Source organism: Dendrobates tinctorius, unplaced genomic scaffold (assembly GCF_039654945.1).
Source record: "Dendrobates tinctorius isolate UK_male_01 unplaced genomic scaffold, ASM3965494v1 ptg000199l, whole genome shotgun sequence".
In the NCBI taxonomy this organism is placed as follows: Eukaryota; Metazoa; Chordata; class Amphibia; order Anura; family Dendrobatidae; genus Dendrobates; species Dendrobates tinctorius.
This window is the reverse complement of record NW_027361866.1, coordinates 1205353-1277441: the sequence shown is the minus strand read 5'-3', so window position 1 is coordinate 1277441 and position 72089 is coordinate 1205353. Positions and strand designations below refer to the sequence as shown.

General features: G+C 43.7%; 1 protein-coding gene and 1 long non-coding RNA gene across 3 annotated transcripts; both read left to right on the top strand.

Moving 5' to 3' along the window:
- Nucleotides 1-36119: 36119 nt before the first annotated feature.
- LOC141056752 (uncharacterized) lies at nucleotides 36120-48287 on the top strand. Its single transcript, XR_012221923.1, has 3 exons — nucleotides 36120-36235; nucleotides 40255-40379; nucleotides 48039-48287. It is a non-coding gene; the product is annotated as an uncharacterized lncRNA (long non-coding RNA).
- An 839-nt stretch (nucleotides 48288-49126) lies between these two features.
- On the top strand, nucleotides 49127-70742 carry MYL1 (myosin light chain 1). Of its 2 annotated transcripts, XM_073553203.1 has the most exons (8): nucleotides 49127-49145; nucleotides 54151-54376; nucleotides 67223-67250; nucleotides 68838-68981; nucleotides 69432-69605; nucleotides 69697-69774; nucleotides 69950-69992; nucleotides 70450-70742. In XM_073553203.1, exons 2-7 carry the CDS (start codon nucleotides 54257-54259, stop codon nucleotides 69976-69978), a joined length of 573 nt encoding a protein of 190 aa, XP_073409304.1. In that variant the 5' UTR covers nucleotides 49127-49145; nucleotides 54151-54256; the 3' UTR covers nucleotides 69979-69992; nucleotides 70450-70742. The 2 variants fall into 2 exon arrangements, with proteins under 2 accessions (XP_073409304.1, XP_073409305.1); XM_073553204.1 differs by lacking the exons at nucleotides 49127-49145; nucleotides 54151-54376; nucleotides 67223-67250 and adding exons at nucleotides 66336-66430; nucleotides 66909-66933.
- The last annotated feature ends 1347 nt before the right edge of the window (nucleotides 70743-72089 follow it).

Here is a 72089-nt window from a genome sequence, read left to right as displayed (position 1 = left end):
CTCTCCTATCCCCCCATGTCAAGGATGAATTTTTTATAATATTTTTTTCTGCAAATAAAAGCATTTTTCTGCAAATAAAAGCATTGATTTTATCTAGAGCTGGACTTTCCTTCCCTTTGGCTTCTGCATTGTCTCAGCCATGGATTTTACATGGAGTCCCTTAGCAGTGGGAATTATTCCCAGGCTCAGGACTTGCATCATATCTCCTCCAAATAAATTACAGGGACACACAGTTGACAATATGATCTGTGCAGTTGCACTTTTACCTGTACTGGGTCCCGTAGTTGCACTGGTGTAGACAATGGTTCTCTGTGTGCCTTACTATTTGCTCTGTTTACCACTATACAGGCAGCAGATAATCCAATGGTGAGTTTCTCCTCTGGCTTCCCAAGAGAAAGGTTACTTTTGGATATGAAACTGTTTGTAAACGCATTTCTATTTCAGCCAAATTTAGTATTTCCTCAGGGTTCTTGCTTTCTTTTTCTTGCCAGAAGACTTGTGATGGTAATTCTATTTTCCTTATTAGATGTACTGTTTTTTGTTTAGGGCAGGGCCGGACTGGGACAAAAAAGCAGCCCTGCCACACAAACCCCACCAGCCCACATACTATAATACTCCCCCAACACCCGATCAGTGGATTTTGCTATACTTTGTTGTGCCTTTCAACACTCCTCTTAAAGGCGTTATTTGAAGAGCCATGTGCGCATGATTGACCTCTTCTTTAGAGCGCCGATTCTCAGGATCATGGGGGAGATCATGCATACCTCCTCATCCCTGGCCTGGTATGCATGGCCACCTCATCCCTAACCTGGCAGGAATAATCCCCCTCATCCCTACAGTATACTGGTATGCAGGGTCCCCATCTCGTCCTAACATGCAGGGCGCCATCCTATTCTGGTATGCGGGGCCCATCCCTATCCTGGTATGCAGGGTCCCATCTCGTCCTAGTAGCAGGGATGTAATGTGCTGCTTGCAAGCCGAAGGGCAGCTGCCGGAATCTCAGTGCTCTCTGCACGCCGGGACTGTTCATCGCAGAGAGCAGTGAGTATTCATTGTTCTTCAGTAGCGCGCATAGTCTCAGCGGAAACCTTCCTGCTGCGGCCGGCGGTCATGTGTGCCGATACTTAAGAGATTTCATTTCTCTTAAGTATCGACACACATGACCGCCGGCCGCAGCGGGAATGCTCCGGCTGACACTGCGCGCTACTAAAGAGCAATGAATACTCACCTCTTGCTGCGATGAACAGTCCCGGCGTGCAGAGAGCACTGAGTATTCTGGCAGCTGCTCTTCGGCTTGCAAGCAGCGCATGACATACCTGCCATGCGCTGCTTACAAGCATTTAGCAGCTGCTGGCAATGAAGCAGGACGCTGTGAGGGAAGGTAAGTGTAATGGATGGTTTGTTTTTTTTAGTCTTTTCTGATGGTGCCATACATACCAGGATAAGGAAAGGATGGGACCAATCATATCAGGATAAGATTGGGGCCATGCATACCAGGATGGAGGTTGGGGCCAATCATACCAGAATAAGGATGGGACCAATCACACCAGAACCGGGATGTGGGCTTATCATATCAGGAAGCTATAATGAAATTAATATTCATTAATATTCATTGCCCTCATCATGGGGGTGGAATGCAGTGAAAATTAATTTCTGTTTAGCAGCGGGCACTGGAGTTAGCCACAGCAGCTGGCTCCTGCCTCTGTAACCCACTGCTCCGCTGATGTCGCTCCCCCACCTTCCCATCACAGCTAGAGCCGGTTCATCTGGACTATAAGACACCCCCCCATTTTCCTCCACATTTCAGGAGGAAAAAAATGTGTCTTATAGTCCGAAAAATAAGGTATTTTTTGTTTTCCCATAGTATTCCTGAAAATAATAAACCAATATTAACCCTCCGAAAGACCAATGTCACCTCTCCAACAACAAGACAGGAGTGGTACAGTGCATTGTATATATACAGGACAGGAAAAGTGGAACTGAGCAGTAGGGCTGCCACTAGGAATTTCGGGGCCCCATACTGGCAAAATTTTCGGGCCCTCTTGAGACTCCGCCCAGACTCTACCCCAGCTCCACCTCCACTCTTCGAACCTTCCACAGTCCCACCGCTCACTCTTGGAAAAACTCAACTTCTCCACCATGTTCTCATCAATCAGACATTAACAATTCCCATCAAACATCAGATCACATACATAGGCAACAGAATTTTGTTCTGGCCAAAAGAATTTTTAAGCCGCCACCACGACACGGTAGACTCTTATGGCCGTACCCTACTCTACTCTAACCTATTAAAAATATAATTATATTTTTATGTATTTTTCTTTAAGGGAATGAGTCAGTTAAATGACCATTAATACAACATACATGACATACAAGGGACAAATACCGTCACACCGTGACTAGACCACATATTATCACCACATAGTGACCTATATTAATAATAATAAAAAATTTATTTCTATAGCGCCGACATATTCCACAGCACTTTACCATATAATACCATATACAAGGGACAAATGCCATCACACCATGACCAAACCACATATTACCACAACATAGTGACTGAATACAATACTGATCATTAATAAAAAAAAAACACAATACTAAGTGACATTATGCACAAGAACTCTGTATTTACTGTCAGTGTACAGGTAATACAGTGATCACTAGTGTTGAGCATTCCGATACCGCAAGTATCGGGTATCGGCCGATACTTGCTGTATCGGAATTCCGATACCGACTTCCGATATTTTTTCAATATCGGAATTCGGCATCGGAATCGGAAGTTCAGTTGATTGACGGCCTGACGTCATCATGATGCGCGGTGTGTGCGCATCATGATGCGCCGTCATTTCGGGCCTTCCGGGGGTCTCTGCCGGCCTGCCGGGGGGCTGTGCCGGCCTGCCGGGGGGCTGTGTGGACTGCCCGGGGTCTGTACCGGCCTGCCGGGGGGCTGTGCCGGCCTGCCGGTGGTCTGTGCACCCTGTGGGGGTCTGTACCGGCCTGCCGGGGGGCTGTGCCGGCCTGCCGGGGGGCTGTGCTGATGTCCGGGGGTCTGTGCAAGCATCGTCCGATGGGACTACAAGTCCCATCGGGCGATGCCTGCTACCATGACAGTGATTGACACATTAGCCAATGATGGGACAGTAGTAGTCCCATCATCCGGCTAATGTGTTAAATGTTAAAAAAAAAAAAAAAAAAAATACTACATGCATGCTACATACATACTACATGCATGCTACATATATACTACATACATACTACATACATGCTACATACATACTGCATGCTACATACATACTACATACATACTACATACATACTACATATATACTACATACATACTACATACATGCTACATACATACTGCATGCTACATACATACTACATACATACATACTACATACATACTACATACATGCTACATACTGCATGCTACATACATACTACATACATACTACATGCATGCTACATACATACTACATATATACTACATACATACTACATACATGCTACATACATACTGCATGCTACATACATACTACATACATACTACATGCATACTACATATATACTACATACATACTACATACATGCTGCATGCTACATATATACTACATGCTACATACATACTACATGCATGCTACATACATACTACATATATACTACATGCATGCTACATACATACTACATACTACATATATACTACATACATACTACATATATACTACATACATACTGCATGCTACATACATGCTACATACATACTACATACATACTACATACATACTACATACATACTACATGCATGCTACATGCATGCTACATACATACTACATGCATGCTACATACATACCACATACATACTACATGCTACATACATACCACATATATACTACATACATACAATACATTCATACAATACATACATAGACATACAGTACATATAACATAGAGTAACATACTTACCAATACTTGTCACATTGTTCCCCGAAGCCATTGTCTATTCCGGGATAAATATTAACATAACAAACCACAAAAATACTCACCCACGATCCGAAGCAGTCCACGAGTGTGTCCCACGACGATCTTGGGTAGAGAACTGCAGCATCAGATGATGCTGCCGTTCTCTACGGGCTGTAGGAATCCAATGACGGAAGGTAGGTATCCTTCCGCACTGTATTCCTCCGCCACTTAAAAAAAAAAAAAGTCCCTAGTCTCACTTTATGCCATTGCTGTGTGGGAATTTCCCACACAGCAATGGCATAAAGTGAGACTAGGGACTTTTTTTTTTTTAAGTGGCGGAGGAATACAGTGCGGAAGGATACCTACCTTCCGTCATTGGATTCCTACAGCCCGTAGAGAACGGCAGCATCATCTGATGCTGCCGTTCTCTACCCAAGATCGTCGTGGGACACACTCGTGGACTGCTTCGGATCGTGGGTGAGTATTTTTGTGGTTTGTTATGTTAATATTTATCCCGGAATAGACAATGGCTTCGGGGAACAATGTGACAAGTATTGGTAAGTATGTTACTCTATGTTATATGTACTGTATGTCTATGTATGTATTGTATGAATGTATTGTATGTATGTAGTATATATGTGGTATGTATGTAGCATGTAGTATGTATGTGGTATGTATGTAGCATGCATGTAGTATGTATGTAGTATGTATGTAGTATGTATGTAGTATGTATGTAGTATGAATGTAGTATATATGTAGTATGTATGTAGCATGTAGTATGTAGCATGCATGTAGTATATATGTAGTATGTATGTAGCATGTAGTATGTAGCATGCATGTAGTATATATGTAGTATGTATGTAGTATGTATGTAGCATGCATGTAGTATATATGTAGTATGTAGCATGTAGTATGTATGTAGCATGCATGTAGTATGTAGCATGTAGTATGTATGTAGCATGCATGTAGTATATATGTAGTATGTATGTAGTATGTATGTAGCATGCATGTAGTATGTATGTAGCATGTAGTATGTAGCATGCATGTAGTATATATGTAGTATGTAGCATGTAGTATGTATGTAGCATGCATGTAGTATATGTGTTATGTATGTAGCATGTAGCATGCATGTAGTATGTATGTAGTATATATGTGGTATGTATGTAGCATGCAGTATGTATGTAGTATGCATGTAGTATATATGTAGTATGTATGTTGCATGTAGTATTTATGTAGTATGAATGTAGCATGTATGTAGTATGTAGTATGAATGTAGCATGTATGTAGTATGCATGTTGTATGTATGTAGCATGTAATTTTTTTTTTTTTTTTTTTTTTACATTTAACACATTAGCCGGATGATGGGACTACTACTGTCCCATCATTGGCTAATGTGTCAATCACTGTCATGGTAGCAGGCATCGCCCGATGGGACTTGTAGTCCCATCGGACGATGCCTGCACAGACCCCCGGAGCCTGCACAGACCACCGGCAGGCCGGCACAGCCCCCCGGCAGGCCGGCACAGCCCCCCGGAGCCTGCACAGCCCCCCGGCAGGCCGGCACAGCCCCCCGGCAGGCCGGCACAGCCCCCCGGCAGGCCGGCACAGCCCCCCGGCAGGCCGGCACAGCCCCCCGGCAGGCCGGCACAGCCCCCCGGAGCCTGCACAGACCACCGGCAGGCCGGCACAGACCACCGGAGCCTGCACAGACCCCCTGGCAGGCCGGCACAGCCCCCCGAAAGGCCCGTACAGACCCCAGAGAGGCTGTACAAGGGCAGGAAAGGGTTTTTCTTATTCCGATACCGGAAGTCCCATAGACTTGAATGGGACTTCCGGTATCGGAATCGGCGATACCGATACTTTTTTTAAAGATCGGCCGATACCATCCGATACGATACTTTGAAGTATCGGACGGTATCGCTCAACTCTAGTGATCACCAGTGCCATTATACACAGGAGCTCTGTACATAGTATACAGTGTCAGTGTACAGGTAATACAGTGATCACTGGTGACATGATACACAGGAGCTCTGCATATTGTGTACAGGTTCACCAGTAACATTATACACAGGACCTCTGTATACAGTGTCAGTGTACAGATAATATAGTGATCACTCGTGACATTATACACACGAGCTCTGTACAGAGTATACAGTGTATGGGTCAGTGTACAGTTAACACACTGACTCACCAGTGACATCTCTAGCTGAAGTCCTTCATCTTTGCTTTTCCTTTTCATGCAGCGCAGACCACCATCTCTTCTTCCAGCCAGGACTCGTCTCTGTATAAAATAACACATAGTTACCTAGAGCACCGCTTCCAGAGCACATTCCCCACTTTTTCCCTTTCTTCTATACTACACATCTGAATACAGATATGCACCCACCATTAATACATAATTGATTATTATGCAACCCACCATTCCAAATATAAATTATAATATGCCACTGAGCCCCTGCTAGCTATACATAGCCACTTTTCCCACCTAATAAATAGATAAATTAATTAGCACCTGTACTCTTTCCCCCAATTCATAACCAGTCACTGCATACTCAACGCCCCCACTATGTACCTCCCGCTCCCCCGACTCATTATATTTACATGTCCTTTCTGCCGCAATTCATTGTCATGTCTTCTCTCTCTTCCACTCCCACCCTCTATTCATTATCAACTGCTCTCCCTCCACAGTCAATACATCATTTACTCCCCCAACCTCAAAATTTATTACTATTTTCTCTCTCCCCAGATCATTTGCTCTCCCCACCCCCACCTTCAATTCAATTGCTGACCCTCTTCCCTCACTTTCAACTCATCATTTGCCGTCTCCTGTCCCCTCCCCCACTTCATCATGTGCAGTCCTCCTCCCCCCATTTCATCATGTGCAGTCCCCTTTACTCCTTCCCCACATTATCATGTGCAGTCCCCCTTTATCCCCCACATCATCATGTGCAGTACCCCTTTAACCCCCCACATCATCATGTGCAGTCCCCCTTAACCCACATCATTATGTGCAGTCCCCTTACTCCTTCCCCGTCATCATGTGCAGCCCCACTTTAACCCCTCCATGTCATCATGTGCAGTCCACCTTTAACCCCCACAAATCATCATGTGCAGTCCCCCTTTAACCCCCCAAATCATCATGTGCAGTCCCCTTTTAACCCCATCATCATTTGCAGTCCCCCTTACTCCTTCCCCCATCATCATGTGCATGTGCATCAAATGGCCAAGTTCTCCAAAAAATATGACATAGTTGTCATGGGAGATTTCAACTATCCAGACATTTGTTGGGAATCTCTCTCAGGCAAAACTAACAGGTCAAGGAAATTCTTATCCTCTCTTGCTGACAACTTTATCTTCCAAAAGGTAGGGGAGAAAACAAGGGGAACTGCTACCTTGGATCTAATCCTTATAAACAGGGAAGAAATGGTTGAGGAGGTAAAAGTGTCTGGGACCCTAGGAGGTAGCGACCATGCTATTTTAGAATTTTGGATAACTAGAGGAGGAAGACCTGTGAAGACTCAGATGTCAAGGTTAGATTTCAGAAAAGCAGATTTTAAGGGATTCAGAAAGCGAATTGGAGGGATCCAATGGCTGGATATCCTTAAAGACAAAAATGTCCAGGAAGGATGGGAAATCTTGAAAAATGAAATTCTCAAAGCACAATTGTTAACAATTCCGAAAAGAGGGAAGAATAGGAAGCATTTAAGGAAACCAGGATGGATGAACACAGAACTTAAGCACATGCTAAAAAGGAAGAAAAAAATGTTTATAAAATGGAAAGAGGGAGGCATTTCTAAAGAAGAATATAATGCTGTCTGCAGAACCTGCAGGGCACAAATCAGATTAGCTAAAGCTGACAATGAATTGAGGCTTGCAAGAGATGTCAAAAGCAATAATAAAGGATTTTGGGGATATGTCAAAAGTAAAAGAAAAGTCAAAGATGCTATAGGATTTTTACAGGATGAAAATGTTGAAATAGTAAGACAGGATGTTGAGAAGGCCGAACTTTTAAATTCCTATTTTGCATCTGTTTTCTCTCAGAAAGGAAATGTAACATCAACTGTTCTTCACTGTCCTATTAAGGGAATAGAAGAATCCAGGATATCTATAAATAGAAAGATAGTGAGGAAACACTTAGCTAACCTAAATGAATTCAAGTCTCCAGGTCCAGATGAATTACACCCCAGAGTACTGAAGGAGATAGCAGAAGAAATTTTTGAACCCCTCTCCATAATATTTGAAAATTCTTGGAGAACAGGAGAAGTCCCAGAAGACTGGAGAAGAGCAAATGTTGTTCCTATCTTCAAAAAAGGGAAGAAGGTGGACCCAGGCAACTATAGGCCGGTGAGTCTGACTTCTATACCAGGAAAGATCTTTGAACAAATTATTAAACAACATGTATGTCAGTACCTGGATAAGAATGAAGTGATTAAACAGAATCCGCATGGGTGTAACTAATAAGTCATGTCAGACTAACTTAATTTCCTTCTATGACCGAATCACTGATTGGGTGGATCAAGGAAATGCTGTAGATATAGTATAACTTGACTTCAGCAAAGCATTTGACAAAGTATCTCATACAATCCTTATTGAAAAAATGACTAAGTATGGAATGGACAAGGCAACTGTTAGGTGGATTCATAACTGGCTTAGTGATCGGACCCAAAGAGTGGTCATAAATGGCTGCACATCCAGTTGGAAGAATGTCTCAAGTGGGGTACCACAGGGCTCTGTCCTGGGCCCTGTATTGTTCAACATCTTTATCAACGATTTAGATGAAGGAATTGAGGGTAAACTGATTAAATTTGCTGATGACACAAAGCTAGGAGGGATAGCTAATACTACAGAAGAGAGAGAAAGGATTCAAAAAGATATAAATAAACTGGAGAAGAGGGCAGCAACTAACAGAATGGTTTTTAATAGGGAAAAATGCAAAGTACTACATCTGGGCAATAAAAATGAAAAAAGCATATACAGAATGGGAGGAATAGGGCTAAGCAACAGCACATGTGAAAAAGACTTTGGTATACTAATAGATCACAGACTGAATATGAGTCAACAGTGTGATGCAGCAGCAAAAAACGCAAATGCAGTTCTAGGATGTATTAACAGAAGCAACAGTCTAGATCACGTGAAGTCATTATTTCCCTCTACTCCTCTTTGGTGAGACCTCATCTGGAATATTGTGTCCAGTTTTGGGCACCACGTTTTAAAAAAGACATCAACAAACTGGAGCAAGTTCAGAAAAGAGCGACCAGAATGGTGACCGGTCTGCAAACCCTGTCTTATGAGGAAAGGTTGCAGGATTTGGGAATGTTTAGTTTGCAAAAGAGAAGACTGAGAGGAGACTTAATAGCTGTCTATAAATATCTAAAGGGCTGTCACATTGTAGAAGGATCAACTTTATTGTCATTTGCACAAGGAAAGACTAGAAGCAATGGGATGAAACTGAATGGGAGGAGACACAGATTAGATATTAGAATATACTTTTTGACAGTTAGTGATCAATGAGTGGAACAAGCTGCCACAAGAAGTGGTGAGTTCTCCTTCAATGGAAGTCTTCAAACAGAGGCTGGACAGACATCTGACTGGGATGATTTAGCGAATCCTGCTTTGAGCAGGGGGTTGGACCAGATGGCCCAGGAGGTCCCTTCCAACTCTACGATTCTATGATTCTATGATTCTATGTGCAGTCCCCCTTACTTCTTCCCCCATCATGTGCAGTCCCCCTTTAACCTCCCATCATGTGCAGTCCCCCTTACTCCTTCCCCCATCATCATGTGCATCCCCCTTTAACCCCCCATCATCATGTGCAGTCCCCCTTTAACCCCCCAAATCATCATGTGCAGTCCCCCTTTAACCCCCATCATCATGTGCAGTCCCCCTTACTTCTTCCACCATCATGTGCAGTCCCCCTTTAACCTCCCATCATGTGCAGTCCCCCTTACTCCTTACCCCATCATCATGTACAATTCCTGCTCCTCCCCCCTCACCCATCAATTTGTACGGAAAAAAAAGAAGCTTTGTATACTTACCTCACAGTCACTCCCCAGCAGCGCGACTCAGCCTCTAGCATCCGATCCGGTACCTATCAGGTGTCCTGTGCGCGCGGCGGCGGGCTTTTCATACTTCTGCACAGGCCCTGGTGCACGCTCTCCTGCTTGCCACACTGACGAGGGCCGCACTCACAAGCTAACATGGGACGCCGCAGCCCTGGTCAGTATGTGCACCGAGAGAGTATGCATGCACCAGGCCCTGTGCAGAAGATTTAAAGTGTCGGTGGCCGATTTTGAAGCTCAGAGCCGCTGGCCCAGCGGGTGGGCCTGGTTTAGTGGGTACAATATTTTTTTTATAGAAGGCCTGTCTAGTCATGGAGTTTATCCGTCTGGACTCTTGTGTGTCAGGGCAAAATGCCCAATCTTCCTGTAATGCCAACAAGATGGTGTGTCTCACTCTCCCATACTTCTTCCTGTACATCTACTTCCACCCCTACCTCTTGTAACTCAGTTCTTTATTCAATACTTTCTGTGTGAGGAACATATCACACTCATCCTGATTTACAAACACTTGTCCCTTTTTAGCTTATTTTGTCTTTATAATATTTTTGCATGTCTGCTATTTTCTTTTTGTGCATGACATTTTTTTGCACTTGTAAGCCCATACTTTCTTTTTTCTTTCTGATTACACTTTCCCATTTCTTCCACCAAATTTTCACATTTCATCAAACAGAATTTACCATCAAATTAAAACCTTTTATGCCATCTGTCAAAATATTATACACATTCAGGGTCTATTTTATGGATATACTTAACCCCTTTCCGACATCAGGTGTAATAGTACTCCAATCTCGGACTCCCTCCCTTTGATGTGGGCTTCGGCGGTGAGCCCACATCTTTCCCAGGACATGTCAGCTGTTTTGAACTTCTGACATGTGCCCGCAATAGCTGCAGGTGGAATTGCGATCCACCCACGGCCATTAACCTGTTAAATGCAGCTTTCAAACATTGACAGCAGCATTTAACAAGCACTTCCGGCAATCGCGCCAGAATTCTGCCCACCGGTGACCAGGGCCGGATTTAGGCAAAGTGGGGCACTAGGCAAAAGTTTAAAATGGGGTCCCAAATGCTAGCATATTGCACATCACACAGAAGCATTTCTGTTGTATTTACATGCGCAGAGTTCAGGGAACTAAACGAGTGTGATCGACAATATTGAAGTCGTTCGACTCTTGTTTCTCGGCCTCTTTATACCAACTGAGAAAGAATGATGGGAACAGAACAATCACTTATAGATCAATCTGTCCCCATACAGTATCATGTAATCAACAGCACATCTACAGTTTACACCGGCGATGTGCTGCTGAGATCAATGATTTTTGTTCTGACATAAACAATCCATTCACTCGATGAATATGCTGCATTTTGCTTGTTTAGTATAAAAACCCCCATAGTCCTCCATATACAGTTGTGGCCAAAAGTATTGACACCCCTGCAATTTTGTCAGATAATACTCCGTTTCTTCCTGAAAATGATTGCAAACACAAATTCTTTGGTATTATTATCTTCATTTAATTTGTCTTAAATGAAAAAACACAAAAGAGAATAAAGCAAAAAGCAAAACATTGATCATTTCACACAAAACTCCAAAAATGGGCCAGACAAAAGTATTGGCACCCTCAGCCTAATACTTGGTTGCGCAACCTTTAGCCAAAATAACTGCGACTAACCGCTTCCGGTAACCATCAATGAGTTTCTTACAATTCTCTGCTGGAATTTTAGACCATTCGTCTTTGGCAAACTGCTCCTGATATTAGAATGATGCCTTCTCCAAACTGCCATTTTTAGATCTCTCCACAGGTGTTCTATGGGATTCAGGTCTAGACTCATTGCTGGCCACCTTAGAAGTCTCCAGTGCTTTCTCTCAAACCATTTTCTAGTGCTTTTTGAAGTGTGTTTTGCGTCATTGTCCTGCTGGAAGACCCATGACCTCTGAGGGAGACCCAGCTTTCTCACACTGGGCCCTACATTATGCTGCAAAATTTGTTGGTAGTCTTCAGACTTCATAATGCCATACACACAGTCAAGCAGTCCTGTGCCAGAGGCAGCAAAGCAACCCCAAAACATCAGGGAACCTCCGCCATGTTTGAATGTAGGGACTGTGTTCTTTTATTTGAATGCCTCTTTTTTTCTCCTGTAAACTCTGTTGATGCCTTTGCCCAAAAAGCTCTACTTTTGTCTCATCTGACCAGAGAACATTCTTCCAAAACGTTTTAGGCTTTTTCAGGTAAGTTTTGGCAAATTCCAGCCTGGCTTTTTTATGTCTCGGGGTAAGAAGTGGGGTCTTCCTGGGTCTCCTACCATACAGTCCCTTTTCATTCAGACGCTGACGGATAGTACGGGTTGACACTGTTGTACCTTCGGACTGCAGGGCAGCTTGAACTTGTTTGGATGTTAGTCGAGGTTCTTTATCCAACATCCGCACAATCTTGCATTGAAATCTCTTGTCAATTTTTCTTTTCCGTCCACATCTAGGGAGGTTAGCCACAGTGCCATGGGCTTTAAACTTCTTGATGACACTGCGCACGGTAGACACAGGAACATTCAGGTCTTTGGAGATGGACTTGTAGCCTTGAAATTGCTCATGCTTCCTCACAATTTGGTTTCTGAAGTCCTCAGACAGTTCTTTGGTCTTCTTTCTTTTCTCCATGCTCAATGTGGTACACACAAGGACACAGGACAGAGGTTGAGTCAACTTTAATCCATGTCAACTGGCTGCAAGCATGATTTACTTATTGCCAACACCTGTTAGGTGCCACAGGTAAGTTACAGGTGCTGTTAATTACACAAATTAGAGAAGCATCACATGATTTTTCGAACAGTGCCAATACTTTTGTCCACCCTCTTTTTTATGTTTGGTGTAGACTTATATCCAATTTGGCTTTAGGACAATTCTTTTTGTGTTTTTTCATTTAGGACAAATTAAATGAAGATAATAATACAAAAGAATTTGTGTTTGCAATCATTTTCAGGAAGAAACTGAGTATTATCTGACAAAATTGGAGGGGTGTCAATACTTTTAGCCACAACTGTATTATAATGTGCACCACAGTCCTCCATATTGTAAAATGCACACCCCATAGTCCTCCATATAATATAATGTGCCCTATAGTCCTCCATATAGTATAGTACACTCCCCATAGTCCTCCATATAGTATGATACACTCCCTATAGTCCTCCATATAGTATAATACACTGCCTATAATCCTCCATATATTATGATACAGTCCTCAGTTCTCAATATAGTGTTATACACTTCCCATAGTCCTCCATAAATTAAAATACACTTCTCAGTCCCCCATATAGTATAATACACTCCTCAGTCCTCCATATAATATAATACACTCCTCAGTCCTCCATATAGTATAATACACTCCTCATAGTCCTCCATATATTAAAATGCACTGCTCAGTCCTCCATATATTATAATACACTCCTCATAGTGCTCCATTTAGTATAATGCGCTGCCATAGTCATCCATGTAGTACAATTCACTTCACATAGTATAATGCACCCCATAGTTCTTCAAATAGTATAATGTATTCCCCATAATCCTCGATACAGTATAATGCAGCCCATATATAGTATAATGCAGCCACCCCACAGAGTATAATGCAGCCACCCTGTATTGCCAACTGTTCAGCAATAAGGTTCGGATACGGCTTTAAAGAAGGCTACTACTTGGATATAACACAATTTTATTATACAATGATCAATCCAAGTGACAAAAACAACAAATCAATGGAGTGTATGCTATTGATATCGAAATAGAAAATAGTATGATATTGCGTATACTTATATATTCAAATTACAAAGGTTTTGGTACATATACTTACATCAGAAAGAAGAAAAGAAAAGAATCTTCACTAGGGGCATTTACGTCTGTCCGGAAAATACTGCAGCTGGAGGAGTGGTCAGCGAAGACAGAAATGCGCCCTAGGACCCACACTGTGAAGAGCGTCCTCTCACACAGGTCCACAAGCTCCTGTCTCTTCTGGCTGCCTCCCAGCTTTTATATGCTTTAAACAAAGTCTTACTCAATATAATATTGGGTAAACATGAAAATACACAATTAGTTGTTTGATGTTCCAATCACATGACAGTGGCCACCTATCATGAATAAATAACATCAAACAAGACTTGCCTCTTCGGACTATTTACTCTTGCCCTGATATTTACATATGATAAGAACAAAGTTTCCAACAACTTTCTATGACTAGAGCCCTAGCACAAAATATATATATTTCAGACTACGGTTAAAGAGATCTGTAAGATTGAATATACTATAATGGTTTCAGATCGCCAACTATATTTCTGGTTTTACATCAGGCTTCCCCAACTATATTTCTATAGCTTTATGTAAAAGAATCTGCAATTGTCTATATGCCTAGTCCACTTTTAACCCCCATGTGACACAAATATCAGGTAATACTTTGGCAATATACTCGCACCATTCACTACTCTTGAAATTCAAGTAAGTCAACAGCATACACAAAGGTTAATCCTTTCCAGTAATCCAGATTAAACATACTGTTTCAACAAGCATTGTCATTTAGTATACTCAACATTGTGTCACTGTGGGACTGATAAACTCACCACAGACAGAGGTCAAATAAACCTTAATGTTTTACAATGACAAACAGCAAACATAGATTCTCAAGATTGTGGCTGTAACCATTATCTTGTCTGTCTTGGTCTAGATGCAGTCTGTATATTTCAGGTTAATTTCAATATGGACTAATCAATATATTACAATATGTAGGCTATAAGATATCCATATTTTTATTAGCACCACAATCCACCCTTGGATATCTTATAGCCACACATTATTTATCCAACAACAACAAACCAATGCATGCATAATACAAATTACTCCTTGAAGTTTACCTAGAGCTAACACCTGATCCAAAGGAAAACATCCCACCTCTAGGCAATCTTACATGTTCTTCAAATGATGGAGCGATCACTATTGCCCACCCTCATACTTTTACACTTTTTATCTGAACTGGAGCCACATATAATAGCCCTCTCCCCATCTCCAGTCTGATTCATCATATTTAATGTTTATCACAAGTCCACTGACAGCATGGATCAGGTGGCATAATTCTTGGAATCCTTCTTCTAATAATTTCTCCCATTAGAAATTTTCTTCAGTACAGTTCACATCTTGGGTCACATCTTCTTGGTCTTTGCCCTTCAAAAATGGCTAGTGTCCACTGAGCCAAGTAAAGCCATAGATTCTGTTTGGTTTTCAGAAATCCACACTTTCCATAGCTGGCATCTGTCTGAAGATTGCTTGGCTCTTGAAAGCAGTCTCACAAGATGAAAGCAATAATACAACACTTACAGATCAGATTTTGATCTAAAGGGAAAACAAAAACATTATTATCTGAGATCACATTAACTGCTACTTGAGAAATGACTTGAGCAGATTCAGGACACCTAATTGATTCCACCAAATTTTAGAAATCCACTGACTGAGCTATTCTAGCTTCTCTCTGTGATATTGACGCGTTACTTTACTCAATATTCATACATTTCTCCTGGATAAATCAAATCTATCACGTTACCTCTATTCATTGAAATATCAAACATAACTGTTCAAGATACATCTTTCAAATGGATTTTACCAACCTATTATGTTCCTAATTGAAAATAAAGATTAAATACATACAGAAAAATAAACCACAACTTTTAGCTAAATACAGTCCGATTCATCACAATGGGATGATTACTTACTTAATTGTTTTCAAACAATTATTTTAACCTTTACCTTTGAGCTCATTAGTCTACCACCATGTCTTATATATAGCTAAATACATCGAATCCGATTCCTCTGAAAAACTGGTTTGTCCAGTCTGGAGAAAGAAAACACAAAGAAAAAGGTTAGAATACGTACAAGTCAATTACAATAACGTTTAATGTGGCCCATCTTCCCACATTTAAAGCAATGCCTAGGCCTGTAAAGAGCAGACACATTCTCTGATAACTTCATCCTGCTCTTCTGACTTAAGACACCACTCGTTTAATACTTTTACAAATCTTTCATATGAACTGGTATTTCTTAGAGACACTCTTGTGGCATAATCTACATTATAATGATTTGCCATTGAAAATAGAAAACTAGGATCATTCTGAGACATATCTGGATGATTGCAAACATTTCTGTACAATGCCAAATAATTACTACAGAACAACATGGGATCATCAGATCGCCTGAATCTGAACATTGCTGGGGCCTTGCCACCCCTAGTATTTCTTCTACTTAAGATAGATTGCAACTCAGATCTATTAGACACACTGCAATCTTCTACTTCATTCTGGTTTTGCTTCCCTGTAGCTTCCTCTACAACCTGGATCTGGCAAATGCGATGAGCTTTTAATGGGTTAAGAAGAGGATCCATTTCTTCCATCTCCTCATCAAAATGATCATCCCCCTGTTCTGGGATGGTGACAGTTTTGGAGTCAGTTGACTCCTGTGCATCACTATCCCACTGATCTGGGTTCCTCTCCATCTCTGCTCTGGCCATGGCCAATGCTTTCTTCCTTTTCACCTTCCCCCTCTTCTTTCTGCACTTATACTGATTTACACATACAGCAGCCTGTTCTGCATCATGCTGAGTTCCAACACATTTGTCCATTACTAACTTATTCTGGCCCTGTGCTGCCACCAATGCATCCTGGGCCTCACATAGCTGTATTTCCAATTCCTGCACTTTAGTTAACATTCTTTGCTTTTCCTCATGCTGTTTTCTATATGCAGATAGCTGGATCCAGCCACACCTACCAAGAGCACATAATTCTTTCCCTTTTTCTACTTTTACTTTCTGCAAGCATTCTGCTACATCAACAGGCTCTGCATCTTGCCCATATTTGTCCCAATGTTCACTTGAACCAACACTGTACGACCACATAGTCGCCAACATATCATATGGGGTTTGGGTTTCCTCCCACCCTGGAGTCTCAACAGACTCACTTACAACCTCTTTTTGTTCCATTTCTGACAACTTTCTTTGCATATGGGTGTTTTGCTCATGCATATCTCGGTATACACTGAGTAAAATCCACATACGCCGTCCTAAAGACTCTACATCACCCCTGAGTACTTCAACAACATCAGGGGTTAACTGCATCACCTGCCTTTGCAGGGAAAGCCTCGAGTAACTCACCAACATCGAGGGGTTAACCACATCACCTGCCTTAGCAGGGATCCCCATGAGTAAACCAACAACATCATGGGTTAACTGCATCACCTGCCTTTGCAGGGAAAGCCTCGAGTAACTCACCAACATCGAGGGGTTAACTACATCACCTGCCTTAGCAGGGATCCCCATGAGTAAACCAACAACATCATGGGGCTCTGAACCCTTGAGCTTATTCTCCCAGGGTTCTGCCAACCCACAACAATGCATTTCTTGCGCTATAATATTGTATGGAGCCCTGGTCCAGCCAGGGATCTCCACACAACCATCCTCTTTCTTCTTAAAGAGAGACATTTTGTACGCAATATCATACAATTTTTCTGGACTATTGGAAATTTAACAAAAAAAATTCAATTCGAAGCCTTCTGCGTATCCTGCCGACTACGCCAATTTATGTATTGCCAACTGTTCAGCAATAAGGTTCGGATACGGCTTTAAAGAAGGCTACTACTTGGATATAACACAATTTTATTATACAATGATCAATCCAAGTGACAAAAACAACAAATCAATGGAGTGTATGCTAATGATATCGAAATAGAAAATAGTATGATATTGCGTATACTTATATATTCAAATTACAAAGGTTTTGTTACATATACTTACATCAGAAAGAAGAAAAGAATCTTCACTAGGGGCATTTACGTCTGTCCGGAAAATACTGCAGCTGGAGGAGTGGTCAGCGAAGACAGAAATGCACCCTAGGACCCACACTGTGAAGAGTGTCCTCTCACACAGGTCCACAAGCTCCTGTCTCTTCTGGCTGCCTCCCAGCTTTTATATGCTTTAAACAAAGGCTTACTCAATATAATATTGGGTAAACATGAAAATACACAAGTTAGTTGTTTGATGTTCCAATCACATGACAGTGGCCACCTATCATGAATAAATAACATCAAACAAGACTTGCCTCTTCGGACTATTTACTCTTGCCCTGATATTTACATATGATAAGAACAAAGTTTCCAACAACTTTCTATGACTAGAGCCCTAGCACAAAATATATATATTTCAGACTACGGTTAAAGAGATCTGTAAGATTGAATATACTATAATGGTTTCAGATCGCCAACTATATTTCTGATTTTACATCAGGCTTCCCCAACTATATTTCTATAGCTTTATGTAAAAGAATCTGCAATTGTCTATATGCCTAGTCCACTTTTAACCCCCATGTGACACAAATATCAGGTAATACTTTGGCAATATACTCGCACCATTCACTACTCTTGAAATTCAAGTAAGTCAACAGCGTACACAAAGGTTAATCCTTTCCAGTAATCCAGATTAAACATACTGTTTCAACAAGCATTGTCATTTAGTATACTCAACATTGTGTCACTGCGGGACTGATAAACTCACCACAGACAGAGGTCAAATAAACCTTAATGTTTTACAATGACAAACAGCAAACATAGATTCTCAAGATTGTGGCTGTAACCATTATCTTGTCTGTCTTGGTCTAGATGCAGTCTGTATATTTCAGGTTAATTTCAATATGGACTAATCAATATATTACAATATGTAGGCTATAAGATATCCATATTTTTATTAGCACCACACACCCCAGAGAGTATAAAGCAGCCACCCCAAAGAATATAATATAGCCCCCTCAGAGTATAATGCAGGTCTGCCATACAATAAAATGTAACCCCCCCATAAAATATGATGCAGCCCCCTCATATAGTATAATGTAGCCCCTCCATAGTATGTATGGTAGCCCCCTCAGAATATAATGCAGCCCCTCCACAGAATATAATGCAGCCCCCTTATATAGTATAATGTAGCTCCTCCATAGAATACAATGTAGCCCTCCTCATATACCGTAGTATAATGCAGCCTCCTTATAGAATATAATGTAGCCCACTCAGAGTGTAATGAAGCCACCATACAATATAATCTAGCCCCCCATAGAATATAATGCAGCCCCCCATAGAATACAATGTAGCTCCCTCATAGAATATGATGCAGTCATCCCTCATAGAATATAAAAATATAATACAACCCCCCATAGAATATAATGTAGCCCCCGTAGAATATAATACAGCCCACCTCCCCATAGAATATAATGTAGCCCCATCAAAGAGTATGATCCAATCCTCCCTCATAGAATATAATACAGCCCCATAGAATAAAATGTAGCCCCCCATAGAACATAATACAGCCCACCTCCCCATAGAATATAATGTAGTCCCAAATAGAATATAATACAGCCCTCCTCCCCATAGAATATATTGTACCCCCATAGAATATAACACAGCCCACCTCCCCATAGAATATAATGTACCCCCCATAGAATATAATACAGCCCACCTCCCCATAGAATATAATGTAGCTCTCCATAGAATATAACACAGCCCACCTCCCCATAGAATATAAATGTACCCCCCATAGAATATAATACAGCCCACCTCCCCATAGAATATAATGTAGCTCTCCATAGAATATAATACAGCCCACCTCCCCATAGAATATATTGCACCCCCCCCCGAGAATGGCCTCACTGTCCAGTATTCACTGATATATTTAAAAAAAGCACACAGTCCTCACCTCTCCTCGTGCCCGGCGATGCTCCAAGCTCTTCTCCGGTCTCAACGGCGGCACAAAGTGGGTGCGCGATAAAGTGACATCATCGTGCACCCGCAGTGTAGAGGTGAACTGATCATCACCTCTATGTAGCAAAGCCAATCGGGTTATGGCAGCTTCTAGTCTCCCATGGAGACTATTGAAGCATGCAAAAAGTAAAAAAAAATGTTTTCAAAAATATAAAAACTAAATAAAATATAAAAATTCAAAACATCCCCCTTTCGCCCCATCCAAAATAAAGCAATAAAAAAATCAAACATACACATATTTGGTATCGCCACATTCTGAATTGCCTGATCTATCAATAAAAAAAGGATTAACCTGATCGGTAAATGGCATAGTGAGAAAAAAAGTCAAAACGCCAGAATTACTTTTTTTTGGTCACCGCGACATTGCATTAAAATGCAATAATGGGCAATCAAAAGATCGTATTTGCACCAAAATGGTATCATTAAAATCGTCAGCTCGGCGCGCAAAAAATGAGCCCTCACCCGACCCAAGGTCACGAAAAATGGAGACGCTACGGGTATCAGGAAATGGCGCAATTTTTTTTAACAAAGTTTGGAATTTTTTTCACCACTTAGATAAAAAATAAGCTAGACATTTGTGGTGTTTATGAAATCGTGATGACCTGGAGAATCATAATGGCAGGTCAGTTTTAGCATTTAGTGAACCTAGTAAAAAAAACAAAACAAAAAACAAATGTGGGATTGCACTTTTTTTTTCAATTTCACTGTATTTGGAATTTTTTTCCCGTTTTCTAGTACACGACATGGTAAAACCAATGGTGTTGTTCAAAAGTACCACTCGTCCCGCAAAAAACAAACAAGCCCTCACACGGCCATATTGATGGAAAAATTAAAAAGTTATGGCTCTGGGAAAAAGAGGAGCAAAAACGAAAATACCAGGGGTTAATATCTCCTTCTAGTGGTCCATTCTTTTGATAACAGTAGAAACACTCACATTCAAGACCCTTACGGCAGACTTTTCCCATTTTTACAGATTAAACGTCTCATTTGGCTATGGCCGTATATTGTTCACGTTGTTCTCTATTAAGAGCACGATGAAAGTTTGCATCTCCCCAGTCCCACAAGCTCGCTGCCTCGGAGTAATCCTTGATGCTGATCTCTCCTTCAAACCACATATCCAAACCCTTTCCACTTCCTGCCGACTTCAACTCAAAAATATTTCACGCATCCGTTCATTCCTCACCCAAGAATCTGCAAAAACCCTAGTCCATGCCCTCATCATCTCTCGCCTTGACTACTGCAACCTCATGCTCTGCGGCCTCCCCTCAAACACTCTCGCACCCCTCCAATCTATTCTAAACTCTGCTGCCCGACTAATCCACCTGTCCCCCCGCTATTCCCCAGCTTCTCCCCTCTGTCAATCCCTTCACTGGCTCCCAATTGCCCAGAGACTCCATTACAAAACCCTAACCATGACATACAAAGCCATCCACAACTTGTCTCCTCCATACATCTGTGACCTCGTCTCCCGGTACTTTCCTGCACGCAACCTCCGATCCTCACAAGATCTCCTTCTCTACTCCCCTCTTATCTCCTCTTCCCAAAATCGCATACAAGATTTCTCTCGCGCATCACCCCTACTCTGGAACTCTCTACCACAACATATCAGACTCTCACCTACCATCGAAACCTTCAAAAAGAGCCTGAAGACCCACCTCTTCCGACAAGCCTATAACCTGCAGTAACCACCGATCGACCAAACCGCTGCACGACCAGCTCTACCCTCGCCTACTGTATTATCACCCATCCCTTGAAGATTGTGAGCCCTCGCGGGCAGGGTCCTCTCTCCTCCTGTACCAGTTATGACTTGTATTGTTTAAGATTATTGTACTTGTTTTTATGTATACCCCCCTCACATGTAAAGCGCCATGGAATAAATGGCGCTATAACAATAAATAATAATAATAATAATCTTTTGGTCTTTTGGATAATTTAATTTTCCTTCTTTGATATCACTTAACAAGGCACCAACAGTTTTTTTGAAGTATGGGTATACAATGTATGTTTAGACTGAACACTTTGAGTTCTGGGTATTGCGTGGAAAGTGGCTCAAGTCCCTTGTTTTCAGACTCATAACCTTTGTCAATTAAATTAGTAAGGCCGGGGTCACACTGACGAGGAATACGGACGAGTGAGAGGTGCTAAAAGCACGCATTACACACGGACAAATGATTCTCTATGGGTTTGCTCCCAACAGCCATATATTTCTCATCCGTATTCTACGGTCCGTGCCAATCGCAGCATGCTGCAATTGTCAGCGTACTACGCCCGTAATACGCCAATGCAAGTCTATGGGTGCGCAAAAAATACGGATTACACACGGACCACACGTGTGACTTGCGAGAAATGCGCAGGTCTTTTGGCTGGTGACAGGAAATGCCCCAATCCATCATCAGGAAGCCTAGACATGCAAATGAGCTCAAAAAGCGCTCCAGACATCCAGGAAGTACACCTCCACGGAGTCCTGCAGCGTCATGGCGCCATATTTCCTTAATGTGGAGATGCTTATAGTATTAGTGCAGGAGCGGCCCGAACTTTGGGACCAAAGGGATTCCAATTATGCCAACCGGGCAAGAAAGGAGGCGTCATGGAGGTGCATATGTCGCCAGATGTTCCATGACTTTGGTGATCGGCCACGTGAGGAGCAGCAGAAACTGAGTAAGTACAAGGCCCAAAAATGATTTAAATTACCTCACAAACAAAAATGATTACAGATTCTGCCCCCCTCCCCTTCCTGTCCTTCTCCTTTTGCCTCATTAGGTGGGTGGATTTTGATGTGACACATAGTTTCACACTGCCATAATTTTGCCCAGGCCACAAGCTCCTCTTCCTCTTAGCCAACCAAGTTATTAAGTGTAGTTACTTGATACATAAACTATTCTGACCCTGTGTATCTGGCCTGGATGGGCCAATTAGATATGCCAGCCTGGCTAGAAAGCACACCCCAGAAGGCCCCATGCCTAGACTACTGGTAGCAAATGTGACCTATCAAATATGTGAATTTGACAATATTTCCTGTCACATTGCAGTGGAAGATGTGATGAAACGCTGGCGAAACATCCGGGACCAATACCGCCGGGAACGTCAGCAGCAGTCCAGGAGTGGGGATGCGGGCTACGTGAAATGCAAATATGTGTATTATGACCGCCTCTCCTTCCTCGCCCCAATTCTGGATCTGAGACCGTAAGTACATACCTCACACCACATTACACCAATACTTTACAGGGCCAAAAATATTGATGTATTTTTGCCTCTGCTCTATTTCATAACAGAACTCAATCCAACCTTACGGATCGAGGAACGGGCTCAGAGACAGAGCCCATAATTGATCCTGTAGGGAATGAGGTGGCTCACGTAGCCTGGCCCTTTATCTCCGTGCCCTTTCCCATGAGGTCAGGCTCCGTATTTGGGGAAGTTTTCAGATCCTGCTTGATGCAAGCACCCCCCCCAATACCCCATATGAGCTTTTCGAATATCCGGAGAGGTGGCAGCTTTCCCCCAGAAATCTAATGCGCATGAGACCACCCACACAGATGCTTGGTCAAGCAGGGTCTGAACATCCTCAAATACGTGGGCCTACACCTCACCCCCTTCCTCCCCCTACCCAACCTTCCCAACAGCAGCAACAGATTTCTGGCTCTAGCCAACCCCACCAATATGGCCACTTGTTCCCACCCAGTGTTGGAGGCTGGTCCCAACCTGGTTGGAAACGACATGGCTATATTGGTGGGTATAATACACGGGCCTACCCGCCCCAACAAGATGCCCCTCAGCAGTATTACTATGGCCACTACCCCCAACAAGCACAGGAGGAAGGTCAGTACCAACACCATGGGCAACAGTATGCACCCACACAGGGCGATGTTGCTTAAAGTAGTCAGCAGCAACCACAGGCTGCTCCTCCGCCTTCTCTTTCCCCAACATTCCACAATTTATAAGTGGCTAAAAACATGGAAATTGTAAACCCATACTGTACATGAGTGTTCTTAAGCGGTCTGATGGGAGGAGATGTCCAGTGTGTTTGAACTGGTGCTCAAAATCCCAATCCAAAGTAAAAAAATAGGTTTTCTCCATCATCAAAATGAGCGAAAACAGATAATACTAACATTTCTTATGACGATTTTCAAATCATATGATTAAGACACCATGACAGGCAAAGCTACCTTTTGCGTTTCTGGGACATATTACATGTCTGTAAAAAAGACAATATTTCACTGCGCTATACTGGCAAAGTCAAAGGATCAAAATAGACTACTCACTTGATAATGCATAGAAAAGGCGTGCTGTCCATATTCACTTAGTAAAATTTAGGCCAGCTAACTATATTCCAAAATCAAGGCAAACAGCCTCAAGAACATCATGCTCTCTCTATGTATTATCAAGTCAGTCTTCTAATTTGATCCTTTGACTTTCCCAGTATAGTGCGGTGAAATATTGTGTTTATTACAGACATGTAATATGTGTCAGAAACGCGTAAGGTAGCCTGTTGTGAGTTCATTTTTCCCTTCGCCGTTGAGGTCTGGTGGGCTTCTTCCTCTGGTGAAGGAAGGTGGTGAGACTGATTGCCAAGCACCTGGGCAGCTAGATGATGACTGGGTGGCTGGAACTGAGGACTGGATATAGGGCTGCTGACGCCCTTCTTCCTGGCTGGTGATTTTCCCGCTGGATTCTTGGAGACCAGTCTGATTCCTGCATCTCAAAGCTAAGTTTTTCTGCTCTGCTTTGTACTCTTCAGTTTTGTTTTTGTTTTGCCTTGTTTTTTGGGAGTTCTGCCATCCCCGGCCGGGGGTGAGCTGAATTCCATTTTTGTCTCTGATCTGTTGATATTTTGCTCTGTCTTCAGAATATACCTGAGTGCTGATATAGTCTTTTGAAGCTAGCGACTTCAGGGCCTGTTTTTCCTATCAGTCGGTTGGCTCATTTTGATAGGGTTTTTGCAGATGGCAGACAGCAGCTTTCCTATCCTATCCTATGTAGTTAGCTTGGGCCCCATCATTTGCTCAACCTATCTTTCTATGTGTTAGTGTTTTCATCTTGCTTCACCGTCATTATATGTTGGGGGCTTCCTATTGCTTTGGGGTCTGCTCTGGGGCAGTTTAGTTTTTCCCCTTTCTGTCTTTAGGCTATATAGTTCTCCGGCTGTGATCGAGGAGTCTAGGGCACCGTAGGAACCCCCCACGGCTACTGCTAGTTGTTGTGGATAGGTTCAGGGGTCTGCAATCCGATAGCTGCCAACCTCTATGGTTTTTCTGGACTTAGCTGGTATTTTGTTTTTTCCTCCTTTGGTGACTCATCATTATAGAATCACCAGCCATACCGCAGATCCTAGGGTACTCAATAGCAGGAGAGAATTGTAGGGAAGAAATAAAAAAAAAAAAAGTGTCAGAATTTTTTTTTTTTTGTGCATATTTTTTCCTCTATATCTCTGAGGCCGTAGGGGGAATTTTTCTCTCAATGGAGATGAAGCAATTGTCTGATCGTGTGGAGCAGCTCGCTGCTGAAGTGCGGGGAATTTCCGCCTATCTTGCTCATTCACATGCTGCTGAACCAAAGATTCCTACTCCTGATGTATTTTTGGGGGATCGGTCTAAATTCTTGAATTTCAAGAATAATTGTAAATTATTTTTTGCCTTGAAGCCTAACTCGTCGGGGAACTCCGCGCAGCAGGTTAAAATTGTCATATCTTTGCTGCGCGGCGATCCCCAGGATTGGGCGTTTTCTTTGAAACCTGATGATCCTATTCTGAATAATGTGAACGCATTTTTTCAAGCCTTGGGGTTGTTGTATGATGAACCTAATGCTATTGATCAGGCTGAAAAGACCCTGTTGGCATTAAGCCAGGGTCGGGATTCGGCAGAGTTGTACTGTCAAAAATTCCGAAAGTGGGCGGTCCTTACTACCTTGAATGATGGTGCCTTGGCAGCCCTCTTTCGGAAGGGTTTGTCAGAAACTGTAAAAGATACTATGGTGGGATTTCCTGTTCCCTCTGGTCTTGACGATTCTATGTCATTAGCCATTCAGGTGGATCGGCATTTACATGAACGCAAAACTACACGAGAGATGTTACCACCTGTTGAACAAATGTCTGAACCTATGCAATGTGATAGAGTTTTGTCTAGGGCGCAATGTCAGGAGTTCAGAAGGCGTAATAAGCTGTGCTTTTTTTTGTGGAGATGCCTCGCATATTATTTCTGTCTGCCCTAAACGAGAGAAACGTTGTGCACACACGTTTTCTGTGGGTGGTGTTCAACCTAAGTTTCTTCTGGCAATTACTCTGATCTGCTCCCTGTCCACATTTTCCGCCAAGGCTTTCCTGGATTCAGGAGCAGCTCTGAACCTGATGGACTTGGATTTTGCTAAACGTTGTGGATTTCCTATGACACCTCTGCGGACGCCTATCCCTTTGAGGGGTATTGATGTTACTCCTTTGGCGAAGAATAATCCTCAGTTTTGGACCCAGGTGGTAATGCGGGTCGCCCAGACCATCAAGAAAATTGCAGATTTTTGGTGTTGCATAATTTGCATGATACCATTGTTCTGGGGTTTCCCTGGTTGCAAATCCATAATCCAGTTCTGGATTGGAAATCTTTGTCTGTGGTGAGTTGGGGTTGTCGGTGTGCCCTTAGTGATGCTCCTGTTTTCTCCACCTCTCCCCAGTCACATGATGTTCCTGACTATTTGGCTGACTTTTATGATGTATTTAGTGAGAATGAGTCTGCGTCTTTGCCTCCTCATAGGAGTTATGACAGTGCTATTTAACTGAACCCGGGGTGTAAATTCCCTAAGGGTCGGCTTTTCAATTTATCTGTACCCGAGCACGAGGCTATGCGATCCTATATTAAGGAGGCATTGGAGAAGGGTCATATTAGACCATCCTCTTCACCCTTAGGTGCTGGGTTTTTTTTCGTGGCTAAAAAGGATGGTTCATTAAGGCCTTGTATTGACTATCGTGCCCTCAACAAAATTACTGTTAAATATCAGTATCCGTTACCCCTGATTTCTGATCTATTCTCCAGAGTTAAAGGTGCTTGCTGGTTTACCAAGCTTGACCTCAGGGGGGCGTATAATCTTATTCGCATTAAGCATGGGGATGAATGGAAGACGGCGTTTAATACTCCGGAGGGACATTTTGAGTACCTGGTGATGCCTTTTGGGCTCACTAATGCCCCTTCTGTCTTCCAGTGCTTCATGAACGATATATTCCGAGACTTTGTGGATAAATTTTTGATTATCTATCTGGATGATATTTTGATCTTCTCCAAGAATTGGGACTCTCATGTGGAACATGTTCGGACTGTGTTCCGGATTTTGAGGGAGAATTCCCTGTATGTCAAGGGATCGAAATGCCTTTTTGGAGTACAGAGGATTTCATTTTTGGGATTTATTTTGTCTCCGTCAACTATTGAAATGAACCCGGCCAAGGTACAGGCCATTTATGATTGGGTTCAGCCCACTTCTTTGAAGGCCCTCCAGAAGTTTTTGGGTTTTGCTAATTTTTATCGGAAATTTATAGCTAATTTTTCTGGTATTGCCAAGCCATTGACAGATTTGACTAGGAAGGGTGCTGATGTGATGAATTGGTCTCTGGAGGCTGTTTCTTCCTTTCAGGAGCTGAAGCGAAGATTCACTTCTGCTCCAGTTTTGCGGCAACCTGATGTCTCACTCCCGTTTCAGGTGGAGGTGGACGCTTCTGAGATTGGTGCAGGAGCTGTGTTGTCCCAAAAAGATCCTGTGACATCTTAAATGAATCCTTGTGCTTTCTTTTCCCGAAAGTTCTCCCAATCCGAACGTAACTATGATGTGGGGAATCGGGAACTGTTGACCATGAAATGGGCATTTGAGGAGTGGAGACATTGGTTGGAGGGAGCCAAACACCAAGTCGTGGTCCTTACTGACCACAAGAATTTGATTTACCTGGAGTCGGCCAAGCGCTTGAATCCTAGACAGGCTAGGTGGGCCTTGTTTTTCACACGCTTTGATTTTGTGGTCTCTTTTCTTCCGGGCACTAAGAATGTCAAGGCAGACGCCCTCTCTAGGAGTTTCCTTGCTGATTCTCCTGTTGTGACTAAGCCTGCTACCATCTTAGGCGAGGGGGTAGTTCTTTCTGCCATCTCGCCCGATTTGAGACGTGCTCTGGAAGAGTTTCAGGAGGACAAACCTGAGCGTTGTCCCAGTGGAAAGTTGTATGTTCCTGACCAGTGGAGGAAGAGAGTGATGTCTGAAGTTCATTGCTCTGCATTGGCTGGTCATCCAGGTATTTTTGGTACTAGAGATCTTGTGAGTCGATCTTTTTGGTGGCCTGCCTTGTCTCGTGATGTCAGGAATTTTGTGCAGTCCTGTGGGACTTGCTCCCGGTCTAAACCTTGTTCTCGCTCTAGTGGCTTGTTGATGCCTTTGCCGGTGCCCAGGAGGCCATGGACCCATATTTCAATGGATTTTATCTCTGATATGCCTGTCTCTCAGAGAATGACTGTTATTTGGGTGATTTGTGATAGATTCTCTAAGATGGTCCATCTTGTACCACTCCCTAAGTTGCCATCTTCCTCTGAGTTGGTGCCCTTGTTTTTGCAACAGGTGGTTCGCTTGCACAGGATTCCTGAGAACATTGTATCTGACAGAGGAGTTCAGTTTGTGTCTAGATTTTGGAGAACTTTCTGTTCCAAGCTGGGAATTCAGTTGTCCTTCTCCTCTGCGTTTCACCCTCAGACCAATGGGCAGACGGAGAGAACAAACCAGACTTTGGAGTCGTATTTGAGATGTTTTATTTCTGCCGATCAGGATGATTGGGTTTCATTTTTGCCCTTGGCCGAATTTGCTTTAAATAATAGAGCTAGTTCTGCCACTTTGATGTCACCTTTTTTTTGTAACTTTGGTTTTCACCCTCAATTTTCTTCAGGGCAGGTGGAGCCTTCTGCCTGCCCAGGTGTTGACACTGTGGTGGAGAGAATGCACCATATCTGGGACCAAGTAGTGGATAAGTTGTCTCTCTCCCAGGAAAAGGCCCAGTGGTTTTCCAACCGGCGTAGGACCGTTGGTCCCCAGTTTAAGGTGGGTGATATGCTTTGGTTGTCATCAAAAAATATCGCTATGAAGGTGGCTTCTCCTAAGTTTAAGCCTAGATTTATTGGACCTTACAAGATTTTGGAGATAATTAATCCGGTCTCTTTTTGGTTGGCTCTTCCTGTCACATTTAAAATTCATAATGTGTTTCATAAGTCCTTGTTGAAGAGGTTTGATGAACCAGTAGTTCCTGTGGTGGCACCTTCTGACCCTATATTGGTTGAAGGTAACATGGAATATGAGGTAGAAAAGATACTGGATTCCCGTCTGGCTAGACGGAGACTCCAGTGTTTGGTTAAGTGGAAGGGTTATGGTCAGGAGGATAATTCCTGGGTCTCTGCCTCTGATATTTATGCCGAAAGATTTGTGCGTGCCTTTCATCGGGCTCACCCAGATCGCCCTGGTGGCATGGATGAGGGTTCGGTGACCCCTCCTCAAGGGGGAGGTACTGTTGTGAGTTCATTTTTCCCTTCGCCGTTGAGGTCTGGTGGGCTCCCTCCTCTGGTGAAGGAAGGTGGTGAGACTGATTGCCAAGCACCTGGGCAGCTAGATGATGACTGGGTGGCTGGAATTGAGGACTGGATATAGGGCTGCCGACGCCCTTCTTCCTGGCTGGTGATTTTCCTGCTGGATTCTTGGAGACCAGTCTGATTCCTGCATCTCAAAGCTAAGTTTTTCTGCTCTGCTTTGTACTCTTCAGTTTTGTTTTTGTTTTGCCTTGTTTTTTGGGAGTTCTGCCATCCCCGGCCGAGGGTGAGCTGAATTCCATTTTTGTCTCTGATCTGTTGATATTTTGCTCTGTCTTCAGAATATACCTGAGTGCTGATATAGTCTTTTGAAGCCTAGCGACTTCAGGGCCTGTTTTTCCTATCAGTCGGTTGGCTCATTTTGATAGGGTTTTTGCGGATGGCAGACAGCAGCTTTCCTATCCTGTCCTATGTAGTTAGCTTGGGCCCCATCATTTGCTCAACCTATCTTTCTATCTGTGTTAGTGTTTTCATCTTGCTTCACCGTCATTATATGTTGGGGGCTGCCTATTGCTTTGGGGTCTGCTCTGGGGCAGTTTAGTTTTTCCCCTTTCTGTCTTTAGGCTATATAGTTCTCTGGCTGTGATCGAGGAGTCTAGGGCACCGTAGGAACCCCCCATGGCTACTGCTAGTTGTTGTGGATAGCTTCAGGGGTCTGCAATCCGATAGCTGCCAACCTCTCTGGTTTTTCTGGACTTAGCTGGTATTTTGTTTTTTCCTCCTTCGGTGACTTATCATAACAGTAGCCTAACCTGTCATGGTGGCTTATTAATATGATTTGAAAACCTTCAGAATAAATGTTAGTATTATCTTTTGTAGCTCATTTTGATGATGGATAACTCCTCTTTTCTACTTTGGATTACAAATGTGTACAGTTGCAATGTTGTTATTGCACTATGTATGTTGTTTGATATGTTTGTAATTTTGTTTTAACAACAATGTTGAAATATGCCAAAAGGCCAATTTGGGCCATTGCCCAAGTTTTTCATAGGGTAAGAATATGTTTGCCTTACAAACTAAAAAAAAACACCAAAAAAAAGGCAAAAGTAAAAATTTGGCAACTACACTTTACGTCTCTGTCTTAATTGTCCAAACCCCTATCAAAATACGCTTACCAAATCAATTCAACAGTCATAGATTCAGAAGGGGTAGAAATATATATATTTTGACACACATCAAGCCAACATTGCCAACATAGATACAGCATGCTCTTGCCAAGAAGGTTCCCCCTGAGGTGCCATAAAGTAATTAGTGAAAATATCACGCACTTTGAGGCCAGAGATCGGTCTATGTTGATGGTTGATAGGTGTTCTCACCCTACGCACATTGTCCGGCCTACGCACAACACCAGCAGAGGAGGAACAATCATGTATCCTGGTGAAGTTATGAAGAACCACACAGGCTTTCACTACTTCATTAACATTTTGTTCACTCAGCGGAATGGCAGACTTGAGTACCCGCCATTTGGCACAAAGAATGGCAAAGGAACACTCCACCAGTCGCCGAGCACGTAATAGGCGCAAGTTAAATATCCTGCGCCTGTCGTGAAGGTTGCGTCGGGGATATGGCCTCATGACATTGCGTGTTAACTGAAAGGCCTCATCTGCCACAAGGACATAAGGGAAACATTCTTGAGTGGAGCCTGGTAGCTGGCGTGGTGGTGGTAGATCCAACTGGTTGGTGCGTAGCCGCCGAGCCATAATGGAAGTATTGAAGACTCTAGAGTCTCCCGTCCTTCCATAGGCCCCAATGTCAACAATTATAAACTTGTATTGAGGGTCGGCCACAGCCAACAATACAACAGAAAAGTATTGTTTATAATTGAAGAATTGAGAGCCAGAGTTCGGCGGCTTACGCACCCGCATATGTTTGCCATCAAGGGCCCCAATACAATTTGGAAACTGGCATTCTTCCTCAAAGTCCCTTGATATCCTCAACCAGTCTTCCATCCTGGCCTCGGGCATGACGACTTGATATAGTCTTGTCCATATTTCACTACATGTTGACCTGACTACGCCAGATATGGTTGATCTTCCAATCAGAAACTCATGGTGGAGGGCAGCACAAGACAGGCCAGTGACCAGGAAGCTGAAGAACAACAGAAAAGGATGATTGTCGAATGCACACATTTACAAAACAAACAGGTCCATACTTACCAAACTTGGTAAGATTTCAGAGCAAATAACACACACATCTTCCTTTGCACAATGAGTAAGTGATATTCAGTACATATTCCACATAACATTCGGGTCTGTAAGTTGAAACATATGTGGACTAAGATGAGGGCTTAAAACTTACTACAAGAAGGCAAAAATTCAAACTTTGCCCAACACATTATGAACATAGAGAATATGGTTGTGTAGTACATACCGTATTGTGAGTAGAAGTCGCTACTCTGCAGATATAGCTTTGCGCATCCTTGTGTCCTGAAAGGTTATCCCAGGGCGCACTGTCTCCAAGAGTCGATCAAATGTTGCAAGGCTCATGCGACAGTATTGGTAGAATTGGACATGATGCTCCCGCAGAGAAGAGTAGAGGCGGTGAAATTAACTCTTGTGAGTCGTTGCCTCAAAAGTGGATGCACTATCACTGGGTACGGTTGGCCAAAGCGGCGTGACAAAAGCCAGTTGAAGAGAATATGCTCAGTTGTGTTGAAACTCTGACTGTTTGCCATGTTGCACATACAACACCAACACACCTAGTGAAGGCAAGGTGACAAATGGACAGAATGGAGGCTGCCACCTGTTCCTGAGCCAATAAATAGGGTGCAGGCTAATGATTTAAATAGTTAGCAGGCCTCAAAACCGTTAAATGTCCATTTTGCAAGGCTGCGAGAAAATTTCTGCATACGGATTCAATACGGATGCCATACGGATTACATACGGATGCTTACATGCGCAAAATACGCGACCGCACCTTGCTTACGGATGACATACTGAGCACTATTTAGGGGTCATTCATTCGTATCATGCCTGTAAACTACGGACCGTATTTTGCGTCGGTTAGTGTGACCCCGGCCTAATTCTCCATCCCATAGCCAACATTTATACAAATTTACATTCAAGGCAAGATATTCACAGTATATTGGTGAAACAAGCAATTCCGATAGTATCAGACACAGAGAAGGGTCAGACTGAAACCATCTGTTACGTGAAGATTCCCAATATATATGGTAAATTATCTAGATATCCTCTTAATGACCTCTATGTCTCAGTCTAATCCATTTACAGTGGGGCAAATAAGTATTTGATCGCTTGCTAATTTTGTAAGTTTGCCCACTGACAAAGACATGAGCAGTCTATAATTTTAAGGGTAGGTTAATTTTAACAATGAGAGATAGAATATCAAAAATAAAATCCAGAAAGTCAAATTGTATAAATTATATAAATTTAGTTGCATTTTGAAGTGAGAAATAAGTATTTGATCCCTCTGGCAATTGTATTTGTAGCCTATTTCAGCTTTGTGCAGATCTATGATCTTGTCCCTGACATCGTTATAAAGCTCTTTGGTCTTGCCCATGTTGTAGAGGTTATAGTCTGAATGATTATGTGGCGCCCCTGCGGTCTCAGTTGCCACAGGGTACTGCACTTCATCCAGAGGTGTGGTACTCTGCTCTCAGATAAGGAAGGGGCACTGCCAGGACTCACACACCAGCACCCAACACTAGTCCCCATCTGGCCAGGTGGGAGTTTATTAGAGGGTGGGGGTGGAGAAAGTAGAGACGGGGCGGAGCTCAAGGGAGTGGCAGTTGGTGGGAGGAGTTAGTGCTGATGTAATATGCTGCAGGTGCTGAGGATGTCACCACGGATCCGAGACAGACCAAGAGTTAAAGGTTTATTTACAGGGACTTTACTCTCACAGCAGGGAGAAGCAGTGGGGGGGTTAAATGTGATAGAGTAAACAGTAAAACAGCAAAATAAACTAAAGAAAGCTATTAAACAATTATGCAGCGTTGAAACGGTTAAACTGGGATTCTTATAACTTATCAGTCTGGGAAAAGCTTGATTGAAGGGTCTCTTTCTCCCACATTGGCACCGACAACAGCAGCGTTTGCAGTCTCTGTAGTCTCTCCTCTGGATGAAGCTGGAACCTCAGGGGTTAAAGAAAGGAGCAGGGAGACGCTGCAGACCTGAGTCTCCCCTGCTCTGTCTCTATATGATATCTCGGCTGTCTCTCTAAAAGAACTTTATTGCACTCACTGGGAAGTCTCTCTGCCACACTCAGGGGCTCCGGCTTGTCACCGCGGTCACCGGGACTGTGCGCTCGGGTCACTGTCTCTGCACTGTCAGGGGGAGGTCTCCTCTGGTCTCGGAGGCTACCGAGTCCATGTACTCACATACAGCGCTCTCTATGTCTTGTCCTACAGTCCCAGTTCTCTGACGGGGAGCTCTCTCTCTCTGGGAGCGCAATGCTGCAGCCTGCTCTCTGTCTGGCACACTCTGCTCTGTCTCTGGTGCGCTCTGCTTTCACGCCCTCAACCTGCACAGCTTCCGGTCCACCACCCCTTCTCTTTCCTCATTGCCCCTTACAGTCACATGGTGCAGTCGGTCCAGGCCAGAAAGTCTTTCCCCGACAACCCTGCTGCCTGGCTAGGTGGCTCCGGACATGGAGCAGGGGAGGTATCCCCTTTAGGCATTTCTTCCTCTTCACCCTTTTACATTCCCCCTCTCTTTTTGCTCACCATTCCACGGGCGAGATTTTCTGTACTTCTCGTTGACAGTCTTCCAATCTCTGAACAATTTGTTGCCAGACGAATTGGTCTTGGTTATAGCGAGCGGGGGAGTACAACGGCAGTGCTCCTAGCCTTGATGCTCCAATCGTCAGATAGTCTGTTGCCAGCAGATCCAGAGGACCAGATGATTTCACTGTCTGCGTGGGAGCCCGCTGTTCGGGTGGTTTGACTAGTTCACAGTTCCGGCACTGCTGGCAGACTATTTCCACTACACTCCTCAGATTGGGATGGTAAAACAGGCGCTGCAGCCATTGGAAGGTCTTTTCAGGACCAAAGTGGGCTCCTTTTTCATGAGCCTCTGTAGCCGCCTGGTCCAACAAGGATGAGGGAATCACCGTCTGCCAGATGAGGCTGAGTTCTGAGCATAGAAACATCTTCCGATAAAGGATGCCGTCTCGCAGCTGAAGCTTTTCCCATTGCCGAAACATCCGCAGCATTTCAGGTGATGCAAATGTGGCGCCCTGTGTCTTTATCACCACAAAAGGGTTAAATTTGTACTGTTTTGCATGTGTTTTGTAAGCAATGGAGTTATGCTTTCTCTGTTAGAGACCGCAACACACACACAATTCACCTCACTCCCTTACTTGTCTGAAGCTTAGAGCTTTGCAGACATGTCCTAATTGGGAGGGGGAGGAGACAAAGCTGTTGTTTTCAGTGTGGAGGAAAAGAAGAACGCTCTTGGGAGCCATTAGACATGTGCTCAACCCAGGAGTGAGAGCTAAGAAGCATCAGGGTGTCAGCCCTTAGACCATACATGCTTTCAGAGCAGAGTGGTAAGCTGAGAGACTGTGTGGGATTACACAACCAACAGCATTGTGTTTTCTCCCCGGAAAACTGCAACAACCTAGGTTCAGTGAAGGATAGTGCAAGTGGGAACTTGAGCTGCTCACACACAGGATCCATGGTGCAAGTTGCCAAAGGAGAAATACACAGTGAGTAGAGGCTATAACGGAAGTTTTAGGCTCTGGGAAGCCTTGGTCCCCGAAGGGATTAGAATAGCAGGAAGTTACACTGAGTCACAGCAGAGAGGATAATTCCCATTCTGCAGAACAGACTGTAACCTGGTGAGAGTTGTAATATCTCCTCTGAACTGCACCTGAACTACAGTAAATGATAAAGTGACTTTCCTTGTCTCCTGGCTTATTACTCCGTGCCTTCTACTTGCATCACAATCTCTGGGGGTCTGCCCTGGTTGGAGAGGGTTTAACATCTGCACTGCCATCACCATCTACTCCCCCAGGAATCATCTGCAGTGCCGGCTATATTACAGTCGAACACTCCAACTGGTGTCACGAATCACTACATAAACTCTATCCCCATTCAATTCTACCCCTTTTATATGACCGCCTGGGGACACGGACCGGGTCACCGCCACTGTGACATCTCCCATTGAAGTTAATGGGCCCGGCGCTGAGTATCCCACGGCCTCTGGGGCGCGTCACAGTCCTCCTCTCATGATAGCTGGGCACCTGTTTAGACGGGATCCACCATCTAAACTGGGCTATCTCATGATCCTCCTGCTACACTCGGACCCACTCATAGCGGGGTTGTTCCATTAAACTCGCACGAGTCTCTTACTGTTTTGTCTCCCGCGTAGCTGCCACCTGGCAGTTCCTCCAAATTCCAGGACCTCCACAACCTCCAGCTCTTCATCCCGAATAGGAGCTGGCCCAGGCCCAGATTGGTAATGTACCCAACCAGGCATTGTCCCGCTGGGCCGCTATGTAGTGTGCCGCTGGCTGGCGGCATCCGCTCCTCTGGCTGCTTGCCAGCTGAAGCAGCGGCTACCGGCCTGTTTTTCCTGCCTCCGGCACTTTAAATCTGCGGGCATGGTGGCGGTTTTACAGGTGCGGGCAGCGCGCATTGGTTAGTGGCAACAAGGCTGGGGGGACGGCACCCTAGGGGGTTAATAACGCGCAACGTGACTATGCACGTCGCACGTTCTTTCTTTGAGGGCGGAGAGAGCGTGCTCTGCTCTCTTCCATCCATGGTTGCAGCAGCACCACTGACCTGTCATCACCCAGCAGCCCCGGGCATCCGGAGGAGATCTCCTACCCGTGCGCAGCCGCTGAGTCCAGTAAGTTCAATGATGCTATCTCGGGCTTTCCCACTCCCCCACCCCCCTCTTTGTATTGCTGATTCGCATTTATATGGCTTTATTACAAGCCTTCTTTGAGCTGCTAATTGTGACCTAGATTATCCTCTAACAGCTACCAGGCCTCTCTTATCCACCCACATCAGGCCGTCATTTATCAGGTTATATACCTACTGTACTTTCTCTTGTAATTACAAGAGAATTATTGGTCTATTAGTAGTTTACTTATGTGTTGGCTCATCAATCAGAGGCACTGGTCAGCCTTGGGTTTATATTATTAGGGGTTATCTCCATTAAATCCTGAACTTATGGCACTTTATATGTGGCTTTATGCCCTTGGAATTTTTGCTATATTTACACACTTGCAACTATTGTCAGGATTTATCTCAAATTATTGACATGTATGGACACTAATTCCTCCTTTTGGTTGCATCATGTTCTGATTTCCTTAAGGTCCTATCACACACAGCGATCTCGCTAGCGAGATCGCTGATTTTGTGACACACCAGCGAGATCACTGTGTGTGACGGGAATCAGCGACCGGCCCCCCTGCCGGTTATCGCTGATCGTGCTCGAGCGGCCTGAGCCGTTTTTTGATCGCTGGTCTCCCGCTGCCCAGCATGCGTCGCTGCGTGTGGCAGCGAGAGACCAACGATCAGCGATGCTGGTTTCCAAGGTAAACAGCGGGTATTCAGGAGTCGCACGGCTCCTAGATACCCGATATTTACCTTGCAAACCAGCGTGTATGCCGGTTTCCAAGGTAAACAACGGGTATCCAGGAGTCACACTGCTCCTGGATACCCGACGTTTACATTAGAAACCAGCGTCCAGTGTCGCTGGTCCTGATCGCTGGGGCTGTCTATGTGACAGCTCACCAGCGATCAGCCTAACGATGTCCCAGCGATCCCATTATGTCGGATCGTTGGTGGGATTGCTGGGACATCGTTATGTGTAACGGGGGCTTTATGTGCCTCCTCTGTCAGCCAGCTCAAATATAATTGTTACTAATAGTGGATTTTCCATACAATAGATTCATAAGAAGGGGGTGCAGGTTGATTGCCATGTATCTACATTTTTAATTAGTTTTAATGTTGTTTTGTTTGAGGTGTAATAAAGGTTTTCACATGTTTTACAATTGTGGTTGTGCATGCCATTGATAGTCTTGGCTTTTCTCTTTCTTTTTTCAGTAATTACATATAGACTAGGTTTTGCACCCCATCTATATACATATTTTTTGTAATCATTTATTGATAGTAGTGCGCCTACCACTCTATTATTACAATGATGCAATCTCAGCGGCAGTACTATACTAGTATATTCAGTGACGCCAAACAGCGGTGTGGCCGGGTGAGTTATACAGGAGCTGCGGGGCTGCCTGGTCTGATGTATATACAGGTCCTGTATATACATCGGACCAGGCAGGCCCCCCTAGCCTCTGTATTACAGGGGCTGGGGGGGCCTGGCAGGGCTGGGATGATGTACATACAGGGGCTGGGGGGGCCTGGCTGGGATGATGTATATACAGGGGCTGGGGGGGCCTGGCTGGGATGATGATGTATATACAGGGGCTGGGGGGGCCTGGCTGGGATGATGATGTATATACAGGGACTGGGGGGGCCTGCCTGGGCTGATGATGTATATACAGGGGCTGGGGGGCCTGGCTTGGCTGATGCTGTATATACAGGGGCTGGGGGGCCTGGCTAGGATGATGATGTATATACAGGGTCTGGAGGAGCCTGGCTGGGATGATGATGTATATACAGGGGCTGGGCGGCCTGGCTGGTGTGGTGATGTATATACAGGCACTGCTGGGCTTTCGATACTTGCGGCATTTGCGATTCTTACCTCTTCCTGCTCCTCCGCTGCGGCGTCTTCTGACTGTGCTGTTTCAGGTCAGAGGGTGCAGTGACATCATGTCTGTGCACCATCTGCCTGAACAGTCACAGTGCAGAGAGCCGGAAGCCACTGACATTGAGGGTTCCAGAGCAGAGCAGCGGCCAGCGAGGAGAGGTCAAGGTTTTTTTTCTATGTTTTGAGCAATATATGAGGCCCATTATATACCGTAGCATCATATGGGGCCCATCATACACTGGAACATTATATGGAGACTTATATGGGGCCCATTATATATGGAGCATTATGTAAGGGCCCATTCTGTTTGGAGCAATATAAGGGGCCCATCATATTCTATATAGAGCATTATATGGGGCCCATTCTGTATGGAGCAAGGTATGGGGCTCATTATACTGTATAGAGTATTATGTGGGGCACATTATACTGTATGGAGCATTATATGGGGCTCATTACAGTGTATGGAGCAATATATGGGGATCATTATTCTGAATGGAGCAATATATGGGGATCATTATTCTGAACGGAGCAATATATGGGGCTCATTATTCTGTATAGAGCATTATATGGGGCTCATTATTCTGTATGGAGCATTATATGGGGCTCATTACAGTGTATGGAGCAATATATGGGGCTCATTATTCTGAATGGAACAATATATGGGGCTCATCATTCTGTATGGAGCATTATATGGGGCTCATTATTCTGTATGGAGCATTATATGGGGCTCATTATTCTGTATGGAGCAATATATGGGGCTCATTATTCTGTACTAGATGGTGGCCCAATTCTAACACATCAGGTATTCTAGAATATGTACAGGACTGTGCCTGTGTAATGAGCGACGCAGCAGTGATGCCTTTAACGGCTGTAATGTGCCTGTACAATAAGCGATGCAGCCGTGTTGCCGCGACGACTAAGCTACTGTCACTGATTGGTCGTGGCCTAACTGTCGTGACCAATCAGCAACGCGGGATTTCGGTTACAGACAGAAAGACAGACAGACATGATAAGATGATTATATATATAGATGGAGCATTATATGGGGCTCATTGCAGTTTATGGAGCAATATATGGGGCTCATTATTCTGTATGGAGTAATATATGGGGCTCATTATTCTGTATGGAGCACTATGTGGTGCCCATAATACTGTATGGAGGACAATACTGTCTGGTTTCTGACCTATTGTAGAATGTACAATAGATATCAGTCAGTCATGTAATGTAAGAAGTGACATTTTTGACATTGTATACCTATATTTCTTTGCTTTATCTGTGCATTATGAATTGAGGCCCACTGAGACTTTCACCCGGGGCCCACAAAAACCTGGAGCCGGCCCTGTATGAACTGCACAGTACCACTTCTCCTGTCGACATTGGACTTTGGGAGGGTCCATATTGGTTTAGTATTTTTAACATTACTATGGAAAAATAAAATATTGGAAAAGCTATTTAAATGGATTATCCCAAGTAAGAGAAGGGATAACTTTCCAATTGCTGGAGATCCGACTGCTGGTATCTTCATGATCCTGAAAATCGGGAGCCCTGTAGAGCACCATGTAAATGCAGCTGTGATCAGTCATACTCACTGTGGCGCCATTCACATGTGGCTCTTCAAATTAGAGTTGAGCGACTTTGGTCGGATCGGGTTTCATGAAACCCGCATGAAACAAAATTTGAGTCGGATGAAACTGGTCAAAAAAAGTCGGAGTTTCGTCCGAAACCCGACCCCAATGCAAGTCAATGGGAAATAAAAGTTGGCATTGAGCGGATGGCATTCATCTACTCAATGCCGACTTTTATTCCCCATTGACTTGCATTGGGGTCAGGTTTCGGACGAAAGTCCGACTTTTTTTGCCCTAGTCGGACCAGTTTCATCAGACTCAAATTTTGTTTCATTCGGGTTTCACGAAACCCGATCTGACCAAAGTCGCTCAACTCTACTTCAAATATCTGCTTTTAGGAGAGTGAGGGGCACGACAAAGTAAAGTAAAATTCACTGATCGGGGTGAGGCGTGTTATAGCTTGTGGGCTGGTGGAGTTTTATGTGGCAGGGCTGCTTTTTTGTCCCAGTCCGGCCCTGAGCTGGCCTACGATAATTCACTCGGGAAAGGGCATCAGCATGGGTATTCTCTGCTCCTCTTTTATAGGTGATCTTGTACCGGAATTTCGCCATCCGATCTACCCAGCGTTGTTCCAGTGCCCCGAGCTTCGCTTTCTCCAGATGAGCTAACGGATTGTTATCTGTATGCACGTGAACTTCAGAGCCAGCCAGGTACTCCGCAAATTTCTCCGTCATTGCCCATACTTGCACCAACAACTCCAGCTTGATTGAACTGTAGTTATCTGGGTTCTTCTCAGAGTCATGTAGAGACCAACTTGCATGCGCTATGACACGCTCTTTCCTGTCCTGTATCTGCGACAGCACTGCTCCAAGCCCCTGTAGACTCCCATCGGTGTGCAAGATAAATGGTTGCATGAAGTCAGCGTACACTAGCATGGGGGCGTCTGTCAAAGCTTTCTTCAAGGTTAGGAACGCTTCTTCCTGGTGCTTTCATAGAATCATAGAATCATAGAATCATAGAATTGTAGAGTTGGAAGGGACCTCCTGGGCCATCTGGTCCAACCCCCTGCTCAAAGCAGGATTCGCTAAATCATCCCAGTCAGATGTCTGTCCAGCCTCTGTTTGAAGACTTCCATTGAAGAAGAACTCACCACTTCTCGTGGCAGCCTGTTCCACTCATTGATCACTCTAACTGTCAAAAAGTTTTTTCTAATATCTAATCTGTGTCTCCTCCCATTCAGTTTCATCCCATTGCTTCTAGTCTTTCCTTGTGCAAATGAGAATAAAGTTGATCCTTCTACAACGTGACAGCCCTTTAGATATTTGTAGACAGCTATTAAGTCTCCTCTCAGTCTTCTCTTTTGCAAACTAAACATTCCCAAATCCTGCAACCTTTCACCTCTCCCCACCGTTCATTCCTGTTTTTTGCACAGGAGGGCACCCCTTTCAGCAGCTCGAGAAGAGAGGATTTGCGATGCTCATAAAGTCTTTTACGAAGTGTCGGAAGTATCCTGTGAGCCCCAGGAATGCGTGCACTTCCTTCACAGTTTTTGGGGTAGGCCATTCCTGTACCTCGGCAATCTTCTCCTGAGAAGGCCTCACTCCTTCAGCTGAGTCAGTGTGCCCTAAATACCGTACTCTATCTGAGTTCTGAGGTGACACTTTTGAGGCTTCACTTTCAGCCCATGCTTTTGTAGCCGACTCAGAACCTGCTCCAGTCTCCGTAGATGTTCGCCGAAGGTGGAGGCAAAGATGATGATATCGTTCAGATAGATCAGAGTAGCTTCAAAGTTCAGGTCCCCTAGACATCTTTCCATGAGGCGTTGAAACATTCCTGGGCATCGGCCAGACCGAATGGCATGCGGTCAAATTCATACAATCCCATTGGAAGAATGAAAGCTGTTTTGGCTTGGTCTTGTTCGGACATTGCTACCTGCCAATAACCGCTGGCCAGGTCTAGTGTCGAAAAGTACCTGGCATTCCCTAACGCTGACAGGGACTCCTCTATTCTCTGCAATGGATATGAATCCCGCACTGTACAGGCGTTGAGCCGGTGGTAGTCCACACAGAAGCGTAAAGACTCGTCCTTCTTTCGCACCAGGACAATGGGGCGGCCCTCGGACTCTGGCTCTCACGTATTACTCCCTTCTTCAACATTTGTGACAGCTTCCCCTTCACCTCTTGGTACATTTGTAGGGGTATCTGGCGATACCGTTCCCTGATAGGTACGCATCCCTGGTGGGTATTTTGTGTGTTATTGTGGTGGTGCGCCCAAAGTCATCTTCATTTTTGGCAAACACTTCCTGATATTTTCCTAAAAAGGACTCCACCCGGGGAACCTGTTGGGGGGTCAGTTCTGAGAGTTCCGCCCGCATGTGCTCTAGTATCCGTCGCCCCTCCTTCAGCAATCTGGGGTTTGGGGTTACTTCAGCATTTACAGTCACCAGCCATGGATCTTCTGGCTTTGCAGTCAGCTGTACTGCTGTAGGGAGGAGGACCCCCATAGAGTGTCCGGGCTGGATCCAAGGGGACCACCATCTGAGTTCCTAAGGAAGCAGTACCCGGGGAACAGAGGAGGAGAGTGGACTGTTGAGAGTGACAGGACAGCAAGGGGAGGGGCGAGTATAAAAGGGACAGGGAGCACGCAGAGGAGTCAGTTGGTGATACGTCAGACACGGGAGCAGGAGACGGAGGGGGCGTGAGAAAATGGGAAGGACACTGACAGTTAAGAGAAGAGACCAGCAGCAGAGGGTAGATATGCAGTGGCCCTCAGGAAAGAGGCGCCGAGCTTATCGACAGGGGACTGCCTCTTCACCCCAATCCCGGGTTAGGAACTGCCCCCGGTCATCCTCGGCCGTTACCGCTGAGCTCGAGCCCTCCGCGGCCTGTCCGCTCCCTCTCCCGGCTGCTGCCATCCCACTTCAGCCCACGGTTGCGGCCTGCCCGCTGCCACTCCCGGACGCTGCCGTTTCACTTCAGCCCGTGGTTGCGGCCTGTCTGTCACCGCTCGCAGCCGCCTTCACCCCGCTGCGGTCGGCAGTTGGGGCCTGTTCCTCATCAACAGAGACACTCTGCACACAGCCCCAGGCTGTGCGCGTGGCCAGTAAACCGCCACTCTTAAGCGCTGCGACACAACCCTGCTTGGGGACAGGAGTCCCATTGAACTCGCTAACAAGTGGGTCGCCCGCCAGGGCCGTGGGGTACTCGGAGCCGGGCCCGTGGGTTTCAATGGGAGATCTCACAGCAGCTGCGACCTGGTCTGTGGTCCTGGGCGTCCATTGTAAAAGGGGAGGATGATGTTGAGCGTGTGGATGATGATTAAAGCTTATTAGTGAATGATTCGTGATGCCACCTGTGGTGTTCGGCAATGAAGATGTTAAGCCGACGCTGCAGACAGATCCTCTGGGACAGATGGTGTGGTGCAGCAATGGTGTTGTGGCCCTCCACAGGTAGGGCAGTGGTCCCAGGGCAGTGTAGATGAAGAGAGAGCGAGGAGACGCAGATGGTGCAGTGTCAGGCACAGCGATGTAGCAGTGCTAAGTATGTTGGCGCAGGAATAAGCGGAGGACACCAGGGCATGTAGTTCCAAAGCTTTACTCAGTCTGTTGTGCATACAGGTGCCCGCCTCGGTGCCGTGTCCTCCAGGTCAGGGGCCCAGCCAACCTCCAGGCAAGATGAAACACTCCGTTCCAACACTCCGCCAACATATGTGCCTTTTCTGAACGTCTCCCTCCTTAGCGCTCGTAGTGAAGTACTCACAGTACTGAGTTACACTGGAGTACCTCCTCTCTGATGTTCTTAGAACTCTTCTTGTACGGCAGACAGCTGTAGCCTGCTTCGGGGACTCCTTGCTACTAAGTCCCGGCTCACTCTCATTGCTGTTGTGCCCCCAAGTCTTGTGTGGGAATAAAGTGGTGACAACTTCTATTCCTCCGGTGTCTGTCGCAGGACCATTAGTATCCATACAACCTCGGGGACCGGACCCCGGCCTTGCGCTCAGAACTTGAGGAAGGGCTCTGCTCTAACCCTAATCCTTAGTTCTCTTCTTCTCCTTACGTTCCGTACAAAACTATCTTTCTTATGGAGAATTAGGCTTTCTGAATATCTCTTTCCTGTGCCAGCAGACTCAGGTCACTGAATTCTGCTGCAGCACTTCCTTCATCCATCCCTCTCAGGGGATCTTCTCACACAGACTGACCCCGTCCTAAAGAACTCCCGCTCTCTTTGTGCAGACTAAGCTCCACCCACCTCCCAGCACTCTTCGTGTTCCAAGCAGGGAGCCACCAAAGGGTGCTTTGCTACACTACTATGTTGTGTGGGATGCAGCTGTTGGAGTGTGGTCAGGTGTCTCCACCTTACCTGGATGGTGGGGTACCACACCTCAGGAGGAGGTGCAGTACCTCTGTGGCGACTGAACCCTCAGGGGCGCCACACAAGCGCAACCCCGCTGTACAACAGGGGGTTACTTCATCTCAGGACTCCATCAGGGCCTGTTGTGCCCCAACTCCTCCTGGGTGCTGGAACGCCTGAAGACTACTCCAAATCTTCAGCAGCTGGGCCCAGCAGCTGCAACGCCAAGGCAGCCTCATCAAAGACGCCAGAGCAGCCTCATCAAAGACCCCAAAGCAGCCTTATTAAAGACGCCAAAGCAGCTTCATCAGCAACGCAGCTTCCAGAGACGCCGAGGGACGTCAGGAGGGATAAGTGACATAATAGAGTATAAGCACCCGTAGACGGCCATACCGTGGCCCCATAGTAACCGGCCTCGGCCGGGTTAGTCATGTTCTTTTCAAATAGTGTTTGGTTGTACTGAGTCCCTGCGAGGACAACTGTTGTTATCCCTTTTTGGTTGCTTAGTATAGCCCTAGCGGCTTCAAATTATAAAAGTTTGCTTTTCAAAGTTCAACCAGTCTCGCGTCTCGTCACTGCATCCTGCGAACCTGCTGTTACCTACACTGCTTCAGATGGAACTAGCTCATCGGGCATGCCTAGGATGTGGGCCACTTCACTCCAGGGACCAAGATCACGTCATTCTCTCCCAAATTTACACAATGTACGAGGACAGTTCCATTCCGCATCGTAGCCAGGGTCCGTGCAACTAATATTCCCGACCGCAGCTGGTCAGCCTTGCTAGTTTCAACTTGTACTTCAACCCCCTCCAGGGGATACCAGCCCAGACAGGCAAGGGAAGCACGGTCTGTCCAGGGGGCAACACTCGGTTGACCGAGACGGGTATGATTACTTTGCCAAGTGACTTCCCATCACTGTATATTTCCTGGGCCTGAGCTGCCCAAATCAGTTGCTGGAAGACCCTCCTTTGAGGGGTTTGGTCACTCCATTGTTGCAGGAACTGGTCTAGGAACTCGTTGAAGAGAAGGCAACCGAGATATTTAAGCACATTCATGCCCAAGGTTACGGTAAGGTCTTCGGCCGCTTCTCCATCCAGCAGCACTACCCCTCTTCTCCCTACATCCTTACCGCAGACCACTATGTTCATCCTACCACCCCTGCGACCAGGATGGGTAAGTGGTTAGCCGCTGTGAGCTTAATCACCAGGCCCCATTCTAGCCACAGCGCCTCCGTGAAGTGTCGGTCGGAAGTATCTTTCAGGCATAGTGGTAACCTGTGAGCCGGTGTCTACTAGACAACGTACTGCTAGTCCATTCATCTCGGCTCAGACCAAGGGACACGTGGAAACGATTCTGGTGGGACTTCTGATACTCCTTCTCAAATTTTCATGCTCCGGGTGGCGTCCCCCGAGCTCGGAGCCATCTAGTTTAACGGGTGACGCTGGGATGGTTGGTTCTGCCGAGGGCACCACTGAGCAATGTGACCAGGTTCTCCGCAGTTATAACATGTAGGTGGTCCTCTTCGCCGGGTGACACTAGTCTCACGTCTGGGGGCGGTCTCTCTGTCTCGCACCAGTGAGCTGGACTCTACAGTCAGGGTTCTCTTGGACTCACAGAACTGTTTAATCTTCTTCAAGTCTTCCACCCATTGGGGGGCAGCGGCCGTGGTGGCAGTTACCTCCCCGCTCCGTACCTTCCCCACCGGCACTATCACTCCCTGCTCCTGCTCGCGTGTGCAAGCCTCACTCCCGACCTCAGAGAAAGTCATGTCTGGCTTTACCCGCATGGGCTCTTGCAGGGCCTGCTTCATCATCACATCACGCAAGCCCGTCACCAGCTGGTCTCGTAGTACCACGTCAATCGGCCCTACGCCTATGCCATCCTTCCGGACAATGACAGTATGGAGTTCCTGCAGGGTATTCATAAACTGCATCACAGTCTGCCCCTCTCTTTGTACCCGGTGAAACAGTCACATACGCAGTTCCCCTACGTCAGTGGGGGCCCCATGCGTCTTCTCAAGTATACGTAGAACTTTGTCCAGGGTATCTCTCGCCTGGGGGAGTCTAAGTATAACAGAGTCCTGTGCCTCCCCCTCTAGGACCAGCACTGCTATCTCTGCCTCCAGGGTCGGCGTCACGGGATGCATTTGCATCATTCCCCGATTGCGCTCTGTCCAACTCCACAACATAACATTGCTCCCAGAGAATTTTGGCAAATTATTTAACATGGCTCCCAGGGAGATGCTAGACCTGGGGCCTCCCACAACTGCTTGGTCTGCCCTCTCCACGCCATTGTGCGACATCCTACCGACTACACCACTTGTAACATGCTGCAGGTGCTGAGGATGTCGCCATGGATCCAAGACAGACCAAGAGATAAAGGTTTATTTACAGGGACTCTACTCTCCACGCAGCGAGAAGCAGTGGGGGGTTAAATGTGACAGAATAAATAGTAAAACAGCAAAATAGACTAAAGAAAGCTATTAAACAATTATGCAGTGTTGAAATGGTTAAACTAGGATTCTTATAACTTATCAGTCCGGGGAAAGCTTGTTTGAAGGGTCTCTTTCTTCCATGTTGGCACCGACAACAGCGGCACTTGCAGTCTCTGTAGTCTCTTCTCTGGATGAGGCTGGAACCTCAGGGGTTAAAGCACGGAGCAGGGAGACGCTGCAGTCCTGAGTCTCCCCTGCTCTGAGTCTCTATATGATATCCCAGCTGTCTTTCCACAAGAGCGTTATTGTGCTCACTGGGAAGTCTCTTTGCCACACTCAGGGGCTCCGTCCTGTCACCGCAGTCACCAGGACTGTATGCTCGGGTCACTGTCTCTGCACTGTCAGGGGGGAGGTCTCTTCTGATCACGGAGGCTACAAAGTATACAGCGCTCTCTATGTTTTGTCCTACAGTCCCAGTCGTATGATGGGGAGTTCTCGCTCTCTCTGGGAGCGCGATGCTGCAGCCTGGTCTCTGTCTGGTGCGCTCTGCTCTGTCTCTGGCGTGCTCTGCTTTCGCGCCCTCAGCCTGCACGGCTTCCGGTCCACCGACCCTTCTCTTTCTTCACTGCCCCTTACAGTCACATGGTGCAGTCGGTCCAGGCCATAAAGTCTTCCCCAGGCAACCCTGCTGCCTGGCTAGGTGGTTCCGGACACGAAGCAGGGGAGGTAACCCCCTTTGGGCTCTTCTTCCTCTTCACCCTCTTACACTGAGGTAAAGAGATTGTTCTGGAACCTGCAGCAGCAGTAACACCAACCGTTGCACTAGCCCAAGCCAAATCGGATCCTGCAGAAACATCAACAGCTGCACCAGCCCCTGCAGTTCCAGCCAGACCAATAATGCATGATCAGGCTACCCAAACCTCAGCAGTAAGACCTAAACAACTAGTGATAGCTGGTGTAGTTATGCACCAAGAACTTTCCCAGCCAGGAAGTGGCCAGCCCCAGGTACTACCCTGGAAATCACAGAAGCAGTAAGAAAGAAAGCAATGTGTAACTGTATATACGGTAGTTAAATTTACCTGGTTAGGTTTTGTTCTTTATTGAAGTTAATAGAGACTGTGGTCATGGACATTGAGTGACCAGAACTTCCTTGTAAATACAGTAGTTAGCACTTCTTAAGGTGCTCCTTGTTGGTTTTACAGTTTATATAGTGAGTGTTGCACTCACATTCAAGTGACCAAAGAACTAAAACCGTCTGGCATGGCCGAAAAAGTGGTCCAACGAGGTGACCAGAGTGCCTTGTAGCCTCACTCAAGGCCTACGGTGGGGGTTTGAGACGGGTTCCCTATATTGCGCTAAAGACTAAAAGACGAAAACTGAAGTTTATTGAACTTGATAGAAGTGTTATTTATAGTAAAGCTATATTGCATATTTATATTAAAGTTATATTATAGTAATATTATGCAACGGTCAAGTGAAAGTGCCTACCATAAAGGGAAGAGGAGTTACCTTTTGGCTGTTATACTTGTTGCGATGCATCTCAGAATATTTTGCATGTTGTTAGCATCTGTTTTTGCTCTGTTCCAGCCCGAGGACGTGCTGTGTTTAACGGGGAGAATTTGGTGCCCCTGCAGTCTCAATCACCACAGGGTACTGCATTTTATCCAGAGGTGTGGTATTCTGCTCTCAGGTAAGGAAGGGGCACTGTCAGGACTCACACACCAGCACTCAACACTAGTCCCCATCTGACCAGGGGGAGTTAATTAGAGGGTGTGGGTGGAGAAAGTAGAGAAGGGGTAGAGCTTAAGGGAGTGACAGTTGGTGGAAGGAGTTAGTGCTGAGGTAAAGAGATTGTTCTGGAAAGAGTCAGTCAGACGAGAGTGAGAGAAGGGGGTGAGGGATGACAGAGTCTGAGGAGAGTTGGGGAGGAAAGGAGAAATTTGGGGAATCTGGGGAGTGGAGCTGAGAGTAAGCTCACCTCAGAGCTGAGCGCTTGAAAGCAGACTCCGGAGTTCGTGGCTGCGCAGGTAAAGAGATCCCGACAGCTAAATCCGGACGGCAGGGGACTTCAGGCCTCCTGGCCCCATAAAACACTCAGCGGCACAGCAGCATAATTGAGCCCAGAGCCGCCACGAAGGAGCGACACCTGTAAAAACGGCTCAAGTGCTTAAAGAAAAGCAGGAATAGAGGCCCAAGCACAGCTTTAGGCAGCAAGGACCTCAGAGGATAGTGCAGTAGGGAGGCCTCCATATCCATCTGGCTCAGTGGATCCTGAACTGCTTCAAGGCTAACCGGATCTCCCTCACCATCTGTGATCCCCTGCTCTGCACCCCGGACTATCAAGTAAAGGTAAAAGGAAATTGCAACCCTGCTATGTCCCCAGCTTTATTACTGCGTCATCTACTCTGCTTTACAACCGTCACCACCATTTTTAAATAAATATACAACTGCCCTGGAGATCTGTAACATCTATGCTGCGTCACCAACTGCCCCAGAGGACTGAATCTGCAGCGTCGGCTAACACCTTATTTGCCGAATACCACAGGTGGCGTCACGACCTATATCTCATAAACTTTATTTCCCCTTTTAATCTATATTTTCATTGGACGCCCAGGGCCACGGACCGGGTCACTGCTGCTGTGACACTTCCCCTTAAGAACAGGCTGAGTCTGTGGACAGGAGTCTTTTATAAAGGTGACTATGCAAGACAGCTGTCTTTATTGCAGGTAACGAGTTGATTAGGACCATCTAACTGGTCTGTAGGAGCCAGAACTCTTAATGGTTGGTAGGGGATCAAATACTTATTTCTCACTGCGAAATGCAAATAAATTTATATAATTTATACAGGAAAGATATATATCTTTGTACTGTGTTAGATAGTAGATAGAAAAATATTTAGATTTGAGCTTCCTCAGTGGTTGATACCTTTTAATAGCTAACTGAAAAGATGGTAACAAATTGTAAGCTTTGGAGATTACTCAGGTCTCTTCATCAAGTATAGACTAATACGAAATCTGAAGAATCACATATTTATACACAACACAGCACAGAAATAATGCAATAGATAAGACAAGTGACGTGAAGCAGATCATTAAGGGAGAGGAATAAACAGTTGTGGCCATAAATATTGGAACAGTTCATAGATAAGGAGTGTGACAGTTTTATTGTCCTCTGATTAAGGTCTGGTTCTGTGTTGTGATGCCCCCATAAAGTCTGAGGAGCAAATTCCTTAATTGATGTAAAAAGAAAAATCCATGTGATACATTTATTCCTGCACTCAGTGTGTCACACTTTATACCAGCCGTGATTTTTGACAAATCACAGCTGACATCAACCCCAAGCCCTATTACAAACCAAAGCCCTATTAACCTGATTGCCATCGCATCAAGGTAATCAAAAATAGTGAAGGCAAAGCACCAAAATTGGCATATGTAATGGAATGCACCACTTCTGGGGCAGCTGATGGCTGGTATTTTTAGGTTGGGAGGGGATCAGTAACCAGGGACCATCCCAGCCTGATATTATCAGCTCACAGCTGTCTCCTTTACCTTTGCTGGTTATCAAAAATAGAATGGACCCCACAAAGTTTTCTTTTGTAATTGTTTATTTATTAGGTTAAACAAGCATAACAAGCTGTACAATAAACTCCACATGAAAGGCAATAAAGAGTGCAAGTTTATTACATGTAGGAGGCTTGTGAAAGTACTGCATATAGCTACATGATATCTATCTATCTATCTAAATAGAAAAAACAGAGAGCAGCACAAACTTGTGCAGATTTTGGTTGCAATACTTCCTGAATAATGCGGTTGTCCAACGCAAAAATATAAATGGAAAAAATCAGGCAGCACTCCAGTTAAAGGAAAAATGTGGACTTTAATCCAGAACCAAGTGGTGCAACGTTTTGACCTCACAGCACGGTCTTTGTCAAGCACCATCTATCTATCTATCTATCTATCTATCTATCTATTTTATTGATCCTTGGCTTTGAATTGACTGTACTTGGTTGATGAAATTTCTTGGTTCCTTTGAGATGGGTGCGTGACAGCATACGCATGGTGCCATCAGTATTTTTTCTAACTCCCGTTGACTTATATTGGTGAGTCTCGTCTGATATATGCGGCCACTCACAGCATGCTGCAATGTTTTCCTCAGCCCGATTACATCTGAGAAAAAACTCGCTGAGGAAAAACTCGCAGATCAGCGCTGAACTCATTTACTAACATTGGTCAGAGTGCAATGCAATTTTTTCAAGCAGTGCACTGGTCCAATGTATACACTAATGTGAGTGAACGATAACCCCTATCATAAAATGTGTTAGCAGTTGCTGCTGATCAATGGCCTTAATTCTGCTCAATATTAAGTGATACAAAGTAATATAAAATTATAATAGCAATTTTGAGTAAAATGAAATTCAGCCTATTGGTTCGGCCCTCCACATCAGTCACAGTCTCTCATGTGGCCCTTAGGAAATTAATTGTAACCTAAAGACTTTGCAATTAATCCCACTATATTAACCCCTTACTGCCTTTGGACGCAATAGTAAGTCCAATGGCAGTACCTCTGCTTTGATGAGGGTTCCGGCGGTGAGCCTGCATCAAAGCCGGAACATGTCAGCTGTTTTCAACAGCTGACATGTGCCCGCAATAGGCGCAGGTGGAATCGCAATCCACCCCCGCCTAATAACTAGTAAAATGCCGTTGTGACACGCTGACAGCAGGATTCAACCAGCGTTTACGACCCCAGGGCCGGAAATACGTGCATTGCTGACCCCGTTCACATGATCGGAGGTTAGCGATGTGTTGCCATAGCAACCTGAGGTCTCATGGAGACCTCAATGGTTGTTGATGAGGCATTGCTATGAATGCCGCCAGACTTTTCACTCTTTGTTTCATTGCAGCCATTTGGTAAAATCAAAAAAGTTAATATTTTTTCTCATTAATGTACACTCTGCACCCCATCTTGATTGAAAAAAAACAGAAATGTAAAAATTTTTGCAAATTTATTAAAAAAGAAAAACTGAAATATCACATGGTCATAAGTATTCAGACCCTTTGCTCATTATTGAGTAGAAGCACCCTTTTAAGCTAGTACAGCTCTGGCTTGGCCAGTCAAGAATGGTCACAGAGTTTTTCCGAAGCCACTCCTTTGTTATTTTAGCTGTGTGCTTAGGGCCATTGTCTTGTTGGAAGGTGAACCTTCAGCCAAGTCTAAGCTCTTAGGAACCTTGGGAACTGCAGAAATTCTTTTGTAACTTTGGGCAGATCTGTACCTCGCCACAATTCTGTCTCTGAGCTACTTGGCCAGTTCCTTTGGCCTCATGATTCTCATTTGGTCTGACATGCACTTTGAGCTGTGAGGTCTTATATAGGCAGGTGTGTGCCTTTACAAATCAAGTCCTATCAGTTTAATTAAACACAGCTGAACTACAATGAAGGAGTAGAACCATCACAAGGAGGATCAGAAGGAAATGGACAGCATGTTATTTAATCATGAATGTCTGAGCAAAGGGTCTGAAAACTTATGACCATGTGATATTTCGTTTTTTCTTTTTTAATAAATTTGCAAAAATTTCTACATTTCTGTTTTTTTCAGTCAAGATGGGGTGCAGAGTGTACATTAATGAGAAAAAATGAACTTTTTTGAATTTACCAAATGGCTGCAATGAAACAAAGAGAGAAAAATTTAAAGGGGTCTGAATACTTTCCGTACCCACTGTATAATAACAATAATTAGTTTATAATGGGTTTTCTTAGACACACAACCCCTTTAAAGTGGAACAATTGTCTTCACACCAAAGCTCTTTAATGGTTTGAGCAGATTCACATCTAGGAGCAGCTGAACCAACAGGCAGGGAAAACCGTCCAACCAATCAGAAATAATTTTTATAAATAGCTTGCACCACGTCTATGTCTATATGTGTCTGTAGGGCCGCGTACAGTGTTTTTACGATGAGTGCTTTACACTTAGCAAGTTCATTAGTAAATGCACAAATGTGTGTAAACCACTTTAATTTTCTATGGACTTGGGCCAGCAAACTAAATATAAAGCTGTCCCTGTGCAATTAATGTGTTAAAGGGGAGTTGGAAAAAAAAGTGCTCCGAAACAAGATGTTAGCATAAAGATGCCAAAGGTGTATTCTAAATATAAAGCCTTTCCCAGCACGGATTTACAAGGACATGAATTATGGCAGTGAATGCTGTGCACATATCACTGGTAAACAGCTGGACCCCACAGCCCTATTTAAGAGTGAGATTTTGTCCTAAAGTGACAAGAAAATCTTCCATCTCAGAGGAAGGAACCGGAGCTCTTTGTAAACCTCTGTGTTCATCTGCAGAGAGGAGATGGTCTGGCAGTGTGGGTTTTGGCAGAGATCAGGATTTTTGTCTTTGATAATAAGGCAGTGACAGAACTTTTGCAGGCAGGGTATAGCTTTATGATCAGCAAATATCTTGCATTATTTATAGCCGAGAACATTTTTATAGCGCTGTGATATTTCTATAGCATGTTGCTATAATTAATAGCTGCTTAGCTACTAAAATTCATTATTGATGATTGTACGCGTGTCGCAGATCGAGATTTGTAAAAATGATTGCCAGATGTATTAGAGTAAATCTGTCATTAGGCTTAACTCATCATCGCAATATGTCATGTGCGGATCAACTAGAAAGTTACTGCATTGAAAATAGTTACACGGCTAGACGACAATTTCAATTCCGCGGCACAATTCCATTTAGTAATGTATTAGATTATTTTTCATAGAATAGCATTTGAATATTAATTAATTCATAGACACCATATGTACACAGGCATACATATTTGGATGTATTCTGTAGACGTTGGCACCTATCTGGGCACAGACGTCTGGCATCCTGCCCATCCTAATGAAGGCACTTCTTGCATTAGATAAAGGAATGTATTGAAATAATGGTTTCCATTAGCCAAGTGGCTTCTTCGCATCCTGTATTATGAATTCTAAGCCGCCTCTGTGTCATGAGATGTTAGCTCTCCTTCAAAATGTAATTAATATACAAAAGCAGGGAGGATGGGGGGCATGTGCGTACAGTACATTCTCTCTGAAACTGGAGGAGGTGACAAGGACGACTTGCCATATACGTCTGCTTTTATTTTTAAACCCTGGGCTGCACACTGCTTGATCAACACTTTTCTGCAAATGAAAGGAAGGGAATTGGGGGAGGGCAAATAAGACTATGTCAAAAGGGGGGCGGTGGGAAGTGTAAAGGGAAGGGGGGGCATAGACTTTCCTGTACCCCATTCCGTTGAACGTAGAATTCCATCCTGAAATCACATCATCTGAAAGAACCTGGAATTTATGAGCAGGAGGGGGAAGAACTTGTGTGATTTACTGCATAGGAACAGCACAAAATTCCTTCAAGAAATTAAGGGCAAAATGTTCCCACCTGCAACTAGATGTCAACAAGAGCTTTCCAGGCAGCTTATTCATGTGTGTTTGTCCTTTACGCTTATCCTAAAAATCCGGCAGGCTAAAAAAAATAGAAGTCCCATGGCTTGATGTAGCCCTGACCCCCTTATATTCCATTTATAGTCTTAGCCCTTATGACATCCTCCTTGCCTGGGGAACTGTCCAATCCAGCAGCATGCATGGAGATTGTGTTAGGTACTAAGCGAAATATAAATATGCCCTAATAGTGAAAAACACACTGGGTCCCACTTCTAGGCTCTGGGCTGAGGATCGTCCTGATCTTACCTCCTCCCTCAAGATAACACTTGGGCTGGTTTCTCTTTGGATCCTTATCTACCTCCCCTGTTGAAACTAAAGTACAATGGCACCCAAGAAAGATGTGAAGAAGCCTGCAGCTGCCGCTGCCCCAGCACCGGCCCCAGCCCCTGCCCCAGAACCAGCTAAACCCAAAGAACCAGCATTTGACCTGTCCAGTGTCAAGGTAACAGGGCTGCAAAGGGATGCGATGTGCTATGGTCACTGGAAACTTAGGGGGATAAGGAGAAGCTGATTCCTGCAGTTTGCACTCTTTAGAAATGACCCCTTCTTAGGACACTTTGAAGACTAGACCCAACATTTCAAAGTGTTCTCTTGTGTATTGTGATGTTTTTTTAATTTTTTTAAGTACATTGTCAGAATTAGGGATATAGTTTATGGATATTACTTGTAATTTATGCAGAATGTTGCATTGAAATGAACACAATGGAGTAAGACCAAGTTGATCTAACTCTATGTGGATGGAAGTTCTAAGGAACGTGTCCTAACTCATGCAGAATGTGTCTTATACATTTATTTTACTTACCACTCATTGTAATATTTAAGCTATGTACCTGATGATCTACACTCATCCAACAAGATGTATCAAATCATCAAGGAAAAGTCTTGAAAAGGGCTGAATAAAGAATAATTTTAGTGTTTCCAGTGACCTTACACCACCCATCTCTCTACCGTGTGCAGTCAATGAATGCAGTGTGAAGTGTGATGTGCCCTCTTGAACATTGCTCCTTGGACTGGTGGTAGGACTGACAGGTGGAAAGTTAATTACTCTGTCTCTTCTGCTCCTCTCCTCCTTCCTAGCATCCAATTGGTCTATATATACGGCTCAGAAGGAGGATACCCTAATATGGGGAATAAAGGCTTGGCTTCCATTATAAATCAAGATTAATATATAGCAGGTTGTTGCTCTACCTGTAACCTAAGGTCTATCTGATGTACGTTTCTTGGGTCATTGATTGCAATCTATTATTGTGGCTTAGCAGCCGAATCAGGATTGGTAGAAGCTGATTGCAATATTCTTCGATTGGAATAGAAGCATAAAATATAAATACTGGTTTATGATTACTATTGTATGTCACATATCTCCATGAGGACCCATTTCCCCTGGAGTTGTCAACCGCCTGTAAATTAATGGACAATCCGTCAAATTAGCAAACAACATTGAATGGGTGTCAAAACCATATAGTCTGTTAGTTTTTAGGGTGACGGTAATGCTGGTCATTGTAATAGTAATTATCCTTGTTTTACAGCTCCATGTAAATTCTGCTTATTAGGTTTTATTGGCGTGTTGACTTATAGCCATATGTAACTAATAATTTTCATCGTTCTTTATGGTTTGTCCATTAAAATTTTGGTTGACCATGATTTTTTTTTAAAGTTGTTTAGAAGAAATAAAAGTTCAGGTTGGCATCTCTGCTCCCCCAATACACTTTCTTAAAAAACCATAATAGTTTCATGAAAAAACACCCCATTAATATAATTCAATAAGAGTATATAAATATATCATTACATAAATGGGTATTATTGTGGACATCATAGGACAATCGCAAATACAGATAATATACAAGAAAAGAGCACACGAAAAAAGATCCCATACAACAATTTTCACAAATTACAAAAATAATTTTATTGAAGTATAACAGGAATATAGGAAAAAGGTGGTAAAGAAGTCAATTCTGACCATAATTAGCACATGAGTGAAAAAACCCAAGGGTACACCAAGTATGCATGTATGCATGCTAAAAGACTATTATAACACACACAAATGGTGGAACCTGCCACCAATAAGGATAAATAACAAAGTCACACCAAATAAGTTCATTGCTTGATATTACCTCTTAGACTGGACCCCTTGATGAAGGCTACATAGCCGAAACGTACGTCGGGTCGGGTACTCCTAGGCGGACTTATATTTTTGACCAGTCTAAGAGGTAATATCAAGCAATGAACTTATTTGGTGTGACTTTGTTATTTATCCTTATTGGTGGCAGGTTCCACCATTTGTGTGTGTTATAATAGTCTTTTAGCATGCATACTTGGACTGGCTACTATACATTATCTTGGGATAATAAATAATTATATTTATTAAGGGTTTGATACTATGAATTATATCCCTTGTCCATTACCTATGGTGTACCCTTTGGTTTTTTCACTCATGTGCTAATTATGGTCAGAATTGACTTCTTTACCACCTTTTTCCTATATTCCTGTTATACTTCAATAAAATTATTTTTGCAATTTGTAAAAATTGTTGTATGGGATCTTTTTTCGTGTGTTCTTTTCTTGTATACTTTCTTAAAAAACGTAGGATAATGCATTATCTTGTTCTTAGCCTTAGTTTTATAGGCTATGGATTGTGCTTCTGATATTGATTTATGACGATGTGAGTCATAGTGACGTGACTTTAAAGAGAACATGTCCCAAGTTAAAAGTGGCCAGTCTGCTCTTCTTCGATTCCCGCTGCCTCCCTTTTGTGTTATGTATTTGGACCCATCAGCACTACCTAAATGGGTGCAAATCTCCCAAACGGAAGTCTGTCGAAGATATGAAAAGGAGGCAGCACATCCAAAACAATGAAAAAGTAAGGGTCCTTTGTGCACCCACACCAGCTACGTTTCTCAAGAAAGGCTCCATTGAGAGAAATGAAACATAGCTGATGTTGGTGAACAAAGAATCCTTACTTTTTTCATTGTTTTGGATGTGCTGCCTCCTTTTTTGGATACATATATATGTATATATCTTTTTATGATTTTTTTCTTTTAAATCCACCATTCACCATTCAGTTCCAGAGATATGGGCCTTTTTATTTGGGGCTAAGTTTTAGGGTTTTTTTTTCAAAAGGGGCGTGGCTCATACAGTAATAATGCGGAGCACCCGAAAGTCCTGTGATCCACGCACTATAAATAAAGACCATAGAAGTCAGCACTGAACAAAGAAGGCCGTATCTCTGAAACCAAATGGCAGATTTAAAAATAAAAAAAAAATAAAAATGGAAGAGGGGAGCAGCAAAGACTAAAACAAAAAAGCAAAAACTGGGCACTTTTGACTTGGTGACGGGTCTTTTTCAATGAAGGTTATCAGCTAATCGCTATCCTATGCTATGTTTTATGCTATTCTCCATTTCAATGCTCATTCCATTGAGTCATGAAGGAGCAAAGTTCTTGAGAGTGCGTTTTTGCAGTGCTGTTTTAACATTACACTTTCCATTCATTTTCTTGTTGACGCTTTACCTAACACGATATCTAATGGTGGTGGGATTAGAGGCAGCGCTACATGGCACGATCAATTAGGGTTAAAAAAATAAAGATCAAGTCCCGTTTTTTACATCAATAACTTCATCCTACCAGAAAACTTTTCCTGCGCTCGGGTCATCTAAATGAATCTGTGAAACTGAGCTTAATTGGCTCGGTCATAAAGTAACGTGAATGCCGCAAAGTTTGTCAACAAATTGTTTAGAGAATTAATTTATTTGCTTCAAAGGCTTTAACAGTCTTATTTAGAGCAAGAGCCGCTATGTGTGCTTAGATGTAATAGCAGCTTTGATGAGAATTGCCCTCTTAATTGGGCACCGAGGGTGCTCTTCCAGGAAACGTGGAACAACATAATTCTTCCAATTGCAAAGGTTATGTGTTCAGTGATACATTAAAATACTTAAGGAGCTAATAAAGCGCCAATGTTTATAGGTATTGTCATTTAGCAGCTGTTACCGCAGTGTGTGCGCTACTTTGTTCTGCCATCCAATTATATACCGCAATGACAGCTGCGAGCCATGATCGCCATCTGCTGGCCACTTCCCTGCAATGCAACTGTCATCACAGCGATCGTTAGTGATTATTGCTTTTATTATCTTGCATTCCTTTTTCAAAATGATTAAATCAAATTTTATTCTCCCCTTTAGAGTAATGTATTTCAACATAGCCATAGTGGAAGTAAATTACATTACACTAGCATTATTCTCAAGGTTCATGTAAAATACACACAATTGAATTGTTTGTTATTAAATGTGTGTTTTTGTGCATGTATGTAATACTTTAAATCTTTTATTGCATCATGTGTGCTTTCGTGTGAACTCTAATAATGTGATCACTTGCCAGCCAATATGCGCTGATGGGAGACTGCAAGGATTCCAGTAAAGTAAGAATTGAATGGTGTCGATGCATTGACAGAACGTGACGCGATGATTGACATTTCTTACATACATAGGGACATTAGATCTGTTTTTGATGGTTTATCCATATATATATATATATATATATATATATATGTTACAGGTGTCTAACACAAATCGGTCGTCTAGTGCAATAGATTATGTTATCAAGTCAATTAGTTTGCTACATAATTGAACTGTGTAAATTGCATTTACTGGAGTCATAGCAGAAAGTTAAACTAGTTGTCCGTTACTTTGATATTGATGACCTATGCTTTCAGATCACTTATACTTCTGGATGACTTATTCAAGTGAATGAGCTAAACTGCAGTACCACATGGTGGCCACTAAACAAAGTATGGCGCTGTGCTCTTCAGCTTTGTATACTGTATTTCTATAAAGTTTCCACCATGACAGCTGATGATTGGTGGAGGGGCTAGGTATGAGACCTCCACCAATCTGATACTGATGACCTGTAGTAAGGGTAGGTGATCGGGATCAGTAGTGGACAAGCCCTTTAACTTCACAGATACAATGTATTAGACCAGCAAATGGGAAACCTGCGCCCTCTAGCACACAGGTTGGTATTACATCTTTACTCAAAGCTAGATTCCATAGGCAATTAGTCTGCAACCTAAGAAGTCTCAGTGGGCGAGTGCTCTTTTGGACATCTGCTCATGTGACTTCAAAGTGCGTTCCTTAATGACAAGTTATGCTGCCATTTATAAATAGTAGCACCATGAAAAAAAACACTGGTTTTGCCTGAAATACCCAATGAGATTATTCTGGCTTTCATTTCAATTAAGCCTAAAACTCAAATAAATGAAATATGATGCATGCACATAATATTATTGTTCAGTGTTATAATATTTAAAAATGTTAACATTGATCAAAATTCCTATTTTTATAGATGACTTTTCTATGTCGAATTGCAGCAGATTTCTGCTGAATGGTGTGTGAGATGATTTTACAGAAGCCCCATTACTGTACACACTCTCTACTATTCATTAACCCAACATTCAAATATAACGTACAATAGAGAGCTCAGTGAAAAAGCAACTTTTAGTGTAAAAATAGTGTAATAAAACATATTAGCTCAACAAAATTTATATTATATGTATTAATGGCTGTAATTCTAAAATGTATGCAGACATATGAGGATAATGCCTGCTCTATGTAAGCACCATGTGGTGTTATTACATCAATAGCTGGCACCAACCTTTCTACTCACCTTATTCAAAATCAGGGGCAACATAGAAGTGTAGGGGCCACATAGTAAAGTCATAATTAAGCCCAATGCCTCCCTACCCCTGAGAAAACAAATCTAAAGGCCCCGTCACACACAGCGAGATCGCTACCAATATCGCTGAAACATCACTGGTTTTGTGACGCAGCAGCGATATCGCTATGTCTGATACTTACCTGAGACTGGCTCCCCCGCTGGTTATCGCTGATCGCGCGAGAACGTCCTGGACCATTCCTCGTCGGGCGCTTCCTGCTGGGCTTCCTGTGGTGGCGACGAGTGACGTGTGGACGCGGGCGGGAGGACGTCAGGATCGCCTCGTCTGACAGGTAAGTAGCGACCCCCGACCGCTGCTATGTCGCTGGTGAGATCTGCCTGTGTGGCAGCTCACTAGCGACCACTTAGCGATACACCAGCGATCCATATCGTTGTCGGGATCGCTGGTGCATCACTACGTGTAACGGTACCCTAAGGCTTTGGTCACACTTGCATATGGCATCGGATGTGATATGTTAATGATTCTCGGCTCCTGTTCGGCTGCAAGCGGGAGCCAAGTGCCATGCGTCTGTGCTCCGAGCTTCTTGCCCAGAGGGAATCAGAGCACAGCTGCGGAGGAGGCGGAGAACTGAATTTCTCCATCTCCTCCATTGCCGGGGTCAGCGTATATCGCACAGCACTCGGATGATATCCAAGTGATGTGCGTTGTCTCACTTGCACCCATAGGCTTATATGGGTGCAGGTGAGCCGATACTCGGCCGAGTGTCGGTGACAATCACAGCATGCTGTGATTTCACTCACATGTAGAATATGGCCGAGAGAAAAAATGCTGAATACCAGTCTGAGTGCTATGCGATGTTTTATTGCCTAGCAATCGTCCGTATTCCTCTCTAGTGTGACTCCAGCCTAATGGAGAAGGTGGGATCACAGCGCATAGGTACAATCACAGTACAGCATACCTTACAATTTTTATCCCCTTAACTCCCGGAGCTTTTTTGGTTTTTCGTTTTTCGCTCCCCTCCTTCCCAGAGCCATAACTTTTTTACTTTTCCATCAATAAACGGGGAAAAAAATTCCAAGTGCAGTGAAATTGCAAAAAAAAGTGCACACACTTGTTTTTTGTTTGATTTTTTGCTAGGTTCACTAAATGCTAAAACTGACCTGCCGTTATGATTCTCCAGGTCATTACGAGTTCATAGACGCCAAACATGTCTAGGTTCTTCTTTATCTAAGTGGTGAAAAAAATTCCAATCTTTGCTAACAAAAAAAAAATGTGCCATTTTCCGATACCCATAGCATCTCCATTTTTCGTGATCTCGGGTTGGGTGGAGGCTTATTTTTTGCCTGCTGAGCTGACGTTTTTAATGATACCATTTTGGTGCAGATATGATCTTTTGATCGCCCATTATTGCATTTTAGTGCCATGTTGCGGTGACCAAAAAGACGTAATTCTGGCGTTTTTAATTTTTTTATCGCTACGCCGTTTAGCGATCAGGTTAATCCTTTTTTTTATTTATAGTTTGGGTGATTCTGAACACGGTGATACCAAATATGTGTATGTTTGATTTTATTTTTATTGTTTTATTTTGAATGGGGCGAAAGGGGGGTGATTTAAACTTTTATTTTTTTTTATATTTTTAAACACTTTTTTTTACTTTTGACATGCTTCAATAGTTTCCATGGGAGACTAGAAGCTGGCACAACTCGATCGGCTCAGCTACATAGAGGCAATGATCAGATCACCTCTATGTAGCTGAATTACTGACTTGCCATGAGCACCGACCACTGAGTGGTGCTCATAGCAATCCGACACTGACAACCACAGAGGTCTCCAGGAGACACACCAGTGACCCGCGATCACATGACGTGGGTCACTGGTGTGCATATTTCCAACCCAATGGCCTGAAGCGCTTGTTAAATGCCGCTGTTTGACAGCAGCATTTAACTAGTTAGTAGTCGCGTGTGGATTGCGATTCCGTCTGAGCCCACATGAAAGGTAGGGATACCGGCATTGGCGTAATTATACGTGCGATGTCGGTAAGGGGATAAAGACACAGAGAGGGACATGTATTGTGGCACTTAGACAGTAAATTAACCCTATGGAAGCCCCTTAGTGTTCCACCCACTGCAAATTCTCATTTAAGGGACCAAAAATTTTCCCAAACACAGTATGATACCCTTGCAGTGAATTCCCCAGTACCATCCGCATGTACAATGTGATGACCCCCACAGCGGTCCCAACACAGAATGATGTTTCTACAGTGCTTCCAACACAGAATGATGACTCAACACTGCCCCAACACAGAATGATGTTCCCCACAGTGCTCCCAACACAGAATGATGCCCCCCACATTGCTCCTGATACAGAATGATGACTCAACACTACCTCAACACAGAATGATGCCCCCACAGTGCTCCCAACACATAATGATGCCCCCACAGTGCTCCCAACACAGAAAGATGACTCCACAGTGCACCCAACACAGAATGATGCCCCCACAGTGCTCCCAACACAGAATGATGGCTCCACAGTGCACCCAACACAGAATAATGCCCCCCACAGTGCTCCCAACACAGAATGATGACTCCACAGTGCACCCAACACAGAATAATGCCCCCACAGTGCTCCCAACACACAATGATGCCCCTCACAGTGCCCCCAACACAGAATAATGCCCTCAGTGCTCCCAACACACAATGATGCCTTCCACAGTGCCCCCAACCCAGAATGATGCTCCCTACAGTGCTCCCCACACAGAATGATGCCCCCCACATTGCTCCTGATACAGAATGATGACTCAACACTACCTCAACACAGAATGATGCCCCCCACAGTGCTCCCAACACAGAATGATGCCCTCAGTGCTCCCAACACACAATGATGCCCTCCACAGTGCCCCCAACCCAGAATGATGCTCCCTACAGTGCTCCCCACACAGAATGATGCCCCCCACATTGCTCCTGATACAGAATGATGACTCAACACTACCTCAACACAGAATGATGCCCCCCCACAGTGCTCCCAACACAGAATGATGCCCCCACAGTGCTCCCAACACAGAATGATTACTACACAGTGCCTCCAATGCAGAATAATGCCCCCACAGTGCCCCAAACACAGAATGATGACTTAATAGTGCCCCCCAACTCAGAATGATGCCCCCACGGTGCCCCATCACAAAATGATGACTTCACGGTGCCCCCAACACAGAATGACTCCATAGTGCCCCCCAGCACAGAATGAAGACTCTACGGTGCCCCCCAATGCAGAATGATGACTCCACAGTGCTCCCGGCTGGGTTGATCAAATAGCTTCGGTTAAGAGGTTATCCCAATAGCTATAGCACTTACCGAATAGCTGCCTCAGTAACCTGGATACCTGGATTTTTCCCGATAATCAGCTGTTCGGCTCCACAGTTGCATGTGTCACGGCTGTGTGACAGTCACAACAAACAGGCTCTCCATGCATGTGTTTTGAATGTCACACAGCCTTGACATTTGCAGCTATGTCCCTATAGTTCCCACACACATATTATGAGACCCCAACAGTGGTCCTCCCCCACAGTATAATATCCCCACAGTATGCAAGCCTCTTCAGCCCAATCACACTGAATATAATGCCACAGCAGCCCAACTACACAGTATGACACCCCCGCAACACTGTATGATCGCTTCCACAGCCCACCACTCAGTATACCCTCCACACACAGTTTGATTGCCCCACAGGTCCCCACATAGTATGATGGCCTCCGCAGCTTCTCACATAAATGATGGCCCCCAAAGCCATCCATACAGTATGACGGCCCCCACACAGTATGATGGCTTCTAATGCCACCCATACAATATGACGGCCACCACGTAGTGTAATGGCCCCCAGAGCTCTCTGCACTGTATGATGCCTTTGCAGCTCCCCACATCACGTTATGAGTCCTCAAAGGCCCCCACAAGGACTGACTAATAATGTAAAAAGTATTCACCTAGAGGTCCTAGACCCATTTCCCTTATTTGCTGTTCTGTGCAGCATAAGAACTAGGTCTGCACAGACCACGGCTCCCTCCTCCACCATCCATCTTCCATCCTGAGAATTCAGAAACTGTTACAATTGAGACTACAGGGGTGAGGGAAAGGGGTGTATCGCCCTATAGTGGCCGAGGGGTCTTCTGCTATTAGTGGTATATTACTGTTCAAAATGTAATTACTTACATCACATCAGAGTGAATTCAAGGAGTCACAGTTGGTAATGTAAGCCCTTGGTTAATCTTAATTATTATAATGATTTAAAGAGTCATTTAGATTTTATGACGTGACGGCATATCTAGTATAGGATGTGCCTTCACTTTACTATCATTAGGGTTCTGATCTCTGGGACCTACATAGATCCTGAGAGAGAAGGCAACCCAATGCCGATGTAGAATGACATCTTCTGGACTGTTCTTCTGTCCCGTGGCCCCCAGCCACTGTGCTGTGCATGGACATTCGGCACAGCTCCATTCATAGAAATGGAGTCAGTTGCAGCTCCCTGTAAAGCCGAGTAGCTAGGAGAACTCAATGGAGGGAAAAATTAGAGCGATGCGCTATGGCTGACAGCAGTGCTGCTGCAGTGCTGAGCCGCTGTCAGTCAGAGCCAGGGTGGGGTTACAGTCACCATGTACTGAGCGTCCACTGTAGCCTCACCTCTATGCCTATAAGCCGCAGGCTGCCGGGAGGAATAATGTTAATTTCCTCCTAGTAGTCAGGCTTTCTGCAACATCCATAACTCGTACCCAAATACTCATGGTGTGTACGTAGCCTAAGATTACTGACACATCCGTATTTTGCTCAGTATTTAGCATTAGGTAACAAATGTTAACCCAAACCAAGAGGGAGCCTAAAACAGAAGAGATGCAAACTTTTCATTTTACATCTTTCGTAGGCTCCGCTTCCAATTTCGGGTTACAAATACTGATTCTAAATACTTACCAAAATGCAGGCGTGTGAAAGGGGATCAAAAAGGTCAGATATTGACTTATACATCATGCATTTATTCTTTACATGTAATAAATACTCATTGAGATTTCTACCATTGAAAAATTAGGGTCACTTAGAATATTTGCATGTTAATGTTAGGCTGCTCTGATTAATAGAGGAATCTCTGATATGAATGGTCCATCCTTAGACCATCGATATCAGATCATTGGCACCAAGGCCAATCGGCTGATTAATTGGGCCCAGGTCCCTTTCTTTTCTCAGAAGTCACAGCGCCATATATTGTATAGTGGTCTTGTCTGGTACTGCAACTCTTGGCCGCTCAGTCCTACATGAAAGGACTTGAGCTCCTATTCCGGGCAAATTTGCTAGAATATTTAGAGCTTAAACAATGTGGGAGACATCACACTCATCGAAACACCACAGCCCCTTTAATCAGTTGATTAGTGGGGGGATGTTAGGGACTGTACCCAGTGTTGGACTGGGGTGCCAAGGGCCCACCAGTAACATTGACTTTGGGGGCCCACCTTTCACCTGCATGCAAATATTACACCACCCTCATTCACAAATTTACCTACACCTTATATAATAGGTTAGTTTGGTAAATGAATGATGGCATGCTACTTTTTTCTTTACAAAGTGAATCAAGTGAATTATGCCAAGTACTGCCCATATAATCGGGTTGGGGGCCCACCGGGGGAATCCCCTACTCCCCTATGGGTCAGTCCGAGCTTGATTGTACCTACCAATAAGGTATTGATAGACTATCAAAAGGAAAAAGCCATCAATACCAAAGATGTGACAAAATCATTTAATATAAAGAGCCTTTGAGGATAGGTGCTGTAGATGCAGAAGAATGCCGGAATTACAAATAGACTTTCTCCTCGATTATCACCCTCACATTCCAGCGATTACACAGCAAATCCTTTAATGCCAGAGGCTTTAGTAACTCAAGTTTGTACTTTAGACTGCCACTAGATGGCGCACACTACTAAGAAAAGTTTTAGCTACAGTCTTAGAAAGCTTATGGTAGACAAGGAAGCAAGACCTTTATTTTACTATTTTACCTATAGACTGCTAATGACTCTCTCTCTCTCTCTCTCTCTCTATATATATATATATTGATATTTATGTTGCCCCACTTGTAATGTGAAAAAAAAGTGTAAAATTACACAAAACACGTAAAAGAAAATGATGCAACAATATTCGGCATTATGGGTAGTAAAAATAGAATGAATCTTCTTTTTGGTCATATTTTCTTAGCTCCTTCACCTTTACTATGCTAGTAGCAACTTTCAGTATATTTGATATCTCCAGGTCGCTAATTCTGATCTACGGGCTGATTATCTGAGCGATAATTCTGTAGTGTCCGGCTGCTTTACAATTGAGCAGTCGTCGTTCAGGGTTCTGCAGTTCTGAGATTCCCACAAGAATGCAGCAGATAGCTCGTGCTGTGTATTTTTAGACCGGGCCACGTTATTTACCCGGTTGTAAGTTCTGAAGGAATAGTTATTCCTAAAAACCTCTCGATGCCCAAAATTGTCCCTGGAAATCTCCTCCTTCTCACAGAAAAAGCTGCTGACAAGTTTTCCATGCATTAAAGCGTGTCAACCCCACTTCCTACTAAATATAGCTCTCCAAATTAGTGGTACTGGAAGGAGATCCCTCCTTTTGCTTTGCCCTAAGAAAGCCAAAAAGTCACCCAGAGGTGGGGCTAGCTTCCCCTCTGACATCTGAGATGGGCGGTCATGTCACTGCCCCCGGATAAATAAGAGGAGCTTGGCCAGGGCAGAAGGACCACACGCTCAAGCCCTCCTCAGGACAACTCCTCAGCTCCCTGCTCATCTCCCAGTCCCAGGCTCAACATGGTGGGTGTCCTAGTTTGTTTCTCTAGCTAGATACTATCATTGCACAACACAGACTAGAAGAACTTTACAGGAGCCCTTATTAAAGGCGCTTCTCTTTAAATACTACATGACACCTAAAAGGATCTTGGCATAAAAGTGAAGCTTCCAATCTAACATATACTGTAAATATAGTTCTGGAGTATATACTTTTATTTAAAAAAATTTATAATTTTATCTTATCATATTTAGAAACCTATAGCCTTTGGATTTGCCTATTTGTATAGTAGGAATTAGTATCTACCGGCAGGACAGCAAAGGATTCTGGGATAAAAGCCGTGCATGCGTCCAAAGCAGAGGCTCTGCACAGTCTAATCTAATACAGGATCTGTCATAAACTTAGTCATAGGAAGCACAATATTTTTTCTATCTACACTTTGCCTTTCTGTCAATGCCATTTCCACCATTACTAGCCTTTGGCATTTTTCTCTTTTCCTTGCAGTCTTTCTCCGCAGATGAGGTTGCTGGTAAGTGATAGCTGGAGATGAAGTAATGCCTTTCCATCAGTGATGACGATAACGATTGTTTAATAATATTTTACAAAAAAAATATATATATATATCCCAAAACAAATGACAGCCAATCAGAAGTCGCCCCGTCCTTAGGCATCTCCTTCATTGCCAGCCTTGTTTGGTTTCCAGCTTCCTGTACGGCCCATGTGCACGGACTTATCTTCTGCAGCCCAGAAAGCTGAGAACCTCAGATCACAACAGGCCTTTAACTGTAGTGTTTCGAACGATTTTTATTTTTTAACAGATTGAATTCTCTCAAGATCAGCAGGATGGTAAGTGGAGAGCCGGGCCTGACATGAAAGCTGACTTTATAGCTACTAAGTTATGTTACATGCACAGCCCACAATCCGTATAGTCTGTGTGTGGGTTTACTAACATTTCTCCTGGGCAAATCTGGCAAAGAACTACAAACACCATAACTAAGATTCCAATATTCTTCTTTATTTTTGAGCGCTAGATTTGCCCTGGAGCTGATTTGCTAAATTCACACGGTATAAAATTGATCTATATTTCCTCTATGTATCCCATGCTTTAGTAACTAAGCCTCTTCTTCTGGCTTTGATGTCTTTCCCTCATATGAGCAGTTTGCCGGTGCTTTGTTACAAATGTGGGATACACAGAGTAAATATTGACATTAATAATGGAAATATTTATGGAAATTACTAGATTATTTCCTGATGGACGCATAGACTGATAGTGTAAGACTGGCCCCAAGTGTGCGTCATTCACGATACCATAGATAGTGGGTGACATGACCGTGTGAGTCATAGAGGGTATTCCTGGGTACCGTCGCGTTGCCAGGTCATGCCCACTACTTTTAACAGTTAATACCGCTATAAATCAGTCATCAGAGCTGTAATAAAGTTCACTCCTTACTCCCTGCAGCTTCCACTTGTACTTTGTAAAAATAAGACGATTACACCGTCACCTGTTAGGTCCGGTGTTGATGTAGAGCCTACAGGCATCACACCTTACAATTCTTGAGGGACTGCCAACCTCTAACACTGCAATGCTCAAATGGACTCTTACGTATAATATTGCCATAGAGAGAGTTTCTGCAGCAGCTGTAGTTCTCCATGAAATGCCCAGGCAAAGACATTATTACTTTGAATCGCGCGGTACATGGCATACCGGCCATTTATTAATATCTGCCCACATTCAGTGCATCATGTATGATCTGCATCACCTCTCATTGGAAAGATCTGTCCTGTAACCTGTAATTCCAGTACATACAACCCTACCTCATTGTGTTGTGCTTCACAACATTCTGGGAGGATTTTTTTTTTTTTTCTAAATGCATATTGCATTAATTAGTAGTAAACTTGAAGACCCTGTAGTGGTATTACTCCGATGAGTAAACCTGCCAGGTGCAGCTCTCGGCCGAGCATGTTGCACTTGTGAAGGCAAATGCTGACACTGCCCAACTCTTCTTTGGTGACAGGTGCCTATGTTGAGCATGTTAATTGCTAGTTGCTCTGGCACTTTAAGGGTTAGGGGGTCGGTACATCTATTCGGTTAGTGCTAGGAATAGGATATCTTATTACAGGAGCTCTGACCCTTCGCTAACATTAGCAGCTTTTTTACAGTCTGCCTGTAAAACCATCTCTGACTTGATTTGGAAGCCGTTCCGTGTTACTGAAAATAACCCAGTTTCAAATGTCCCAGATGGAAAAAAAAGTAGCTGAACGAGCACAAATTCCATCTCCACTGCTACAAGTAGTCATTCCGGCTCTAGTATTCTTCTTATACATTAGATCTTTTTATTCTATACATAGTATAATCAATAATAAAAGGCAATAAAGCAAAGTAATGTTGCTACCACTTGACAATCTCACCTTTATTTTCTTTAATTCCCGTAGACTTCAAAGAGGCTTTCCTGCTCTTTGACAGGACAGGTGACAGCAAGATCGCCTACAGCCAGGTTGCTGATGTCATGAGGGCTCTTGGCCAGAACCCAACAAATGCTGAGGTCAAGAAAGTCTTGGGAAACCCATCTAACGAGGGTAAGTAGTCTACCTGGATTGACATATCATACTAGTATAGTATTAAAAAGTGATAAGTAATGGATACGGTGCATATATTACAACCTTGACGCTTCTAAGGTGATGGCCTCTTTTCAGGTTCTCGCCGTTGTAATGATATTGCATACAGAAGACTGGCCGTACGATTCTTGTAATTAAATGTTAGACCAAATTATAAAATGTATTCATCTCAAAGGAGTTCTGGATATCTAATTAAATTATTCGACTCTTTATATGGCTAATATTATACATATATAGGGTAAAGTTATTATTATAAAGGGGGAAATTATGTAATTTTTGGTCATTTTTAGTAAAGAACGAAAGGAAACTGTTAATTAATCCCTGGCAGATATTGACTTCACAATACATAAATGAAAAAGTTTTAATATTATGTGCTGAGACCAGGAATTATATTTCATATATTGTTCACAGAGATGAATGCCAAGAAGATTGAGTTCGAACAGTTCTTGCCCATGCTGCAGGCTGTTGCCAACAACAAGGACCAGGGCACCTTTGAGGACTTTGTTGAGGGTCTGCGTGTCTTTGACAAGGAAGGCAACGGCACCGTCATGGGTGCTGAGCTGCGTCACGTGTTGGCCACATTGGGTAACTTGTTTCTTCATTGCCTATGGATCGCTTTAAGAAGTAGTGATCTGGGGATGTGATCATTGACAGTTTGTTATGTATGTTCCAATAGGTGAAAAGATGAAGGAGGAAGAAGTAGAAGCTCTCCTAGCAGGACAGGAAGACTCCAACGGCTGCATCAACTATGAAGGTAAGTAAAGAACACAATATAACAGTTTTACATATAATCCTGAGTATATTTTCATTAGTTATTGATTCATCCATTTATTAAATACATTTGTTCATTTATTGAAAGTGACCAACACCTAGTTGTTTGGATCATTGTTGTCATTTTGTAACTTTTTTTTTTTTTTCTTATTTCCCAGCCTTTGTGAAACACATCATGTCCATCTAAATGTATCGTTTAAAGTAAGTCATACCTTTGATTGAAACTATGATATTTAACCCAAATTGTTGCCAATACAATACAGCTTTGGAACATAAAATATTACAGAAAGATGTATTGTAAAAATATATATCATACAGAAATATATAAAAAAAAAATAAGGAAATATATGATAAATAAGATATATTACTGAAAATACTAGAAAAAAGTAATAACTGTATATATTATATAGTCATTGTATATATACGATATTTACTCTGATATATATATTTATATATATATATATATATCTATATATATTACAGAAGAAATATTGTTCTCAATTATTTTTACTATATTAGATACACAATACGGACTTCTACTTAACCCTGTAATTGAAAATGTATTTTAATCTTAGATTGTGTGACGCAATTAAATATTATATTATAGTATTTTCATGTATATCAATACTAATTTTCCTTTTATTTTCATCTCTTTTAGCACAACCTTTGAATGTCTCAGAAGACCTGGAGGCATGGAATCTGTACAAAGACCAGCAACTGGTCATTACCAACTTTACGGAAATGTACTGTACAAAACACCCATCAATATTTTTTATTCACCACCATTGGGACTTGTTTTTTTTCCATAAATCCTGTTATTATTTAAAGGAAAGACCACACAGGACGTATCACCCTGGCAAAGCTGGCGGAGATATCATTCAAGCAGATATGTGTAATATGCCATGGAGCACTGTACATCAAAAGACATCTCAATAAAATACCCTTTGTTAAGATGGTGGCTACAAAGTCTTTCTTAATTTACCTGCTGCCCTTGGGGTTGGGCCAATATACCAAAGAACACTGTGTCATTCACTGCCAGAGGCCACACTAGCCTAAGGTGTGGTGGGGTTTTCTGATAGTAGAGTGGTTAATTTATTGTATTTCTGTATTCTATACTGTCTAACAATAAAATGTTATTGAAAGAAACGTAAGGAGGATGCTTTGTTGTTGGTGGGACAAGAAATCTCTAGAAACCTTAAAGAACTCCTGTCACTTCTTGTATTGTGTTGCCAATGAACACAACAATTTTGGAGCATCTTTTAATAGAATTCTACATTGTCCATTCCTCTCTTCTACCTAGAAACCTATGAATACATTGACAATTAGGTGTTATATACTCTTTGTCCAATTAGTGCTGGCAGAGTCGGTGTGTGTACAGACGCGCCTTTTGGTAGGGAGAATGGTAACATCCAATTGTCAATTTTATACATGTATTTCTTGGAGGAATAACAGAGGAATGGCACAATTTAGAGTTTGAAGGAAAGGCCCTTCAGCATTGTTTTCTGGTACGGAATACAAGTATTTAGCAAAACAGGTCAGGTGCCACGACAGGTCTTCTTTAAATCATCTAAAGTCCAAAGAAAACTTATATAAGGTATATTGAGACAGGGTGGGAACCAGGAGATCACTTGAGTCTTAGATGAGCAGTACATGTGATAGCCCTGAGTTTACAGTAACATATACTATATTTAGTAGGTGCCTGGGAGATGATCTATAATTCATTCATTATTTAAAGCAGAAAATGTGGAATGGATTTGGTAGCAAGAATGGATTCAAGGCTAATATGAGTTTATAACATGAACCTTCAATTATTCCTCATATTAGGCACTAGCACAATGCTATAAGCAAGATAGATGCAGCTAATCAAATGAATTACTACTGTACAATATTGGCAATTTGGGGGTCTTTGGAAGTCCAACAATCCTTACCGATTAGACATTTCATGCTGGGGCTTGTCATTTTCCACATAATATGAATTTTAGACTGTGTTAGAGAAACGGTTAATTTGCAAATAAAATGTCTTGAGAATCATTTCTTGAATACTAATGATGTGGTCATCTGAGAAAAAAGAAGTAAAGAAGCTCACCACGCCAATATCGTTCAGGATACACCGGGAAGTTGATGAATTGATGACAATTCCTGCTGGTGAAGTGCAGCTATTGTAGAACCAAAGAACAAAAAAACAAGATTTTCCGGCATTTCCATCCATAAAATCATTATTTTTATTAGAAAATTAATTTAGAAACTGGAGCATCCATTATGAGGATAAAATCTTACGCATTTCTGGGGTACACTACG

Excerpts from the sequence above, each read along its gene's own strand:
- MYL1 (XM_073553203.1), top strand. The coding sequence starts at position 54,257 with ATGGCACCCAAGAAAGATGTGAAGAAGCCTGCAGCTGCCGCTGCCCCA. Across the intron at positions 67,251-68,837 it reads CTCTCAAGATCAGCAGGATG|ACTTCAAAGAGGCTTTCCTG; the intron begins GTAAGTGGAGAG and ends TAATTCCCGTAG. Across the intron at positions 68,982-69,431 it reads GGGAAACCCATCTAACGAGG|AGATGAATGCCAAGAAGATT; the intron begins GTAAGTAGTCTA and ends TATTGTTCACAG.